The following is a 72,089-nucleotide window of genomic DNA, read 5'->3' as shown; positions in this document are numbered from 1 at the left end:
TTATCGATCCACCATGCTGAATATCGTACGAAGCCTCGTTTGGTCGTTGGCAAATGTCGGTGGCCCCACCCATGGGGAGGAGCTTTTGCCTATAAAACTGGACATGCACTCATAGCCAGGTAAAATGATAACATTTGCATTTGCAATAACTGCCGTACCGACTGTGACCAATCAAAATACGGACGGAACAAACTGCCTGTAAACGAATCATCCGCAGTACCAATGGCACCAGGAGAGAGAAACTGCCTAGCACCGCTCGCCGTGGCCACGACTATTCTCTACTTGCTCGTACGCCCATCGAGCGCTAGTTCCCCAGAATGCCGTTGGCCTGATAGAAGCGAGTTTATTGACAATGAAATACTCAAAGTCTTTGATAACCTGCAGCCAAAGGAACAGCATCAGGATTATTGTCTTTTTGAAATTCCCGATAGTGGCTTTATCCACAACAGGTCTCGGGGGGAAGCGGCAGCCATAGTATTCGCAGTCTACAATGAAACCCTGAGCTTTTATAAGAAGAAGGTTCCTAGGAAGCTGCTGAAGCTTCTGCTACGGAGACTAAAGCAGCTGGGTCGGTGTGTTACAGGCACTGCGCAATATAAGGCTGTTACAGACGCCATTTGTAAGGAATACAGAGAACTAAGGCAGAAAGCCCGGGAGTGGGGTAACACTACGTGTGCCCGGAGTATCTTTTGGGCTTTGGGGAATAAATTACAGCAGGCCGTTCAGCTCTCTTCTCTTATGAGGAAAATGTATCTCATGAGTAAAACCTCTTAGCGTTCCTATGTCTATTAATTAATAAATAAATGAAATGAAACTCTCACTGTTCATCAGCTGCATTTATTGATTTCACAGTTATTGTTAGGGAGGCACCAAATCCAGGATTCAGTTTGGGGTTCGGCCAAGATTCGGCCTTTTTTAGCAGGATTTGGATTCGGGCGAAACAAATACGAATCCGTAAATCATGTGACTTTTCATATTGGGATTCCGTTGGGTATTCGGCGCATCCCTAGTTATTGTACACTGGTTACAAGTATTTAAAGGCTCTGTTGGTTGAAGTTGAACCAATGAAGTTGCTTTGTCCATTCTGTCAGCCCAAAGAACATATCAGGGATCTCCCTCTTCTCTCTAAGAGTCACGCTGTGAATTCAGCTGCTTCTTTCTCTATTTATATATATCAGGGAACAATAGGCATTCCTCAGGAGCCTATCAGATTTGAGTGAATGGGTGGGAAGGAAATGCTTAGCCAATGGGAAGTGACTCGGTGAGCATGCCCAATTCAGTTTCCCTCAGACCTTTGTAGGAGTAACATCTCTTTCAGAGAGAGAGTGTGGGTGTTAGAGTGCCGCGTGTGACAGCGACTGCCCTTTGTTCAGAGTAACTGTGATTGGACAGAGCACATTTCTAATTACAAACCTAGTTTTTGGGGCTGTAACTCCTTTTAGAATGAGTTTATACAGAACAGTCATAACAATCGCCGCTGCTCACACACCAGTTTCTCTCTGGTTATTCCGCCAGTTGGAATGACAGTAACTCTGGGCACAAATACTTCTCTGTACGATACAAACAGTGCTTACACTTTTCCCCTTGTGCTTCTGTGTAAGAGTTAAACTGTGTGTTTAGGCAGAAATGCTCAGTTGTTACACGTATGGATCTGAACGCAGGGTTATTGCTCGCTGGTTGCACCTACATGCTTATAGGCACGATACGGGTTTTTTTGCACTAAAAAAACTGGAATTTGAATTATGTTTCTAAAACTCAAATGTCTGGTATTTATTAAGTGTGAAAAACCTGAAAACACGAAAGTAAAAATTCTCCATCTGAAAGCTTGTGAGTTTCTGTAGAAGTCAATGGGAGGCGTTTGTATGGGAAGGCAAAGGGGAATACGGCTGAGAGATTTGTATGAGGAAGGGAATGTGTCAGAGTTATGGGGACGGGCTGAACAGTGTGTGGCGTCTGTGCCTTATTCAGCATAAATAGCCCAGAACTAGGGGCAGCGGCAGCCGGCACAGCACCGCGGGAGCAGCGACTATTAAATGAGCAATTGCCAAACTTTTATACTCCCCCCTATACCTCAATATTAGACGATGTTCACATTCAGACAATACTCTGACTTTATTATTTTAAATGTTTAGTTTATAATCTTCAGACCATCTCAGCTTTGGATCAGGGCGGCCAACACTCTCTCTGCTTCTCTCTCAGAGTCAAACTGTAAATGCAACTGCTTTGCCTTCTGTTTATATATATCAGGGTACAAAAGGCATTCCTTGGGAGCCCGATATATGGGAAATCACAAAAGAAGAAGAAACCACAAATAAAAATGTAAGAAAGAAAAAAAATAAAATAGAGAACAAGAGAAAAAAGGAAATAATAATACAATAAACAAGGAGAGAAAAGGGGATCATAGCGCAGTAACAACCTGGGCTTCATTTAATCAGTATAAAAATACAAAGTGCTATAGTGCATTTAATACAAAGTGCCGTAGTGCATTTAATACAAAGTGCCGTTAGTGCATTTAATACAAAGTGCCGTAGTGCATTTAATACAAAGTGCCGTTAGTGTATTTAATACAAAGTGCCGTTAGTGCATTTAATACAAAGTGCTGTAGTGCATTTAATACAAAGTGCCATTAGTGCATTTAATACAAAGTGCTGTAGTGCATTTAATACAAAGTGCCGTTAGTGCACTTAATACAAAGTGCTGTAGTGCATTTAATACAAAGTGCCATTAGTGCATTTAATACAAAGTGCTATAGTGCATTTAATACAAAGTGCTGTAGTGCATTTAATACATAGTGCTAAAGTGCATTTAATACAAAGTGCCGTAGTGCAAGAATAAATAAATAATACAATAAACAAGGAGAGAAAAGGGGATTATAGCGCAGTAACAACCTGGGCTTAATGTTATCAGTATAAAAATAGAAAGTGCTATAGTGCATTTAATACAAAGTGCCGTAGTGCATTTAATACAAAGTGCCGTAGTGCATTTAATACAAAGTGCCATAGTGCATTTAATACAAAGTGCCGTAGTGTATTTAATACAAAGTGCTATTGTGCATTTAATACAAAGTGCTATTGTGCATTTAATACAAAGTGCCGTTAGTGCGTTTAATACAAAGTGCCGCAGTGCGTTTAATACATAGTGCTATAGTGCATTTAATACAAAGTGCCGTAGTGCATTTAATACAAAGTGCCGTAGTGCATTTATTACAAAGTGCCGTAGTGCATTTAATACAAAGTGCCGTAGTGCATTTAATACAAAGTGCCGTAGTGCATTTAATACAAAGTTCCGTAGTGCATTTAATACAAATTGCCGTAGTGCGTTTAATACAAAGTGCCGCTAGTGCATTTAATACAAAGTGCCGTAGTGCATTTAATACAAAGTGCCGTAGTGTATTTAATACAAAGTGCTATTGTGCATTTAATACAAAGTGCTATTGTGCATTTAATACAAAGTGCCGTAGTGCATTTAATACAAAGTGCCGTAGTGCGTTTAATACAAAGTGCCGTAGTGCGTTTAATACAAAGTGCCGTAGTGCGTTTAATACAAAGTGCCGTAGTGCATTTAATACAAAGTGCCGTAGTGCATTTAATACAAAGTGCCGTAGTGCATTTAATACAAAGTGCCGTAGTGCATTTAATACAAAGTGCCGTAGTGCATTTAATACAAAGTGCCGTAGTGCATTTAACACAAAGTGCCATTAGTGCATTTAATACAAAGTGCCGTTAGTGCATTTAATACAAAGTGCTATTGTGCATTTAATACAAAGTGCCGTTAGTGCGTTTAATACAAAGTGCCGTAGTGCGTTTCATACAAAGTGCTGTAGTGCGTTTATCACAAAGTGCCGTAGTGCATTTAATACAAAGTGCCGTAGTGCATTTAATACAAAGTGCCGTAGTGCATTTAACACAAAGTGCCATTAGTGCATTTAATACAAAGTGCCGTTAGTGCATTTAATACAAAGTGCTATTGTGCATTTAATACAAAGTGCCGTTAGTGCGTTTAATACAAAGTGCCGTAGTGCGTTTCATACAAAGTGCTGTAGTGCGTTTATCACAAAGTGCCGTAGTGCATTTAATACAAAGTGCCGTAGTGTATTTAATACAAAGTGCCGTTAGTGCATTTAATACAAAGTGCTATTGTGCATTTAATACAAAGTGCCGTAGTGCGTTTAATACAAAGTGCTGTAGTGCGTTTTTCACAAAGTGCTGTAGTGCATTTAGCACAAAGTGCTGTAGTGCGTTTAACACAAAGAGCTGTAGTGCATTTAATACAAAGTGCAGTTGAACAGAAATGTGTCTCATTCAGTAGAACCGGTTTCCCTTCAGTGAATCTGCAGATGGAATGACAGTCATTGTGGGAACAAACCCTTCTGTGTATGGGACGGGCGGCACTCAGGCTCCGCTTTTTGCTCCTGTTTTCATTATGGGTTTCAGTGTATGCTTATTGCTTATCTGTTACAGTGTGCAGTGATACACGGCCGGGCAAAGCGCAGTTTCTATACCTGTAACTACTATTGTACACTCCCCCCCAATCTAATCCAATATTCAGATAGAATAACATATAATACGTGATTACATGATCATAATCTCTATCTTGGTCAGGTTGTTTGACATGCGTTGATATTAAAGTTCTCAGATCTGATTTTTTTCCACGATTGGATTTGTGGGCATTGTAAAGAAATGCAGCGTGTCCGAGCTCCGGTATAAAGGCGCAATACATGTAACAAAAATGATCTTTCCTACGATGGTTCGTACCCTCCGCTGACGTTCAGGGCTGAATGGTCAGATATGGGGGTAGGAACAATAGGGATTCTACCTCTACCTGACGGTTCAGCCCTAAACGCAGATTTTGCTCGTTCGCCTTCAATGGCACCCAATCAAAATCTTTTATCCCGTCCGATCAACAAGACGACCAATATCTGATGCTTTTGCGATAACGGTCGTCTCATCGATCCACCATACCGAATATCGTACAAAGCCTCATTTGGTCGTTGGCAAAAGTCGGTGGCCCCGCCCATGGGGTGGAGCTTTTGCCTATAAAACTGGACATGCACTGATAGCCAATTAAAATTATAACTTTTGCATTTGCAATAACTGCCGTACCGACTGTGACCAATCAAAATACAGACGGAACAAACTGCCTGTAAACGAATCATCCGCGGTACCAATGGCACCAGGAGAGATAAACTGCCTAGCGCCGCTCGCCGTGGCCACGACTATTCTCTACTTGCTCGTACAGCCATCGAGCGCTACTTCCCCAGAATGCCGTTGGCCTGACAGAAGCGAGTTTATTGACAATGAAATACTCAAAGCCTTTGATAACCTGCAGCCAAAGGAACAGCATCAGGATGATTGTCTTTTTGAAATTCCCGATAGTGGCTTTATCCACAACAGGTCTCGGGGGGAAGCGGCAGCCATAGTATTCACAGTCTACAAAGAAACCCTGAGCTTTTATAAGAAGAAGGGGCCTAGGAAGCTGCTGAAGCTTCTGCTACGGAGACTAAAGCAGCTGGGTCGGTGGGTTACAGGCACTGCGCAATATACGGCTGTTACAGACGCCATTTGTAAGGAATACAGAGAACTAAGGCAGAAAGCCCGGGAGTGGGGTAACACTACGTGTGCCCGGAGTATCTTTTGGGCTTTGGGGAATAAATTACAGCAGGCCGTTCAGCTCTCTTCTCTTATGAGAAAAATGTCTCATGAGTAAAACCTCTTAGCGTTCCTATGTCTATTAATTAATAAATAAACCAAATGAAACTCTCACTGTTCATCAGCTGCATTTATTGATTTCACAGTTATTGTTAGGGAGGCACCAAATCCAGGATTCAGTTTGGGGTTCGGCCAAGATTCGGCCTTTTTTAGCAGGATTTGGATTCAGGCGAAACAAATACGAATCCGTAAATCATGTGACTTTTCATATTGGGATTCGGTTGGGTATTCGGCCCTAGTTATTGTACACTGGTTACAAGTATTTAAAGGCTCTGTTGGTTGAAGTTGAACCAATGAAGTTGCTTTGTCCATTCTGTCAGCCCAAAGAACATATCAGGGATCTCCCTCTTCTCTCTAAGAGTCACGCTGTGAATTCAGCTGCTTCTTACTCTATTTATATATATCAGGGAACAATAGGCATTCCTCAGGAGCCTATCAGATTTGAGTGAATGGGTGGGAGGGAAATGCTTAGCCAATGGGAAGTGACTCGGTGAGCATGCCCAATTCAGTTTCCCTCAGACCTTTGTAGGAGTAACATCTCTTTCAGAGAGAGAGTGTGGGTGTTAGAATGCCGCGTGTGACAGCGACTGCCCTTTGTTCAGAGTAACTGTGATTGGACAGAGCACATTTCTAATTACAAACCTAGTTTTTGGGGCTGTAACTCCTTTTAGAATGAGTTTATACAGAACAGTCATAACAATCGCCGCTGCTCACACACCGGTTTCTCTCTGGTTATTCCGCCAGTTGGAATGACAGTAACTCTGGGCACAAATACTTCTCTGTACGATACAAACAGCGCTTACACTTTTCCCCTTGTGCTTCTGTGTAAGAGTTAAACTGTGTGTTTAGGCAGAAATGCTCAGTTGTTACACGTATGGATCTGAACGCACGGTTATTGCTCGCTGGTTGCACCTACATGCTTATAGGCACGATACGGGTTTTTTTGCACTAAAAAAACTGGAATTTGAATTATGTTTCTAAAACTCAAATGTCTGGTATTTATTAAGTGTGAAAAACCTGAAAACACGAAAGTAAAAATTCTCCATCTGAAAGCTTGTGAGTTTCTGTAGAAGTCAATGGGAGGCGTTTGTATGGGAAGGCAAAGGGGAATACGGCTGAGAGATTTGTATGAGGAAGGGAATGTGTCAGAGTTATGGGGACGGGCTGAACAGTGTGTGGCGTCTGTGCCTTGTTCAGCATAAATAGCCCAGAACTAGGGGCAGCGGCAGCCGGCACAGCACCGCGGGAGCAGCGACTATTAAATGAGCAATTGGCAAACTTTTATACACCCCCCTATACCTCAATATTACACGATGTTCACATTCAGATTATAGTCTGACTTTATTATTTTAAATGTTTAGTTTATAATCTTCAGACCATCTCAGCTTTGGATCAGGGCGGCCAACACTCTCTCTGCTTCTCTCTCAGAGTCAAACTGTAAATGCAACTGCTTTGCCTTCTGTTTATATATATCAGGGTACAAAAGGCATTCCTTGGGAGCCCGATATATGGGAAATCACAAAAGAAGAAGAAACCACAAATAAAAAAGTAAGAAAGAAAAGAAAAAAAAAATAAAATAGAGAACAAGAGAAAAAAGGAAATAATAATACAATAAACAAGGAGAGAAAAGGGGATCATAGCGCAGTAACAACCTGGGCTTCATTTAATCAGTATAAAAATACAAAGTGCCGTAGTGCATTTAATACAAAGTGCCGTAGTGCATTTAATACAAAGTGCCATAGTGCATTTAATACAAAGTGCCATAGTGCATTTAATACAAAGTGCTGTAGTGCATTTAATACAAAGTGCTGTAGTGCATTTAATACAAAGTGCCGTAGTGCATTTAATACAAAGTGCCGTAGTGCATTTAATACAAAGTGCCATAGTGCATTTAATACAAAGTGCCGTAGTGCATTTAATACAAAGTGCCATAGTGCATTTAATACAAAGTGCCATAGTGCATTTAATACAAAGTGCCATAGTGCATTTAATACAAAGTGCCATAGTGCATTTAATACAAAGTGCCATAGTGCATTTAATACAAAGTGCCGTAGTGCATTTAATACAAAGTGCCATAGTGCATTTAATACAAAGTGCCGTAGTGCATTTAATACAAAGTGCCGTAGTGCATTTAATACAAAGTGCCGTAGTGCATTTAATACAAAGTGCATTTAGTGCGTTTTATACAAAGTGCAACAGACATCGCTTACACTTTTCCTCTTGTGGCTTTACATGCCGGAAGGCACACTTGTTGTTGTTGGTGACATCTGATAAGAGTTTCAGGTTCTCCCTCCTTCTCCATGTATTTCAATGAGACAGGCGCCCCCTGTGGCTGCAAAGTGCAGTTGAACAGAAATGTGTCTCATTCAGTAGAACCGGTTTCCCTTCAGTGAATCTGCAGATGGAATGACAGTCATTGTGGGAACAAACCCTTCTGTGTATGGGACGGGCGGCACTCAGGCTCTGCCTTTTACTCCTGTTTTCATTATGGGTTTCAGTGTATGCTTATTGCTTATCTGTTACAGTGTGCAGTGATACACGGCCGGGCAAAGCGCAGTTTCTATACCTGTAACTACTATTGTACACTCCCCCCCAATCTAATCCAATATTCAGATAGAATAACATATAATACGTGATTACATGATCATAATCTCTATCTTGGTCAGGTTGTTTGACATGCGTTGTTTTTAAAGTGCTCAGATCTGATTTTTTTCACAATTGGATTTGTGGGCATTGAAAAGAAATGCAGCGTGTCCGAGCTCCGGTATAAAGGCGCCATACACGTAACAATTATGATCTTTCCTGAGATCTTTCCTACGATGGTTCGTACCCTCCGCTGACGTTCAGGGCTGAATGGTCAGATATGGGGGTAGGAACAATAGGGATTCTACCTCTACCTGACGGTTCAGCCCTAAACGCAGATTTTGCTTGTTCGCCTTCAATGGAACCCAATCAAAATCCTTTGTCCCGTCCGATCAACAAGATGACCAATATTTTCGATAACGGTCGTCTCATCGATCCACTGTACCGAATATCGTACGAAGCCTCGTTTGGTCGTTGGCAAAAGTCGGTGGCCCCACCCATGAGGTGGAGCTTTTGCCTATAAAACTGGACATGCACTCATAGCCAGGTAAAATAATAATATTTGCATTTGCAATAACTGCCGTACTGACTGTGACCAATCAAAATACAGACGGAACAAACTGCCTGTAAACGAATCATCCGCGGTACCAATGGCACCAGGAGAGATAAACTGCCTAGCGCTGCTCGCCATGGCCACGACTATTCTCTACTTGCTCGTACGGCCATCGAGCGCTAGTTCCCCAGAATGCCGTTGGCCTGATAGAAGCGAGTTTATTGACAATGAAATACTCAAAGCCTTTGATAACCTGCAGCCAAAGGAACAGCATCAGGATTATTGTCTTTTTGAAATTCCCGATAGTGACTTTATCCACAACAGGTCTCGGGGGGAAGCGGCAGCCATAGTATTCACAGTCTACAATGAAACCCTGAGCTTTTATAAGAAGAAGGTTCCTAGGAAGCTGCTGAAGCTTCTGCTACGGAGACTAAAGCAGCTGGGTCGGTGTGTTACAGGCACTGCGCAATATAAGGCTGTTACAGACGCCATTTGTAAGGAATACAGAGAACTAAGGCAGAAAGCCCGGGAGTGGGGTAACACTACGTGTGCCCGGAGTATCTTTTGGGCTTTGGGGAATAAATTACAGCAGGCCGTTCAGCTCTCTTCTCTTATGACAAAAATGTATCTGATGAGTAAAACCTCTTAGCGTTCCTATGTCTATTAATTAATAAATAAATCAAATGAAACTCTCACTGTTCATCAGCTGCATTTATTGATTTCACAGTTATTGTTAGGGAGGCACCAAATCCAGGATTCAGTTTGGGGTTCGGCCAAGATGCGGCCTTTTTTAGCAGGATTTGGATTCAGGCGAAACAAATACGAATCCGTATTATCATGTGACTTTTCAGATTGGGATTCGGTTGGGTATTCGGCGCATCCCTAGTTATTGTACACTGGTTACAAGTATTAAAAGGCTCTGTTGGTTGAAGTTGAACCAATGAAGTTGCTTTGTCCATTCTGTCAGCCCAAAGAACATATCAGGGATCTCCCTCTTCTCTCTAAGAGTCACGCTGTGAATTCAGCTGCTTCTTACTCAATTTATATATATCAGGGAACAATAGGCATTCCTCAGGAGCCTATCAGATTTGAGTGAATGGGTGGGAAGGAAATGCTTAGCCAATGGGAAGTGACTCGGTGAGCATGCCCAATTCAGTTTCCCTCAGAACTTTGTAGGGGTAACATCTCTTTCAGAGAGAGAGTGTGGGTGTTAGAGTGCTGCGTGTGACAGCGACTGCCCTTCGTTCAGAGTGACTGTGATTGGACAGAGCACATTTCTGATTACAAACCTAGTTTTTGGGGCTGTAACTCCTTTTAGAATGAGTTTATACAGAACAGTCATAACAATCGCCGCTGCTCACACACCAGTTTCTCTCTGGTTATTCCGCCAGTTGGAATGACAGTAACTCTGGGCACAAATACTTCTCTGTACGATACAAACAGCGCTTACACTTTTCCCCTTGTGCTTCTGTGTAAGAGTTAAACTGTGTGTTTAGGCAGAAATGCTCAGTTGTTACACGTATGGATCTGAACGCACGGTTATTGCTCGCTGGTTGCACCTACATGCTTATAGGCACGATACGGGTTTTTTGCACTAAAAAAACTGGAATTTGAATTATGTTTCTAAAACTCAAATGTCTGGTATTTATTAAGTGTGAAAAACCTGAAAACACGAATGGAAAAATTCACCATCTGAAAGCTTGTGAGTTTCTGTAGAAGTCAATGGGAGGCGTTTGTATGGGAAGGCAAAGGGGGATACGGCTGAGAGATTTGTATGAGGAAGGGAATGTGTCAGAGTTATGGGGACGGGCTGAACAGTGTGTGGCGTCTGTGCCTTGTTCAGCATAAATAGCCCAGAACTAGGGGCAGCGGCAGCCGGCACAGCACCGCGGGAGCAGCGACTATTAAATGAGCAATTGCCAAACTTTTTATACCCCCCCCCCCCAAACCACAAGTTTAGATGAAGCGGAAGTTCACATTCAGACAATATGTGCGGAAAAAAACTCCATAAATCATCTTTATTATTTTCAATGTTTAGTTCTGAAGCTACAGACCATATAAGCTTTGGATCAGGGCGGCCAACACTCTGCTCTCTCTGCTTTTATTCGGCAGCCTCTGGGAAATCCCTTCAGAGAGAGACAAAAACAGAAAGCTTTGGCACACAAATTAGAATCTGACTAAACCAGTTTCTCAGTAATAGTTGCTGTACAAGGGGCCTCCTCTGCTTGTTTCACTGAACCCACTTTAGTTTCTCAGCGCTAAAACGTTGCCTCGTGGATGCGCTTCCCGGAGATGGTACAAACTAAACAAAAATGCCCAAAATGAAAGAATAAACAATGAAGTACTAAATCCAGTGCAGGTTTCTAAGGGAGCTCCTGTATTGCTTGCCAACTTGCAGCCATAGTGGGTACAGCGCTAATGGAGATGTGACGGTTAGTGATGAGCGAATCGGTTCCATTTTGCTTTGCCGAACAATTTGCGAAACTTTGCAAAAATGAGTGAAATAGCGAAAAAGCTGAGTTAGTTTATGGCGTCTCTTGGAAGTAACAGAGAGAATTAATAATGGTTTGCTCATATCTTATCAACATGTAAAAAACCATTTTGTTAATGAAACCTCCTGAGTGATGTATTGGGCTGCTTCTATAGTGAATAAAGGAAGGACAACAACACTGTGATTCTTGGGTTACTGCCTGGCGCCTCACTAGCTTCCTAGTGGATCCATGCGCTGAAGCCTTTTCATTTGGCCAAACTGTATCACTTCCAAATCAAACTGTAAATGCAACTGCTTTGCTTTCTATGTATATATGTATATATGTATGTATGTATGTATGTATGTATGTATGTATGTATAACTTTATTTATAAAGCGCCACAAGGGTACGCAGCGCTGTACAGTCTTACAATATACAGGTATGGGATCCCTTATCTGGAAACCCATTATCCAGAAAGCTCCGAATAACGGAAAGCTCATCTCCCATAGACTCCATTTTAATCTAAAATTTCAGAATTTTAAAACTTTTTCCTTTTTCTCTGTAGTAATAAAACAGTACCTTGTAATTGATCCCAACTAAGATATAATTACCCCTTATTAGGGCAGAACAGCCCTATTGGGTTTATTTAATGGTTAAATGATTCCCTTTTCTCTGTAATAATAAAACAGTACCTGTACTTGATCCCAACTAAGATATAATTACCCCTTATTGGGGGCAGAACAGCCCTATTGGGTTTATTTCATGGTTAAATGATTCCCTTTTCTCTGTAATAATAAAACAGTACCTGTACTTGATCCCAACTAAGATATAATTACCCCTTATTGGGGGCAGAACAGCCCTATTGGGTTTATTTCATGGTTAAATGATTCCCTTTTCTCTGTAATAATAAAACAGTACCTGTACTTGATCCCAACTAAGATATAATTACCCCTTATTGGGGCAGAACAGCCCTATTGGGTTTATTTCATGGTTAAATGATTCCCTTTTCTCTGTAATAATAAAACAGTACCTGTACTTGATCCCAACTAAGATATAATTACCCCTTATTGGGGGCAGAACAGCCCTATTGGGTTTATTTAATGGTTAAATGATTCCCTTTTCTCTGTAATAATAAAACAGTACCTTGTAATTGATCTCAACTAAGATATAAATAAGCCTTACTGGATGCAAAACAATCCTATTGGGTTTAATTAATGTTTTATTGATTTTTTAGTAGACTTAAGGTATGGAGATCCAAATTACAGAAAGACCCCTTATCCGGAATACCCTTGGTCCCAAGCATTCTGGATAATGGATCCTATACCTGTACACAATTACACACAGGGAGGACAATTGTTATAATAAATACAATAAATAAATATAAATACATAGGGAGTAAGTGCCATGTGGTATGAGACACAGTAGGAAGGGGGTCCCTGCCCCGTAGAGCTTACAATCTAAGTGATATATATATCAGGGTACAAAAGGCATTCCTTGGGAGCCCAATATATGGGAAATCACAAAAAAAAAAGAAACCACAAATGAAAAAGAAAGAAAGAAAAGAAAAAAAATAAGAGAACAAGAGAAAAAAGTAAAAAAACAGAAAAAATAAATAAATAATACAATAAACAAAAAGAGAAAAGGGATTATAGCGCAGTAACAACCTGGGCTTCATTTTATCAGTATAAAAATACAAAGTGCCGTAGTGCATTTAATACAAAGTGCCGTAGTGTATTTAATACAAAGTGCCGTAGTGCATTTAATACAAAGTGCCGTAGTGCATTTAATACAAAGTGCCGTTAGTGCATTTAATACAAAGTGCCGTAGTGCATTTAATACAAAGTGCCGTAGTGCATTTAATACAAAGTGCCGTTAGTGCATTTAATACAAAGTGCCGTAGTGCATTTAATACAAAGTGCCGTTAGTGCATTTAATACAAAGTGCCGTAGTGCATTTAATACAAAGTGCCGTAGTGCATTTAATACAAAGTGCCGTAGTGCGTTTAATACAAAGTGCCGTAGTGCATTTAATACAAAGTGCCGTAGTGCCTTTAACACAAAGTGCCGTAGTGCATTTAATACAAAGTGCCGTAGTGCATTTAATACAAAGTGCCGTAGTGCATTTAATACAAAGTGCCGTAGTGCATTTAATACAAAGTGCCGTAGTGCGTTTAATACAAAGTGCCGTAGTGCATTTAATACAAAGTGCCGTAGTGCATTTAATACAAAGTGCCGTAGTGCATTTAATACAAAGTGCCGTAGTGCGTTTAATACAAAGTGGTGTATTGCGTTTAACACAAAGTGCCGTAGTGCATTTAATACAAAGTGCCGTAGTGCATTTAATACAAAGTGCCGTAGTGCATTTAATACAAAGTGCCGTAGTGCGTTTAATACAAAGTGGTGTATTGCGTTTAACACAAAGTGCCGTAGTGCATTTAATACAAAGTGCCGTAGTGCATTTAATACAAAGTGCCGTAGTGCGTTTAATACAAAGTGGTGTATTGCGTTTAACACAAAGTGCCGTAGTGCATTTAATACAAAGTGCAGTAGTGCATTTAATACAAAGTGCCGTAGTGCATTTAATACAAAGTGCCGTAGTGCATTTAATACAAAGTGCAGTAGTGCATTTAATACAAAGTGCCGTAGTGCATTTAACACAAAGTGCCGTAGTGCATTTAATGCAAAGTGCCGTAGTGCATTTAATACAAAGTGCCGTAGTGCATTTAATACAAAGTGCCGTAGTGCATTTAATACAAAGTGCCGTTAGTGCGTTTAATACAAAATGCCATAGTGCGTTTAATACAAAATGCCATAGTGTGTTTAACACAAAGTGCAGTTGAACAGAAATGTGTCTCATTCAGTAGAACCGGTTTCCCTTCAGTGAATCTGCAGATGGAATGACAGTCATTGTGGGAACAAACCCTTCTGTGTATGGGACGGGCGGCACTCAGGCTCTGCCTTTTACTCCTGTTTTCATTATGGGTTTCAGTGTATGCTTATTGCTTATCTGTTACAGTGTGCAGTGATACACGGCCGGGCAAAGCGCAGTTTCTATACCTGTAACTACTATTGTACACTCCCCCCCCAATCTAATCCAATATTCAGATAGAATAACATATAATATGTGATCACATGATCATAATCTCTATCTTGGTCAGGTTTTTCAGACATGCCTTTTTTTTAAAGTACTCAGATCTGATTTGAAAAGAAATGCAGCGTGTCCGAGCTCCATTATAAAGGCGCCATACACGTAACAATTACGGTCTTTCCTGCGATCCTTCGAACCCTCCGCTGATGTTCAGGGCTAAATGGTCGGATATAGGGGTAGGAACAATAGGGATTCTACCTCTACCTGACGGTTCAGCCCTAAACGCAGATTTTGCTCGTTCGCCTTCAATGGAACCCAATCAAAATCCTTTGTCCCGTCTGATCAACAAGACAACCAATATCCGATGCTTTTGCGATAACGGTTGTCTCATCGATCCACCATACCGAATATCGTACAAAGCCTCGTTTGGTCGTTGGCAAAAGTCGGTGGCCCCGCCCATGGGGTGGAGCTTTTGCCTATAAAACTGGACATGCACTCATAGCCAATTAAAATTATAACTTTTGCATTTGCAATAACTGCCGTACCGACTGTGACCAATCAAAATACAGACGGAACAAACTGCCTGTAAACGAATCATCCGCGGTACCAATGGCACCAGGAGAGATAAACTGCCTAGCGCCGCTTGCTGTGGCAACGACTATTCTGTACTTGCTCGTACGGCCATCGAGCGCTAGTTCCCCAGAATGCCGTTGGCCTGACAGAAGCGAGTTTATTGACAATGAAATACTCAAAGTCTTTGATAACCTGCAGCCAAAGGAACAGCATCAGGATGATTGTCTTTTTGAAATTCCCGATAGTGGCTTTATCCACAACAGGTCTCGGGGGGAAGCGGCAGCCATTGTATTCGCAGTCTACAATGAAACCCTGAGCTTTTATAAGAAGAAGGGGCCTAGGAAGCTGCTGAAGCTTCTGCTACGGAGACTAAAGCAGCTGGGTCGGTGTGTTACAGGCACTGCGCAATATACGGCTGTTACAGACGCCATTTGTAAGGAATACAGAGAACTAAGGCAGAAAGCCCGGGAGTGGGGTAACACTACGTGTGCCCGGAGTATCTTTTGGGCTTTGGGGAATAAATTACAGCAGGCCGTTCAGCTCTCTTCTCTTATGAGAAAAATGTATCTGATGAGTAAAACCTCTTAGCGTTCCTATGTCTATTAATTAATAAATAAATCAAATGAAACTCTCACTGTTCATCAGCTGCATTTATTGATTTCACAGTTATTGTTAGGGAGGCACCAAATCCAGGATTCAGTTTGGGGTTCGGCCAAGATTCGGCCTTTTTTAGCAGGATTAGGATTCGGGCGAAACAAATACGAATCCGTAAATCATGTGACTTTTCATATTGGGATTCGGTTGGGTATTCGGCGCATCCCTAGTTATTGTACACTGGTTACAAGTATTTAAAGGCTCTGTTGGTTGAAGTTGAACCAATGAAGTTGCTTTGTCCATTCTGTCAGCCCAAAGAACATATCAGGGATCTCCCTCTTCTCTCTAAGAGTCACGCTGTGAATTCAGCTGCTTCTTACTCTATTTATATATATCAGGGAACAATAGGCATTCCTCAGGAGCCTATCAGATTTGAGTGAATGGGTGGGAAGGAAATGCTTAGCCAATGGGAAGTGACTCGGTGAGCATGCCCAATTCAGTTTCCCTCAGAACTTTGTAGGGGTAACATTTCTTTCAGAGAGAGAGTGTGGGTGTTAGAGTGCCGCGTGTGACAGCGACTGCCCTTTGTTCAGAGTGACTGTGATTGGACAGAGCACATTTCTGATTACAAACCTAGTTTTTGGGGCTGTAACTCCTTTTAGAATGAGTTTATACAGAACAGTCATAACAATCGCCGCTGCTCACACACCAGTTCCTCTCTGGTTATTCCGCCAGTTGGAATGACAGTAACTCTGGGCACAAATACTTTTCCCCTTGTGCTTCTGTGTAAGAGTTAAACTGTGTGTTTAGGCAGAAATGCTCAGTTGTTACACGTATGGATCTGAACGCACGGTTATTGCTCGCTGGTTGCACCTACATGCTTATAGGCACGATACGGGTTTTTTTGCACTAAAAAAACTGGAATTTGAATTATGTTTCTAAAACTCAAATGTCTTGTATTTATTAAGTGTGAAAAACCTCAAAACACGAATGTAAAAATTCTCCATCTGAAAGCTTGTGAGTTTCTGTAGAAGTCAATGGGAGGCGTTTGTATGGGAAGGCAAAGGGGAATACGGCTGAGAGATTTGTATGAGGAAGGGAATGTGTCAGAGTTATGGGGACGGGCTGAACAGTGTGTGGCGTCTGTGCCTTGTTCAGCATAAATAGCCCAGAACTAGGGGCAGCGGCAGCCGGCACAGCACCGCGGGAGCAGCGACTATTAAATGAGCAATTGCCAAACTTTTTATACCCCCCCCCCAAACCACAAGTTTAGATGAAGCGGAAGTTCACATTCAGACAATATGTGCGGAAAAAAACTCCATAAATCATCTTTATTATTTTCAATGTTTAGTTCTGAAGCTACAGACCATATAAGCTTTGGATCAGGGCGGCCAACACTCTGCTCTCTCTGCTTTTATTCGGCAGCCTCTGGGAAATCCCTTCAGAGAGAGACAAAAACAGAAAGCTTTGGCACACAAATTAGAATCTGACTAAACCAGTTTCTCAGTAATAGTTGCTGTACAAGGGGCCTCCTCTGCTTGTTTCACTGAACCCACTTTAGTTTCTCAGCGCTAAAACGTTGCCTCGTGGATGCGCTTCCCGGAGATGGTACAAACTAAACAAAAATGCCCAAAATGAAAGAATAAACAATGAAGTACTAAATCCAGTGCAGGTTTCTAAGGGAGCTCCTGTATTGCTTGCCAACTTGCAGCCATAGTGGGTACAGCGCTAATGGAGATGTGACGGTTAGTGATGAGCGAATCGGTCCCATTTTGCTTTGCCGAACAATTTGCGAAACTTTGCGAAAATGAGTGAAATAGCAAAAAAGCTGAGTTAGTTTATGGCGTCTCTTGGAAGTAACAGAGAGAATTAATAATGGTTTGCTCATATCTTATCAACATGTAAAAAACCATTTCGTTAATGAAACCTCCTGAGTGATGTATTGGGCTGCTTCTATAGTGAATAAAGGAAGGACAACAACACTGTGATTCTTGGGTTACTGCCTGGCGCCTCACTAGCTTCCTAGTGGATCCATGCGCTGAAGCCTTTTCATTTGGCCAAACTGTATCACTTCCAAATCAAACTGTAAATGCAACTGCTTTGCTTTCTATGTATATATGTATGTATGTATGTATGTATGTATGTATATATGTATGTATGTATGTATGTATATATGTATGTATGTATGTATAACTTTATTTATAAAGCGCCACAAGGGTACGCAGCGCTGTACAGTCTTACAATATACAGGTATGGGATCCCGTATCTGGAAACCCATTATCCAGAAAGCTCCAAATTACGGAAAGCTCATCTCCCCTAGACTCCATTTTAATCTAAAATTTCAGAATTTTAAAACTTTTTCCTTTTTCTCTGTAGTAATAAAACAGTACCTTGTAATTGATCCCAACTAAGATATAATTACCCCTTATTAGGGGCAGAACAGCCCTATTGGGTTTATTTCATGGTTAAATGATTCCCTTTTCTCTGTAATAATAAAACAGTACCTGTACTTGATCCCAACTAAGATATAATTACCCCTTATTGGGGGCAGAACAGCCCTATTGGGTTTATTTAATGGTTAAATGATTCCCTTTTCTCTGTAATAATAAAACAGTACCTGTACTTGATCCCAACTAAGATATAATTACCCCTTATTGGGGCAGAACAGCCCTATTGGGTTTATTTCATGGTTAAATGATTCCCTTTTCTCTGTAATAATAAAACAGTACCTGTACTTGATCCCAACTAAGATATAATTACCCCTTATTGGGGCAGAACAGCCCTATTGGGTTTATTTCATGGTTAAATGATTCCCTTTTCTCTGTAATAATAAAACAGTACCTGTACTTGATCCCAACTAAGATATAATTACCCCTTATTGGGGGCAGAACAGCCCTATTGGGTTTATTTAATGGTTAAATGATTCCCTTTTCTCTGTAATAATAAAACAGTACCTGTACTTGATCCCAACTAAGATATAATTACCCCTTATTGGATGCAAAACAATCCTATTGGGTTTAATTAATGTTTTATTGATTTTTTAGTAGACTTAAGGTATGGAGATCCAAATTACAGAAAGACCCCTTATCCGGAATACCCTTGGTCCCAAGCATTCTGGATAATGGATCCTATACCTGTACACAATTACACACAGGGAGGACAAGTGTTATAATAAATACAATAAATAAATATAAATACACAGGGAGGAAGTGCCATGTGGTATGAGACACAGTAGGAAGGGGGTCCCTGCCCCGTAGAGCTTACAATCTAAGTGATATATATATCAGGGCACAAAAGGCATTCCTTGGGAGCCCGATATATGGGAAATCACAAAAAAAAGAAACCACAAATAAAAAAGAAAGAAAGAAAAGAAAAAAAATAAGAGAACAAGAGAAAAAAGTAAAAAAAAAACAGAAAAAATAAATAAATAATACAATAAACAAGGAGAGAAATGGGGATTATAGCGCAGTTTTTTTTTGCATTTAATACAAAGTGCTATAGTGCATTTAATACAAAGTCCCGTAGTGCGTTTAACACAAAGTGCCGTCGTGCGTTTAACACAAAGTGCCGTAGTGTGTTTAATACAAAGTGCCTTAGTGCGTTTAATACAAAGTGCCGTAGTGCGTTTAACACAAAGTGCCGTAGTGCGTTTAACACAAAGTGCCGTAGTGCGTTTAACACAAAGTGCCGTAGTGCGTTTAACACAAAGTGCCTTGTTATCAACAAAAAACCCCAGATCCTTCTCCATTAAGGAAACCCCCAACACACTCCCATTCAGTAGATAGTTTGCGTTTATATTATTTCTACCAAAGTGCATAACTTTGCACTTATCAACATTGAACCTCATTTCCCAGTTTGCTGCCCAGTTATCTAATTTTGTCAAATTGCTCTGCAAAGCGGCAGCATCCTGCATGGAACTTATAGTTTTGCACAATTTAGTGTCATCAGCAAAAATAGAAACAATACTGTCTATGCCCCCCTCCAGGTCATTAATAAACAAGTTAAACAGCAAAGGCCCAAGGACTGACCCCTGCGGTACCCACTAACCACACTGGTCCAATTAGAAAATGTTCCATTTCCCCCCACTCTTTGTACTCTATCCTTCAGCCAGTTCTCTATCCAATTACAGATATTATGTTCTAGGCCAATATTCCTTAATTTGATCATTAACCTTCTGTGCGGTACTGTATCAAACGCTTTAGCAAAGTCCAAGTAGATGACATCAACTGCCATTCCAGCATCAAGGTTCCCACTCACCTCCTCATAAAAGGCGACTAAATTAGTCTGGCAAGATCTGTTACGCATAAAACCATGCTGGCACAAACTAATAGTATTGTGAACTGCAATGTAATCAAGTACCCTATCCCTTATTACCCCTTCCAAAATTTTTCCTACTACTGATGTCAGACTAACAGGCCTATAGTTTTCAGGCTGAGAACGGGATCCCTTTTTAAATAACGGCACCACATTAGCAATCCGCCAGTCTCTCGGCACCATGCCAAACCTCAATGAATCCTGAAAAATTAAGTGAAGAGGTTTGGCAATCACAGCGCTCAGCTCATTTAACCTTTTTAGTGCCATAGGACGTAGATTCTACGTCCTAGGTACCAAGGGACCAAAGTGCCATAGAACGTAGAATCTACGTCCTACAGCACTAACGGGTTTACAAGCGCTGCGCTCGCTTTTAAAGCAGCGCAGCGCTGGTAAAGCCTGCACAACCCCCTAGGCAACGAGCACAAGAGGTCATACTTACCGATCCGGGTCCCCCAGCGCCGCCGATCCGGGTCCTCAGCCAATGACAGCAGTGGACACGCATTGATGACGTGTCCACTGCTGTCCCTTTAATTGTCGCCGCCCCCGCCGTCGCCTCTTCACTCTGCTGCCACGTGAGACTGCTGGAGCCCCCCTGCTGCCTTCCTGCTGCCTTCCTGCCAGATTGGTCGCCCTGATCGCCTGCCTGCATTGTGTAAGCTGAACTACAACTCTCTAACCACTGTTTATTTTGCTTATTTCTATCTCAACTGTCTAAAATTTTTTTTTTTTTTTTTTTCTATTTCTTCTTCTATCTTTGTCATTATTACACTTTTGTACACATACACACTTATTTACAACTTTCCCAAGCACACACAGACACTTACACACACACTTACACTTACACTTTTTTTTTTTTTTTTTTTTTCTTTCTTTCTTTTCTTTTCTTTCTTTCTTTGCTTTCTCTGGCAGTCTTTTTTTTTTACTAAAACTTTATTTCTGATCTTGCTCTATAATTATCTGATTTATTTGGTTGCATTTTAGTGTTTTTTTTTGCATTTTCATAATTGATTTCTGTTTTTGAATTATTCTATTGCACTATAACTTTTGTATTGCTATTGGGTGCTGAATTTGCAGTGACGTTGGTGGATCCAGGGCTCTGACCACCGATTTCATTGCAATAATTGTTCTTTCTGTTGGTTTGAGCGGTTTTTATTTGAATTTACTGATTTTATGGTGTTTTATCTTTGCATTGTTCTTTATTGTGTATTTAGTGCCCTAAAAAGGTTGCTTTTGCAGTGACATTGGTGGATCCAGGGCTCTGATCACCGATTTCATTGCAATTATTGTTCTTTGATTGCTTTTAGTGGTTTTATTCCATTTTAACTTCATTTGATTTCAGTTGTTCTAGAAAGGTCCAGAGGTGCTAAGATTGTTCTGGTAGTTTCTATTCCCAAGGGTTAGGCTGATGCCACACATGGCGTAGGGCTGATTTTTTCAGCAAGTGGAAAAAACGCTTGCCGAAAATTCAGCCCTACGCCTGCTACTTGTGCCTGCACCCGAATCAATGGAATACGCTCGGGTGCAGGCACATGTAGCCGATATACGCATGAAAACGCGAGACTTTGCATTCTCACGCGTTTTCATGCGTATATCGGCTACATGTGCCTGCACCCGAGCGTATTCCATTCATTCGGGTGCAGGCAAAAAAAAAAGGGGTGCATAGAGTGCAGCCCCAATATTATGCATTTTCAGGTTTGGCGGCCATGTACTTATGTGCATATGGGGTATCGTTTTATTCAGGGGAACTTGCAGATTTATGGTTAGTAAGTTTTTGGTAGTTGCCATGGAGATTTTGGGGAGAAATCTAGGTTTGTATCTGGTTTTTCCTTGATTTCTGACCAAAGCGTGACTTCTGCAAGGGACTGCGGCCACAATTTTCCATGTAGAAAGAGAAGAGTGGTGTCTCTGAATAGCTGAAGGTGTGCACTTTTTGGAAATATATAGTTTGCGGGGGTTATTTCACAGGTATGGGGGTGTTTAGACTAAATAACTGCAGGTAGAGCAAAGCCCCCCGTTATGCATTGCCCCTGTTAGGGGGCATTTGGTGGCCACGTCTTTATGTGCACCCATACATATGGGGTATCGTTTTATTCAGGGGAACTTGCAAATTGAGGTTTAGTAAGTTTTTGGTAGTTGCCATGGAGATTTTGGGGAGAAATCTAGGTTTTTTATCTGGTTTTTCCTTGATTTCTGACCAAAATCTAGGTTTGTATCTGGTTTTTCCTTGATTTCTGACCAAAGCGCTGACTTCTGCAAGGGACTGCGGCCACAATTTTCCATGTAGAAAGAGAAGAGTGGTGTCTCTGAATAGCTGAAGGTGTGCACTTTTCGTAAATATATAGATTGTGGGGGTTATTTCACAGGTAGGGGGGGTTAACACTGAAAAACTGCAGGTAGTGCACATAGAGCGCAGCCCCCAAAATTTCAACTGAAATTGCCCTTATGCATTGCCCCTGTTTTGGGGCATTTGGTGGCCACGTCTTTATGTGCACCCATACATATGGGGTATCGTTTTATTCAGGGGAACTTGCAAATTGAGGTTTAGTAAGTTTTTGGTAGTTGCCATGGAGATTTTGGGGAGAAATCTAGGTTTTTTTATCTGGTTTTTCCTTGATTTCTGACCAAAATCTAGGTTTGTATCTGGTTTTTCCTTGATTTCTGACCAAAGCGCTGACTTCTGCAAGGGACTGCGGCCACAATTTTCCATGTAGAAAGAGAAGAGTGGTGTCTCTGAATAGCTGAAGGTGTGCACTTTTTGGAAATATATAGTTTGCGGGGGTTATTTCACAGGTATGGGGGTGTTTAGACTAAATAACTGCAGGTAGAGCAAAGCCCCCCGTTATGCATTGCCCCTGTTAGGGGGCATTTGGTGGCCACGTCTTTATGTGCACCCATACATATGGGGTATCGTTTTATTCAGGGGAACTTGCAAATTGAGGTTTAGTAAGTTTTTGGTAGTTGCCATGGAGATTTTGGGGAGAAATCTAGGTTTTTTTATCTGGTTTTTCCTTGATTTCTGACCAAAATCTAGGTTTGTATCTGGTTTTTCCTTGATTTCTGACCAAAGCGCTGACTTCTGCAAGGGACTGCGGCCACAATTTTCCATGTAGAAAGAGAAGAGTGGTGTCTCTGAATAGCTGAAGGTGTGCACTTTTCGTAAATATATAGATTGTGGGGGTTATTTCACAGGTAGGGGGGGTTAACACTGAAAAACTGCAGGTAGTGCACATAGAGCGCAACCCCCAAAATTTCAACTGAAATTGCCCTTATGCATTGCCCCTGTTTTGGGGCATTTGGTGGCCACGTCTTTATGTGCACCCATACATATGGGGTATCGTTTTATTCAGGGGAACTTGCAGATTAATGGTTAGTAAGTTTTTGGTAGTTGCCATGGAGATTTTGGGGAGAAATCTAGGTTTGTATCTGGTTTTTCCTTGATTTCTGACCAAAGCGCTGACTTCTGCAAGGGACTGTGGCCACAATTTTCCATGTAGAAAGAGAAGAGTGGTGTCTCTGAATAGCTGAAGGTGTGCACTTTTTGGAAATATATAGTTTGTGGGGGTTATTTCACAGGTATGGGGGTGTTTAGACTAAATAACTGCAGGTAGAGCACAGCCCCCCCTTATGCATTGCCCCTGTTTGGGGGCATTTGGTGGACACGTCTTTATGTGCACCCATACATATGGGGTATCGTTTTATTCAGGGGAACTTGCAGATTGATGTTTAGTAAGTTTTTGGTAGTTGCCATGGAGATTTTGGGGAGAAATCTAGGTTTGTATCTGGTTTTTCCTTGATTTCTGAACGATGCGCTTACTTCTGCAAGGGACTGCGGCCACAATTTTCCATGTAGAAAGAGGAGAGTGGTGTCTCTGAATAGCTGAAGGTGTGCACTTTTCAGAAATATATAGTTTGTGGGGGTTATTTTACAGGTAGGGGGGGTTAACACTGAAAAACTGCAGGAAGTGCACATAGAGCACAGCCCCCAAAATTTCAACTGAAATTGCCCTTATGCATTGCCCCTGTTTTGGGGCATTTGGTGGCCACGTCTTTATGTGTACCCATACATATGGGGTATCGTTTTATTCAGGGGAACTTGCAGATTGATGTTTAGTAAGTTTTTGGTAGTTGCCATGGAGATTTTGGGGAGAAATCTAGGTTTGTATCTGGTTTTTCCTTGATTTCTGACCAATGCGCTGACTTCTGCAAGGGACTGTGGCCACAATTTTCCATGTAGAAAGAGAAGAGTGGTGTCTCTGAATAGCTGAAGGTGTGCACTTTTTGGAAATATATAGTTTGCGGGGGTTATTTTACAGGTAGGGGGGGTTAACACTGAAAAACTGCAGGAAGTGCACATAGAGCGCAGCCCCCAAAATTTCAACTGAAATTGCCCTTATGCATTGCCCCTGTTTTGGGGCATTTGGTGGCCACGTCTTTATGTGTACCCATACATATGGGGTATCGTTTTATTCAGGGGAACTTGCAGATTGATGTTTAGTAAGTTTTGGTAGTTGCCATGGAGATTTTGGGGAGAAATCTAGGTTTGTGTCTGTTTTTTCCTTGATTTCTGACCAATGCGCTGACTTCTGCAAGGGACTGCGGCCACAATTTTCCATGTAGAAAGAGGAGAGTGGTGTCTCTGAATAGCTGAAGGTTTGCACTTTTCAGAAATATATAGTTTGTGGGGGTTATTTTACAGGTAGGGGGGGTTAACACTGAAAAACTGCAGGAAGTGCACATAGAGCGCAGCCCCCAAAATTTCAACTGAAATTGCCCTTATGCATTGCCCCTGTTTTGGGGCATTTGGTGGCCACGTCTTTATGTGTACCCATACATATGGGGTATCGTTTTATTCAGGGGAACTTGCAGATTGATGTTTAGTAAGTTTTTGGTAGTTGCCATGGAGATTTTGGGGAGAAATCTAGGTTTGTATCTGGTTTTTCCTTGATTTCTGACCAATGCGCTGACTTCTGCAAGGGACTGCGGCCACAATTTTCCATGTAGAAAGAGGAGAGTGGTGTCTCTGAATAGCTGAAGGTGTACACTTTTCAGAAATATATAGTTTGTGGGGGTTATTTTACAGGTAGGGGGGGTTAACACTGAAAAACTGCAGGAAGTGCACATAGAGCGCAGCCCCCAAAATATCAACTGAAATTGCCCTTATGCATTGCCCCTGTTTTGGGGCATTTGGTGGCCACGTCTTTATGTGCACCCATACATATGGGGTATTGTTTTATTCAGGGGAACTTGCAGATTGATGTTTAGTAAGTTTTTGGTAGTTGCCATGGAGATTTTGGGGAGAAATCTAGGTTTTTTATCAGTTTTTTCCTCGATTTCTGACCAAAGCGCTGACTTCTGCAAGGGACTGCGGCCACAATTTTCTATGTAGAAAGAGAAGAGTGGTGTCTCTGAATAGCTGAAGGTGTGCACTTTTTAGAAATATATAGTTTGTGGGGGTTATTTCACAAGTAGGGGGGGTTAACACTGAAAAACTGCAGGTAGTGCACATAGAGCACAGCACCCACATTTTTAGCTGTAATTGCCCTTGTGCATTGCCCCTGCTTTGGAGTGTTTGGTGCCCATGTCTTTATGTGCACCCATACATATGGGGCATCATTTTATTCAGTAGAAATTTGTCTTTCAAATTTGCCTTTGTTAGAAAATTTTTATGAGATTTTTTTTTGTCAAATCCACATTTGATCATGCGTCCAAGTTTACGTTTTAGAAAAAAAAAAAAATGTCAAAAAAACTTCCAAATTTCACAATGCACTGACAAAAGGTATTTGGCTTTTTAGTGAAAACTACATTGCACCTAGAAACCTGAAGGTCTGTAGTTTCTAAAGATACCAAACATGAGGGGATATTTTAGATTTACATATAAGTTATGCTGCATCAACTGTTACAAGCGCTTTTCTGCTTTGTTCTGGTGTGATATTGTACTAAGTATTGCTTTAGTTTGGGGGTTACTTCTGGACAGGAACTGTGGGGTACCACCACATATTTGGTATCGTTGGACTTGGGAGTATCAGGGCTTTTACAAACAACAAAAAAAAGTTTGTAAAATTAACTTTTCTATGGAAAAAAAACTCAAAATATACAGAAATTTTTCATAATTTTATTTTTTTTTTTACATAATTCACCCAAAATACACATCATATCTCCAGAAAAGTTATAAAATTTGGTATGTATGTCGAAGCCCAATTAGTGACGAAAAAAACGATATATAATTTCCCTAGTTTCATGGAGGTTTTCCTACCAAAAAACATTGTTAAAGTGAATGAGTACAAAATGCTTAAAAAACGTCTGGCACTGGGGGGAACCGAAATGACGAATTCGGCTGGCACTTAAAGGGTTAATACCCTGGGATGAATCCCATCCAGCCCTGGACCTTTGTTTACCTTTACATGTTCAAGTCTCTTTTGAATTCCCTCCCGAGTGACCCATGCGCCAGTAGCTAAATTACTAGAACTGGGCATATTACAAGGGAAGCCTTCATTATCTGGCTCCTCAGATGTATAGACAGATGAAAAATAAGAGTTCAAAATTTCAGCTTTTCCCCCGTTCTCATCAACCAACGTACCCCCCCGTGATAATAAAGTTCCCACCCCTTCTTGCTTCATTTTTTTACTATTCACATAATTAAAAAATAATTTAGGATTCTTTTTACTCCTAGCTGCAATATCCCTTTCCATCTCTATTTTAGCTTGCCTGATAGCTTTTTTGCTGCTTTATTTGCTTCCTTGTACCTGATGAAAGTCCCTGCTGTCCCAGCTAACTTGAATGCCCTAAAAGCACGTTTTTTCTTACCAACCTCGACACTAACTCTTTTATTCAGCCATAAAGGTTTTGCTTTGCGATGCCTCTCCTTGCTTACAAGGGGGATATACTGTTGTGTATACCTGCAAAGCAATGTTTTAAAGATGTTCCATTTTCCTTCTGTGTCTAACCCCATGAAAAGCCTTTCCCAGTTGACACATTGCAGAGATGCCCTTATACTGGCAAAGTCTGCACGTCTAAAATTGAGCGTTTTAGTTACTCCCTTTGATACATGAAACCAGTACATACAGAAAAAAAGAGAGAATAACAAATTTAAACCCACCTCATGGGCCTCTGTTTATGGGCCGACTTACTTTCGTGTTCCCCTCGGACAGACACTGGGCATTGCTGGCATTGCTGGGGCGGCAGGCGTTTGGGCACAGAGAGCTAAGCTGAGGCAGAAAGCAGGGCCAGCCGCCATGTATGTACAGTATGTATGTATAACTTTATTTATAAAGTGCCACAAGGGTACGCAGCGCTGTACAATCTTACAGAATACACAAAAACACACAGGGAGGGCAAGTGTTATAATAAATACAATAAATAAGTATAAATACACAGGGAGTAAGTGCCATGTGGTATGAGACACAGTAGGATGGAGTTCCCTGCCCCGTAGAGCTTACAGTCTAACAGTGAGCCTTTTCCTCTTTCAGATCATCATGTTATCTTTTTTTCTGTTGATAAGGTCCCATTTTCACAAAAAAAACCTTTTGCATGCCGATACAAAGAGGAATATGGCTGAAGGGTATGTACGAGGCAGAAGCAAATGCCTTGGCTTTGGGACACAGGCTGATACGGGTGTGACGTCTCTGCATAGTTGAGTAGAAAGGCAACTGACTGGCCTGTGGGTGTGGCGACTGCTTTATTAGCACAGTGGTGAAGCTTTTGCCTTTGCCCATGAGGACCGGGGTTCAAGACTTGTCCTGGAGTGATGAGCGAACCTGTCGCGTTTCGCCATAAAATTCGTGAAACGGCAATAAAATTCGCAAAATGCTTTTTTTACGCGACCAATTTGATGCGCGGCAAAAAAAAATTCCATTTGACTCATTTGCTTGCGGCAAATTTTTACAGAAGTTTCGCAAAACAATTCGCCAATGGCGGAATGCGGAAATTGGCTGCGAATGCCTGGTTAAAAAATTAGCTCATCACTACTGTCCCGTACAAATCCCTTGCGACTAGATAAGGTCCCATTTCCACGAAAAAAACCTCTTGCCGATACAAAGAGGAATATGGCTGAAGGGTATGTACGAGGCAGAAGCAAATGCCTTGGCTTTGGGACACAGGCTGACACGGGTGTTACGTCTCTGCATAATTGAGCAGAAAGACAACTGAATGGGTTGAGTGTGCTGCAAGCGCTTCATTAGCGCAGCGGCGAGACTTTTGCCTTTCCCCATGAGGACCGGGGTTCAATACCTGCCCTGTACAAATCCCTTGTTACCAGGTTGATAAGGTCCCATTTCCACTACCTCAGCTCACAAGCAAAAATAAGCCTTACTAACCATGGAGCTGAAAGTACCTGTGAGCAGTGCGTCTTCTCTCTGCCTGGATATCACCCCCGGGCACAATGAGTCAGTCACCCATAATCCTCCCTGTTGTGCTACTGCTGCTGCCTGTGTTGGTTCTGTGTTCTCCAGAATGCCCATGGCTTGACAATAAGGGAGAGTTTCAGGTTCAAAAAATACTAACTGTCCTTGATCATATGGAGCCCACGGAAGAGATTCCGGATGATTGCTTTCTACCCCTGCCTCCTATTGACTTTACCCACAACATGTCTCTGGGAGCTGCGGCCGCCATAGTGGATAAAGTCGCCAGGGAAACTATCAGATTGTACAGTAAAAAGTGTCACCAACTGGGACACACACAGAAGGATTGTTCTGAGCTGCTTCACCTTCTGCATCAGCTAAGCCAATGGGTGGCTCCGTGCCTGACAGACAAAGGGAAATATAAGGAGGTCACAGAGCAAGTAACTAAACAATTCAGACAGATGGCACGAAATCCGGGTAACGCTGCCTGTGCCCGGCATAACATTTGGGCGGCTACCACTCATTATTACCAGCAAGTTGCTCGTCTCACTTCCCTGATGATCAAACAGCGTCTCATGAACTGAATCTGCACCTCCAATCTTGTTGGCTATTGCACAAGGGAAAAGAAAAACATCACCATAATTCCTGGGCAAGAGCGCTGGCTTGCTTGTCCCTCCATGTGCCGGTTGGATGGCAAACACCCTGGCAAGTCTCTCCTGTGCTTCTTTAAATGCTTGCGCCCTGCGTTGCTGCCAGCCTTCTTGCATTGGATCCTAATTTCCATAGCCAAGCTGGGTCTGTTCTGCTGATGGTGGCGAACCAAACTCAGTCACCCATACTCCACCCCATCGTGTTGCTGCTGCTGCCTGGGCCCATCACTGCCTCTCTACAAAGGGCAAAATCTGCCCAGAAGGGAGACTTTCTGCTCAACCAAATGTTGACTACCTTTCATCATCTGGAACCCAAGAAAGCGCTCCTATGCTTCCTCCCACTGACACTTCCTGCAACATATAACAGATGGAAGCTGTACCCATGGCGGCAAAAACAGTCTTCGGGAGACTGCCAGACTGTCACCTGTGTGTAGAAGTAGAAAGTGACAACTTGTGCCCAAGTTTTTCCTTTTCTTATTTGTATTCAATAAAAATGGTTGTAAAAGATGCTTTTATTGTCTCTCCTGTTACATAGTTACATAGTTACATAGGGTTGAAAAAAGACCAGTGTCCATCAAGTTCAACCCAAGTTCAGCCACTTTCTATCTCTTACCAAAAATTCATAAAAATAATACCAAACCCCCGGGACGACCCATAGTATCAGGGAACGGGAACCTAACAGAAAATGCAAGCAAATTCATTGACCTCACTTTACGAAAATATGTTTTGTCCCTGCCATCATATGTCAGAGACACAACTGAAGTATTAGCTAAGTTGGAAGGGATCCATGTAACCAAAGACACATGGCTGGTGACGTTAGATGTAGAGGCACTGTACACCTCCATCAAGCATAAAGATGCTATGGAGGCGGTACAGTACTTCCTGCAAACAGATCATCTAATGGATCAAGATTTCTCATACTTTCTATTAAAACTATTGAGCTTTGTTTTACATCACAATTTTTTTGTGTTCAATAATACTTATTACTTACAAGTACAAGGGACGGCGATGGGAACTGCATGTGCTCCCACCTATGCCAATATTTTTCTTGGCAAATGGGAACAGGATCATGTCTTTTGTGACGACTTAAGTCTATATGCGAACTACAATTCCTCTGTGGATTCGCTATATTGACGATATCCTGTTCTTATGGGAAGGCCCCACAAATTTATTAGATGACTTTTGCGACATTCTGAATAATAACAAACTTAATATCAAATTAACTAAAACTATGTCACAGCAATCAGTACCATTTTTAGATCTCATTGTATCTATAGACAATTTAATATCATTACGGATCTTTACCGTAAAGAAACAGCTACTAATACTATCTTACAATTCAACAGTTTTCATCAAAATACAGTTTAAACAATCAGTACCTACAGGGGAATTTCTAAGGATAAGACGGAATTGTACGACCTTTGACCAATTTAAGGTCCAAGCCAAGCAACTTCAGGAAAGACTCAAAGCAAGAGGCTATCCAAATAGAACCTTAAAACAGGCATACCATAGGGCCTCTAAAACCAATCGGGAACATCTATTGAGGACAAATCCTAGAGGACCTACGAAAGATCAACAACTCAGGTTTATTACCACCTTTGGCCCTCATTCCTCAGAGATTCAGAAAATTATACATAAATTTTGGCCTATAGTCCGCCAGGACCCAGATTTACACCATACTTTACCAGAAAAAGTGTCTTTTTGCTATAAACGATGCCGTAATTTACAGATCATCTAACCAAGAGTCATTTTGTCACCAAAAAAAGACAACAGATAGCAAAGGGAACTTATAAATGTGGTAACTGTGTGTCATGCAGCTTAGTAAAAAATCAAAAAAATTTCAGAGATCGTTTTGGCAATATATATTACGTGAATGATTACATAAATTGTAAAACTACAAATGTAATATATTGTTTGGAATGCCCTTGTAATAAAAAATACATCGGGATGACTACCCAGCCTTTGAACAAACGGATACAGAAACATATTAGCACTATCAACAATGCGGAACAAGATCAGAAAAATAACAAAATTCTAAGTACAGTTGCGAATCACTTTTTAAAATATCACAACTGTTGCTCGAGACATTTGAAATTTTGGGCAATTGAACATGTATTGTTGGGAATTAGAGGAGGGAATATTGTGGAACATCTGCTTAGGAGAGAAAGTAGGTGGATATTCCTCCTCAATTCCCTCTCTCCAACCGGTATAAATGAAAATATTGATTTCTGCACTTTTTTACGGCAATAATACACATTAGGCACTTCACCGGTTACTATAGGTTTGGTAACTTGGATCATTGATTCACTCATTCACAAGAATGTCCACTTTTTCGCCCTCACTCACTTTTTGCTTTTCACTGTATTTTTTCATTAGATTCTGATACAACTTTTTTCACTCTCAATACACTTAGTAGTATTCACTACTGCATAACTCCCCCTTTTTTTAGGAGTCTCATTCACTTATCTCACAGACATCACATCATTTACTCCTTCTACAATTCTCCCTTTTCAAGAGAATACTTACCACTTTTTATTTATTATTATTATTATTTTTATATTGTATTTGCCTTACACTCATTCTCACATTGAGAATTAGTGTATATCACTTTGACACCTCACGGTTTTTCACCTTATTGGTCATTAATATATGCACGACGATTTATATATATTTCCTCTATACCGCACAATAAATATTCTGATCCAGATTGGCTTATGTGGTAAGAATTCCCAAGATGCTTCCATTTCTGGTTTTTTGTCCTAACCCTGCCGTATGGGACGGCATAAGGAGAGAACTTTTCTTGATTGGCTAGTTAGGGTTTAAAAAGAACCCATCAGAGAAAGGAGCAAGATTTGCCTTGATAAAGCTCTTAAGCGAAACGCGCGTCGGCGTTTATACCCTATACCTATGATCCTAGTGCCGAGGTAACAAATATTGAGTAGTAGGCACAAGGATCTTACTGACCTTAATAGTGGGGACGGTTCTTTGTATTCTTTGTGTGATGTGATACGGGACTGATTGGGTATCTTTCTGCTAACAATTCCTGTGCCGAGGTAAACTGTTTAAGTAGTAGGCACAGGAATACTATTTCCTTAACTAACAATACAGATTAGCTGTTCGTGTCTGTGTTAATGTAGAACACAGTGTTAGTTGCTTTAATGCGATCCTGATGTCGAGGTACGAATATTGAGGTGCAGGCACGGAAGCGCCAATTAAGGGTGTATTAGATAATGGCTGGGAGCTGCCTGAGCTCCGGGTGATTTCGGACGGATCGGGACTGTCTGAGCTCCGTGTTATTTTTAACGGCTGGGAGCTGCCGGAGCTCCACGTATTTTTGAACGGCTGGGAGCTGTCTGAGCTCCGTGTAATTTTAAACGGCTAGGAGCTGCCTGAGCTCCGGGTGATTTCGGACAGTTGGGGCTGTCTGAGCTCTGTGTAAACCTGAACGATTGGGAGCTGCCTGAGCTCCGTGCAGCTTTGAACGGCTGGGAGCTACCAGAGCTCCGCGCTATTTGGAAGGGCTGGGAGCTGTCCGAGCTCCGTGTGAGCCCGTAGCCTAAGCACCGGTAGTACTGTACTCAAATATTCACCCCCTGTACGACCAGGGCAGTGGGGGAAGCCGAACAGCGATAAATATACCATACGCAAGTTTTAAAGTAACGGTAGTCAAATAATGAAAAGTGACAGTTTTGGGTGTTGATCGCGTGGCCGGCGTCTTGCGGGCTTGACGAAGTGTTTCATAGTGGGCTTAGCCCGTTTAGTTGCTGAATGATTGCCGAACATCTAGATCGCCAAATTGCCCTCCTTGACATCAAGACGATACTTTCAAGGGGATAACTGGGGCTGCGAATTCGAAGTACCGTACTGCTCTTTTGTTCCTGTATGATCAAGTCAGGGTAATGAGCAAGGCAGAGTTTGATGTAATCTGCCACTTAGTGGGATCTGCCAAACTCTGGGTACTATGAGGGTTTGATGTTAGTACACTTTACAATACCAGCGTGCCCCATGAATAGTGGTGAATAGGTGGCACTAACGGCTTATCAGCAACTTACCTTATGTGGAACAAGTATTGCCCAACGGCTTTATATTATCTTGCAGTGTAATAGGTATAAGTATCTGGAAACAGGTCATGTCGCCATAGTTAGAATCTTACGTAAACTATTCGCGTTCAGCTACTACTTATGGTGGAGTCCGAGTAGCTCGATCTCTAGTATATTTACCACTTACCTGATATGGTGAATTAATGGTGGCATTCTGGCCACTATTTAAGGTGAAGTCAGGACTCCTTTGATTTCCAGTGCACTTGATACTTACCTGATATATTGAACTAAAGCAATGTCACTAATATGACACATCCTACAAACTTATTGGTGTGTGGGGATAATATGTCACACTATCAGTTATAGTATGCTGTGATCAAGATACATACTTACACACAACCTGGACAACAATAATTGGTGAGCATTTAATCTCACACAAACTGTGGTATTATTTTTTATTACATACAAAAACTGAAATACAAGAAGCACAATAATAAAAATTTGGGAAATAGATTAGGATACTTACTTCTGTCAAGTTAATCTGAGTGGTACGAACCCGATACATTTGTTGCAACAAAGTACAAGTCCCCTCCATTTAATCAGGGAATTGATGTTTTGTAACACACTTGCTACTTACCTGTTAGACTTAATCAAAATAGCAACAAACCCTGAAATAGCTCAAAAGAGAGATCTTGACCTACAGATCGGTCAGTGCGACCTTTTCTTAGGTATAGGGTATTGATTTTAAATCTCCTTCTTGTCTTCCCTTATTTTAAACCTTTTACTCGGAATATAATAAAGATTTGTTTTTATGGTTACTTATAGGTGTGCCAGGTTAAATGTGTTCTTTTTTCTTTTCTTCGCTCTCATCAAGTTCAACCCATCCAAGTAAACCCAGCAGACCTAACCCACACCTACCAATCTATACACTCACATACATACACTATATATACAACCACTAGTACTAACTGTAGATATTAGTATCACAATAGCCTTGGATATTCTGATTGATCAAGAACTCATCCAGGCCCCTCTTATAGGCATTAACAGAATCTGCCATTACCCAATCACTAGGAAGGGCATTCCCCAACCCCCTCACTGCCCTCACCGTGAAAAACCACCTACGCTGCTTCAAATGGAAGCTCCGTTCCTCTAATCTAAAGGGGTGACCTCTGGTGCGCTGATTGTTTTTATGGGAAAAAAGAACATCCCCCAACTGCCTATAATCCCCTCTAATGTACTTGTACAGAGTAATCATGTCCCCCCGCAAGCGCCTCTTTTCCAGAGAAAACAACCCCAACCCTGACAGTCTCACCTCATAGTTTAACCCTTCCATCCCCTTTACCAGTTTAGTTGCACGTCTCTGCACTCTCTCCAGCTCATTAATATCCTTCTTAAGGACTGGAGCCCAAAACTGCACTGCATACTCAAGGTGAGGCCTTACCAGGGACCTATAAAGGGGCAAAATTATGTTTCATCCCTTGAGTCAATGCCCTTTTTTATACAAGACAGCACTTTATTTGCTTTAGTAGCCACAGAATGACACTGCCTGGAATTGGACAACTTGTTATCTACAAAACCCCTAGATCCTTCTCCATTAAGGATCCCCCCAACACACTACCATTCAGTAGATAGTTTGCGTTTATATTATTTCTACCAAAGTGCATAACTTTGCACTTATCAACATTGAACCTCATTTCCCAGTTTGCTGCCCAGTTATCTAATTTTGTCAAATCGCTCTGCAAAGCGGCACATCCTGCATGGAACTTATAGTTTTGCACAATTTTGTGTCATCAGCAAAAATAGAAACAGTACTGTCTATGCCCTCCTCCAGGTCATTAATAAACAAGTTAAAAAGCAAAGGACCAAGGACTGACCCCTGCGGTACTCCACTAACCACACTGGCCCAATTAGAAAATGTTCCATTTCCCCCACTCTGTGTAATCTATCCTTCAGCCAGTTCTCTATCCAATTACAAATATTATGTTCTAGGCCAATATTCCTTAATTTGATCATTAACCTTCTGTGAGGTACTGTATCAAACGCTTTAGCAAAGTCCAAGTAGATGACATCAACTGCCATTCCAGCATCGAGGTTCCTGCTCACCTCCTCATAAAAGGCAACTAAATTAGTCTGGCAAGATCTGTTACGCATAAAACCATGCTGGCACAAACTAATAGTATTGTGAACTGCAATGTAATCAACTATCCTATCCCTTATTACCCCTTCCAGAAGCTTTCCTACTACTGATGTCAGACTAACAGGCCTATAGTTTTCAGGCTGAGAACGGGATCCCTTTTTAAATAACGGCACCACATTAGCAATCCGCCAATCTCTCGGCACCATGCCAAACCTCAACGAATCCTGAAAAATTAAGTGAAGAGGTTTGGCAATCACAGCGCTCAGCTCATTTAATACCCTGGGATGAATCCCATCCGGCCCTGGACCTTTGTTTACCTTTACATGTTCAAGTCTCTTTTGAATTTCCTCCCGAGTGACCCATGCGCCAGTAGCTAAATTACTAGAACTGGGCATATTACAAGGGAAGCCTTCATTATCTGGCTCCTCAGATGTATAGACAGATGAAAAATAAGAGTTCAAAATTTCAGCTTTTTCCCCGTTCTCATCAACCAACGTACCCCCCCGTGATAATAAAGTTCCCACCCCTTCTTGCTTCATTTTTTTACTATTCACATAATTAAAAAATAATTTTGGATTCTTTTTACTCCTAGCTGCAATATCCCTTTCCATCTCTATTTTAGCTTGCCTGATAGCTTTTTTGCTGCTTTATTTGCTTCCTTGTACCTGATGAAAGCCCCCGCTGCCCCAGCTAACTTGAATGCCCTAAAAGCACGTTTTTTCTTACCAACCTCGACACTAACTCTTTTATTCAGCCATAAAGGTTTTGCTTTGCGATGCCTCTCCTTGCTTACTAGGGGGATATACTGCTGTGTATACCTGCAAAGCAATGTTTTAAAGATGTTCCATTTTCCTTCTGTGTCTAACCCCATGAAAAGCCTTTCCCAGTTGACACATTGCAGAGATGCCCTTATACTGGCAAAGTCTGCACGTCTAAAATTGAGCGTTTTAGTTACTCTCTTTGATACATGAAACCAGTACATACAGAAAAAAAGAGAGAATAACAAATTTAAACCCACCTCATGGGCCTCTGTTTATGGGCCGACTTACTTTCGTGTTCCCCTCGGACAGACACTGGGCATTGCTGGCATTGCTGGGGCGGCAGGCGTTTGGGCACAGAGAGCTAAGCTGAGGCAGAAAGCAGGGCCAGCCGCCATGTATGTATGTATGTATGTATGTATGTATAACTTTATTTATAAAGTGCCACAAGGGTACGCAGTGCTGTACAATCTTACAGAATACACAAAAACACACAGGGAGGGCAAGTGTTATAATAAATACAATAAATAAGTATAAATACACAGGGAGTAAGTGCCATGTGGTATGAGACACAGTAGGATGGAGTTCCCTGCCCCGTAGAGCTTACAGTCTAACAGTGAGCCTTTTCCTCTCTCAGATCATCATGTTATCTTTTTTTCTGTTGATAAGGTCCCATTTTCACAAAAAAAACCTTTTGCATGCCGATACAAAGAGGAATATGGCTGAAGGGTATGTACGAGGCAGAAGCAAATGCCTTGGCTTTGGGACACAGGCTGACACGGGTGTGACGTCTCTGCATAGTTGAGTAGAAAGACAACTGAATGGGTTGAGTGTGCTGCAAGCGCTTCATTAGCGCAGTGGTGAGACTTTTGCCTTTCCCCATGAGGACCGGGGTTCAATACCTGCCCTGTACAAATCCCTTGCAACCAGGTTGATAAGGTCCCATTTCCACTACCTCAGCTCACAAGCAAAAATAAGCCTTACTAACCATGGAGCTGAAAGTACCTGTGAGCAGTGTGTCTTCTCTCTGCCTGGATATCACCCCCGGGCACAATGAGTCAGTCACCCATAATCCTCCCTGTTGTGCTACTGCTGCTGCCTGTGTTGGTTCTGTGTTCTCCAGAATGCCCATGGCTTGACAATAAGGGAGAGTTTCAGGTTCAAAAAATACTAACTGTCCTTGATCATATGGAGCCCACGGAAGAGATTCCGAATGATTGCTTTCTACCCCTGCCTCCTATTGACTTTACCCACAACATGTCTCTGGGAGCTGCGGCCGCCATAGTGGATAAAGTTTCCAGGGAAACTATCAGATTGTACAGTAAAAAGTGTCACCAACTGGGACACACACAGAAGGATTGTTCCGAGCTGCTTCACCTTCTGCATCAGCTAAGCCAATGGGTGGCTCCGTGCTTGACAGACACAGGGGAATATAAGGAGGTCACAGAGCAAGTAACTAAACAATTCAGACAGACGGCACAAAATCCGGGTAACACTGCCTGTGCCCGGCATAACATTTGGGCGGCTACCACTCATTATTACCAGCAAGTTGCTCGTCTCACATCCCTGATGATCAAACAGCGTCTCATGAACTGAATCTGCGCCTCCAATCTTGTTGGCTATTGCACAAGTGAAAAGAAAAACGTCACCATAATTCCCGGGCAAGAGCGCTGGCTTGCTTGTCCCTCCATGTGCCGGTTGGATGGCGAGCACCCTGGCAAGTCTCTCCTGTGCATCTTTTAATGCTTGCGCCCTGCGTTGCTGCCAGCCTTCTTGCATTGGATCCTAATTTCCATAGCCAAGCTGGGTCTGTTCTGCTGATGGTGGGGAGCCAAACTCAGTCACCCATACTCCACCCCATCGTGTTGCTGCTGCTGCCTGGGCCCATCACCGCCTCTCTACAAAGGGCAAAATCTGCCCAGAAGGGAGACTTTCTGCTCAACCAAATGTTGACTACCTTTCATCATCTGGAACCCAAGAAAGCGCTCCTATGCTTCCTCCCACTGACACTTCCTGCAACATATAACAGATGGAAGCTGTACCCATGGCGGCAAAAACAGTCTTCGGGAGACTGCCAGACTGTCACCTGTGTGTAGAAGTAGAAAGTGACAACTTGTGCCCAAGTTTTTCCTTTTCTTATTTGTATTCAATAAAGATGGTTGTAAAAGATGCTTTTATTGTCTCTCCTGTTACATAGTTACATAGTTACATAGGGTTGAAAAAAGACCAGTGTCCATCAAGTTCAACCCATCCAAGTAAACCCAGCACACCTAACCCACACCTACCAATCTATACACTCACATACATAAACTATATATACAACCACTAGTACTAACTGTAGATATTAGTATCACAATAGCCTTGGATATTCTGATTGTTCAAGAGCCCATCCAGGCCCCTCTTAAAGGCATTAACAGAGTCTGCCATTACCCCATCTCTAGGAAGGGCATTCCCCAACCCCCTCACTGCCCTCACCGTGAGGAACCCCCTACGCTGCTTCAAATGGAAGCTCCTTTCCTCTAATGTAAAGGGGGGGCCTCTGGTGCGTTGATTGTTTTTATGGGAAAAAAGAACATCCCCCAACTGCCTATAATCCCCTCTAATGTACTTGTACAGAGTAATCATGTCCCCTCGCAAGCGCCTCTTTTCCAGAGAAAACAACCCCAACCTCGACAGTCTCACCTCATAGTTTAAAGCAGTGCTGTCCAACTGGCGGCCCGCGGGCCGCATGCGGCCTGCAACCCCCCCTCTGTGTGGCCCCCCACCTGTCTGGCTGCTTTGATGGCTTACCCTTGTATAAGCTTTAAATGGTATCAGTACTGAGATTAACTGCCCCCCCTGCATGGTTCTCACCTCAGATTCAGGCTGTAATCCCCCTGTATTGTTTAAATATGTAATCCCCTGTACTGTTCACACCTTTTAATCTCTGCATTGTTTACCCCTCTGCAGTGTTCACACCTCAGGCTCAGGCTGTAATCACCCATATTGTTCAACTGTTCACACCTCAGGCCTGTGTGTAGGCAGCATAGGGTAGGCAGAGTATGGCACATAGGCAGCATGGGGCAGGGAGGGTATGGCACAAACAGGCAGCATAGGACAGGGAGGGTATTGAACACACAGGCAGGGTAGGGCAGAGTATGGCACACACAGGCAGCATATGGCAGACACAGGCATCATGGGGCAGTCAGAGTATGGCACACACAGGGAGCGTAGGGCAGGCAGAGTGCCACCCTATGCTGCCTGTGGGAGGGGAACCTGGCAGGGGTTTGTTCTGGGAGTTTGTTAGCAGTTGGAAATAGCCAGTAAATGCTCCCTAAGGTGTGTAATTATGTACTGATAAAATTGGTGTGGTTTGAAGTGGGTGTGGTTTAAAAGGGGGAGTGGCTTCCATTAGCGGCCCTCCACCATGTATGCGCGAGAAATTCCGGCCCTCAGCACCGCAGAAGTTGGACAGCGCTGGTTTAAAGGAACAGTAACACCAAAAAATGAAAGTGTATAAAAGTAACTAAAATATAATGTGCTGCTGCCCTGCGCTGGTAAAAGTTGTGTGTTTACTTCAGAAAGTCTACTATAATTTATATAAATAAGCTGCTATGTAGCCATGGAGGCAGCCATTCAAAGGAGAAAAGGCACAGGCACATAGCAGATAACAGATAAAACACTATTGTATTCTACAGAATTATGGGCCGACTTACTTTCGTGTTCCCCTCGGACAGACACTGGGCATTGCTGGCATTGCTGGGGCGGCAGGCGTTTGGGCACAGAGAGCTAAGCTGAGGCAGAAAGCAGGGCCAGCCGCCATGTATGTATGTATGTATGTATGTATAACTTTATTTATAAAGCGCCACAAGGGTACGCAGCGCTGTACAATCTTACAGAATACACAAAAACACACAGGGAGGGCAAGTGTTATAATAAATACAATAAATAAGTATAAATACACAGGGAGTAAGTGCCATGTGGTATGAGACACAGTAGGATGGAGTTCCCTGCCCCGTAGAGCTTACAGTCTAACAGTGAGCCTTTTCCTCTCTCAGATCATCATCTTATCTTTTTTTCTGTTGATAAGGTCCCATTTTCACAAGAAAAACCCTTTTGCATGCCGATACAAAGAGGAATATGGCTGAAGGGTATGTACGAGGCAGAAGCAAATGCCTTGGCTTTGGGACACAGGCTGATACGGGTGTGACGTCTCTGCATAGTTGAGTAGAAAGACAACTGACTGGCCTGTGGGTGTGGCGACTGCTTTATTAGCACAGTGGTGAAGCTTTTGCCTTTGCCCATGAGGACCGGGGTTCAAGACTTGTCCTGGAGTGATGAGCGAACCTGTCGCGTTTCACCATAAAATTCGTGAAACGGCAATAAAATTCGCAAAATGCTTTTTTTACGCGACCAATTTGATGCGCGGCAAAAAAAAATTCCATTTGACTCATTTGCTTGCGGCAAATTTTTACAGAAGTTTCGCAAAACAATTCGCCAATGGCGGAATGTGGAAATTGGCTGCGAATGCCTGGTTAAAAAATTAGCTCATCACTACTGTCCCGTACAAATCCCTTGCGACTAGATAAGGTCCCATTTCCACGAAAAAAACTTCTTTCATGCCGATACAAAGAGGAATATGGCTGAAGGATATGTACGAGGCAGAAGCAAATGCCTTGGCTTTGGGACACAGGCTGACACGGGTTTGACGTCTCTGCATAGTTGAGTAGAAAGACAACTGAATGGGTTGAGTGTGCTGCAAGCGCTTCATTAGCGCAGCGGTGAGACTTTTGCCTTTCCCCATGAGGACCGGGGTTCAATACCTGCCCTGTACAAATCCCTTATTACCAGGTTGATAAGGTCCCATTTCCACTACCTCAGCTCACAAGCAAAAATAAGCCTTACTAACCATGGAGCTGAAAGTACCTGTGAGCAGTGTGTCTTCTCTCTGCCTGGATATCACCCCCGGGCACAATGAGTCAGTCACCCATAATCCTCCCTGTTGTGCTACTGCTGCTGCCTGTGTTGGTTCTGTGTTCTCCAGAATGCCCATGGCTTGACAATAAGGGAGAGTTTCAGGTTCAAAAAATACTAACTGTCCTTGATCATATGGAGCCCACGGAAGAGATTCCGGATGATTGCTTTCTACCCCTGCCTCCTATTGACTTTACCCACAACATGTCTCTGGGGGCTGCGGCCGCCATAGTGGATAAAGTTGCCAGGGAAACTATCAGATTGTACAGTAAAAAGTGTCACCAACTGGGACACACACAGAAGGATTGTTCTGAGCTGCTTCACCTTCTGCATCAGCTAAGCCAATGGGTGGCTCCGTGCCTGACAGACACAGGGGAATATAAGGAGGTCACAGAGCAAGTAACTAAACAATTCAGACAGATGGCACGAAATCCGGGTAACGCTGCCTGTGCCCGGCATAACATTTGGGCGGCTACCACTCATTATTACCAGCAAGTTGCTCGTCTCACATCCCTGATGGTCAAACAGCATCTCATGAACTGAATCTGCGCCTCCAATCTTGTTGGCTATTGCACAAGGGAAAAGAAAAACGTCACCATAATTCCCGGGCAAGAGCGCTGGCTTGCTTGTGCCGGTTGGATGGCGAGCACCCTGGCAAGTCTCTCCTGTGCATCTTTTAATGCTTGCGCCCTGCGTTGCTGCCAGCCTTCTCGCTTTTGATCCTAATTTCCATAGCCAAGCTGGGTCTGTTCTGCTGATGGTGGGGAGCCAAACTCAGTCACCCATACTCCACCCCATCGTGTTGCTGCTGCTTCCTGGGCCCATCACCGCCTCTCCACAAAGCTCAAAATCTGCCCAGAAGGGAGACTTTCTGCTCAACCAAATGTTGACTACCTTTCATCATCTGGAACCCAAGAAAGCGCTCCTATGCTTCCTCCCACTGACACTTCCTGCAACATATCACAGATGGAAGCTGTACCCATGGCGGCAAAAAGAGTCTTTGGGAGACCATCGGCTTCTGCGCAGAAAACTGCCAGACACACGGACAGCCACAGGAGCTGTGTGATCTTCTAGGGGCTCAGCAGACCTATCCTCTACTGTTGGTGTGAACCGTCACCTGTGTGTAGAAGTAGAAAGTGACAACTTGTGCCCATGTTTTTCTTTTTCTTTTTTGTATTCAATAAAGATGGTTGTAAAAGATGCTTTTATTGTCTCTCCTGTCCTTTGTCTTTGATACATGAAACCAGTACGTACAGAAAAAAAAGAGAGAATAACAATTTAAACTCACCTTATGGGCCTCTGTTTATGGGCTGACTTACTTTTGCGTTCCCCTCGGACAGACACTGGGCATTGCTGGCATTGCTGGGGCGGCAGGCGTTTGGGCACAGAGAGCTAAGCTCAGGCAGAAAGCAAGTGATGGCTGAAGGATATGTACGAGGCAGAAGCAAATGCCTTGGCTTTGGGACACAGGCTAACACGGGTGTGACGTCTCTGCATACTTGAGCAGAAAGGCAACTGATTGGCCTGAGGGTGCGGCAACCGCTTCATTAGCAGAGCAGTGAAATTTTTGCCTTTCCCCATGAGGACCGGGGTTCAGGACCTGCCCCGTACAAATCCCTTGCGACCAGATTGATAAGGTCCCATTTCCACTAAAAAAACCCTTTTGCATGCCGATACAAAGAGGAATATGGCTGAAGGATATGTACGAGACAGAAGCGAATGCCTTGGCTTTGGGACACAGGCTGACACGGGTGTGACGTCTCTGCATAATTGAGCAGAAAGACAACTGACTGGCCTGAGGGAGCAGCAACTGCTTGTTAGCACAGCGGTGAAACTTTTGCCTTTCCCCATGAGGACCAGGGTTCAATACCTGCCCCGTACAAATCCCTTGCGACCAGATTGATAAGGTCTCGTTTCTACTACCTCAGCTCACGTAAAAAAATAAGCCTTACTAACCATGGAGCTGAAAGTACCTGTGAGCAGCGCGTCTTCTCTCTGCCTGGATATCACCCCCGGGCACAATGAGCCAAACTCCGTCACCCAAACTCCTCCCTGTTGTGCTACCATCTCGCGGCAGTTCCCCAGAATGCCCATGGCTTGACAATAAGGGAGAGTTTCTGGTTCATAAAATCCTAACTGTCCTTGATTGTATGGAGCCAACGGAAGAGATTCCGGATGATTGCTTTCTAACCCTGCCTCCTATTGACTTTACCCACAACATGTCTCTGGGAGCTGCAGCCGCCATAGTGGATAAAGTTGCCAGGAAAACTATCAGATTGTACAGCAAAAAGTGTCACCAACTGGGACACACACAGAAGGATTGTTCCGAGCTGCTTCATCTTCTGCATCAGCTAAGACAATGGGTGGCTCCGTGCCTGACAGACACAGAGGAATATAAGGAGGTCACGGAACCAATACTTGAACAACTCAGACAACAAAGACAGACGGCACCAAATCCGGGTAACACTGCCTGTGCCCGGCATAGCATTTGGGCGGCTACCACTCATTATTACCGGCAAGTTGCCCGTCTCACATCCCTGATGGTCAAACAGCATCTCATGAACTGAATCTGCGCCTCCAATCTTGTTGGCTATTGCACAAGTGAAAAGAAAAAACATCTTTTTGCCAGTGTGTGAAATTTTATAAGTTTAAAGTTTTTGTTAATGTTCAATAATAATAATAATAATAATAATTTTCTTTTTTTATTAAATAAAAGCACTATGTACAGTAGTTTTTTGCTGATGGGAAACCAAAATGCAAAGGAAAAGCATCACCATTTATTTACAATTGACAATAAAGAAGTGAAGGCATTTCCAGACTATACAGATAGCTAAGAAATCTGCTCCGAAAGAAGGGTAATGTTGCCTGTGTTCGCTACTTCGCTAGCAGTATCAGTTGAAGTTTAGATGACGGGGAACATAAATCATCTTTATTAGTTTCAAAGTTTAGTTCTGAAGCTACAGACCATATAAGCTTTGGATCAGGGCGGCCAACACTCTGCTCTCTCTGCTTTTATTCGGCAGCCTCTGGGAAATCCCCTCAGAGAGAGACAAAAATAAAAAAATAGAAAGCTTTGGCACACAAATTAGAGATTTGTATGAGGAAGGGAATGTGTCAGAGTTATGGGGACAGGCTGAACAGTGTGTGGCGTCTGTGCCTTGTTCAGCATAAATAGCCCAGAACTAGGGGCAGCGGCAGCCGGCACAGCACCGCGGGAGCAGTTTTGCTTTTCCCCATGATAATAAATTGTCACATCTCAGTCTTGTTTCATTTATTTAAAATCATGCGTTGATCACTCAAAGACAGAAACCAAGAAGTGACAACCGGAATGAGCAATGGCCAAACTATTTATACCGCCCCCCCGCAAACCACAAGTTTAGATGAAGCGGAAGTTCACATTCAGACAATATGTGAGGAAAAAAATATAAATCATCTTTATTATTTTCAATGTTTAGTTCTGAAGCTACAGACCATATAAGCTTTGGATCAGGGCGGCCAACACTCTGCTCTCTCTGCTTTTATTCGGCAGCCTCTGGGAAATCCGCTAAGAGAGAGACAAAAATAAAAAAACAGAAAGCTTTGGCACACAAATTAGAATCTGACTAAACCAGTTTCTCAGTAATAGTTGCTGTACAAGGGGCCTCCTCTGCTTGTTTCACTGAACCCACTTTAGTTTCTCAGCGCTAAAACGTTTCCTCGTGAATGCGCTTCCCGGAGATGGTACAAACTAAACAAAAATGCCCAAAATGAAAGAATAAACAATGAAGTACTAAATCCAGTGCAGGTTTCTAAGGGAGCTCCTGTATTGCTTGCCAACTTGCAGCCATAGTGGGTACAGCGCTAATGGAGATGTGACGGTTAGTGATGAGCGAATCGGTCTCATTTCGCTTTGCCGAAAAATTTGCGAAACTTTGAATAAATGAGTGAAACAGCGAAAAAGCTGAGTTAGTTTAGGGGGCCCCTTGGGGGTAACAGAGAGGATTAACAACGGGTTGCTCATCTCTTATCAACATGTAAAAAAATATTTTGTGAATGAAACCTCCTGAGTGATGGGCTGCTTCAGTAGTGAATAAAGGAAGGACAACAACGGGATTCTTGGGTTACTGCCTGGCGCCTCAACCCAAAGGCGCCTCACTAACTCCCTGATTGATCCATGTGCCGAAGCCTTTTCATTTGGCCAAACTGTATCAATTCCAAATCCTTTTTAAAGGGCTTCCCCAAAGCTTGTAATAGCCAAGCTCCTGTCTGTTCTACAGATCCTGCCGAAGCCTCCTACTGCCTGTACCCGTCTGCCTTGCAAACATAGAGTAAAACCAATGCAGATCTAATATCACTCAGTTCCACTCACTGAACCCAGTGCCAGTTTGTGAGCTGCCGCTTGTTACAGGGTTGAATGCTGATTTCTAGAGGGGTAAAGCACTGAGAGAAAAGCCTGTGCTATGGGGAGAGGGGCTGCGCCCTTACGGCTCCAGTCTGTACCAAAGGCATGGGAGGCGTTTGTATGGGAAGGCAAAGGGGAATACGGCTGAGAGATTTGTATGAGGAAGGGAATGTGTCAGCACCGCGGGAGCAGCGACTATTAAATGAGCAATTGCCAAACTTTTATACACCCCCCTATACCTCAATATTACACGATGTTCACATTCAGACAATACTCTGACTTTATTATTTTAAATGTTTAGTTTATAATCTTCAGACCATCTCAGCTTTGGATCAGGGCGGCCAACACTCTCTCTGCTTCTCTCTCAGAGTCAAACTGTAAATGCAACTGCTTTGCCTTCTGTTTATATATATCAGGGTACAAAAGGCATTCCTTGGGAGCCCGATATATGGGAAATCACAAAAAAGAAGAAACCACAAATAAAAATGTAAGAAAGAAAAGAAAAAATAAAATAAAATAGAGAACAAGAGAAAAAAGGAAATAATACAATAAACAAGGAGAGGAAAGGGGATCATAGCGCAGTAACAACCAGGGCTTCATTTAATCAGTATAAAAATACAAAGTGCCGTAGTGCATTTAATACAAAGTGCCGTAGTGTATTTAATACAAAGTGCCGTAGTGTATTTAATACAAAGTGCCGTAGTGCATTTAACACAAAGTGCCGTAGTGCGTTTAACACAAAGTGCCGTAATGCATTTAACAAAAAGTGCCGTAGTGCATTTAATACAAAGTGCCTTTGTGCGTTTAATACAAAGTGCCTTTGTGCGTTTAATACAAAGTGCCTTTGTGCGTTTAATACAAAGTGCCTTTGTGCGTTTAATACAAAGTGCCTTTGTGCGTTTAATACAAAGTGCCGTAGTGCGTTTAATACAAAGTGCCGTAGTGCATTTAACACAAAGTGCCGTAGTGCATTTAACACAAAGTGCCGTAGTGCGTTTAACACAAAGTGCCGTAGTGCGTTTAACACAAAGTGCCGTAGTGCGTTTAACACAAAGTGCCGTAGTGCGTTTAACACAAAGTGCCGTAGTGCGTTTAACACAAAGTGCCGTAGTGCGTTTAACACAAAGTGCCGTAGTGCATTTAACACAAAGTGCCGTAGTGCATTTAATACAAAGTGCCTTTGTGCGTTTAATACAAAGTGCCTTTGTGCGTTTAATACAAAGTGCCTTTGTGCATTTAATACAAAGTGCCTTTGTGCATTTAATACAAAGTGCCGTAGTGCATTTAATACAAAGTGCCGTAGTGCATTTAATACAAAGTGCCGTAGTGCATTTAATACAAAGTGCCGTAGTGCATTTAATACAAAGTGCCGTAGTGCATTTAATACAAAGTGCTATAGTGCATTTAATACAAAGTGCCATTAGTGCATTTAATACAAAGTGCTATAGTGCATTTAATACAAAGTGCTATAGTGCATTTAATACAAAGTGCCATTAGTGCATTTAATACAAAGTGCCGTAGTGCATTTAATACAAAGTGCCGTAGTGCATTTAATACAAAGTGCCGTAGTGCATTTAATACAAAGTGCCGTAGTGCATTTAATACAAAGTGCCGTAGTGCATTTAATACAAAGTGCCGTAGTGCATTTAATACAAAGTGCCGTAGTGCATTTAATACAAAGTGCCGTAGTGCATTTAATACAAAGTGCCATTAGTGCATTTAATACAAAGTGCCGTAGTGCATTTAATACAAAGTGCTATAGTGCATTTAATACAAAGTGCCATTAGTGCATTTAATACAAAGTGCCATTAGTGCATTTAATACAAAGTGCCATTAGTGCATTTAATACAAAGTGTATTTAGTGCTCCCTTTGTGCAATACAGTGTTTGCTCCCCGTGCCGCGCCGGATACATGTAAGTACCTGAAGGCACGGTTGTTGCTCACTGGGAGCGTAGGAGTCGCCTGCTCTGTCAGTCTGAAGAACATATCAGGGATCTTCCCTCTCAGAGTCAAACTGTAAATGCAACTGCTTTTATTCTGTTTATATATATCAGGGGACAATAGACACACTTGAGAAGATTTGAGTAAAAAGGTGGGAGGGAAATGCTTAGCCAATGGAAAGAAACTTGGGGAGCATGCTCAATTCAGTTTCCCTCAGACCTTTGGAGTGGCAACATCTCTTCCTGAGAGTGAGTGTTAGAGTGCCGTGTGTTACAATTTGCCCTTTATTCCGAGTGACAGTGACTGGGGCAGAGCACAGTATTACAGCCCAGTCATTACAAACCTCTTCCCCCCATTCCCCCTTACAGGGCTGAATACTGATCCCAGTGGTTGTTTCTGCCCCTCACACAGCGCAGATGTAACAACTTGTACAATGAGTTTACCCGGAACAGTCATAACAATCGCCGCTGCTCACACACCAGTTTCTCTCTGGTTATTCCGCCAGTTGGAATGACAGTAACTCTGGGCACAAATACGTCTCTGTACGATACAAACAACGCTTACACTTTTCCTTTTGTGGCTTTACATGCCTGAAGGCACACTTGTTGTTGTTGGTGACATCTGTAAAGAGTTTCAGATTCTCCCTCCTTCATGTATTTCAGTGAGACAGGCGCCCCCTGTGGCTGCAAAGTGCAGTTGAACAGAAATGTGTCTCATTCAGTAGAACCGGTTTCCCTTCAGTGAATCTGCAGATGGAATGACAGTCATTGTGGGAACAAACCCTTCTGTGTATGGGACGGGCGGCACTCAGGCTCTGCCTTTTGCTCCTGTTTTCATTATGGGTTTCAGTGTATGCTTATTGCTTATCTGTTACAGTGTGCAGTGATACACGGCCGGGCAAAGCGCAGTTTCTATACCTGTAACTACTATTGTACACTCCCCCCCAATCTAATCCAATATTCAGATAGAATAACATATAATATGTGATCACATGATCATAATCTCTATCTTGGTCAGGTTGTTTGACATGTGTTGTTTTTAAAGTACTCAGATCTGATTTTTTTCACAATTGGATTTGTGGGCAGTGAAAAGAAATGCAGCGTGTCCGAGCTCCGATATAAAGGCGCCATACACGTAACAATAACGATCTTTCCTACGATGGTTCGTACCCTCCGCTGACGTTCAGGGCTGAATGGTCGGATATGGGGGTAGGAACAATAGGGATTCTACCTCTACCTGACGGTTCAGCCCTAAACGCAGATTTTGCTTGTTCGCCTTCAATGGCACCCAATCAAAATCCTTTGTCCCGTCCGATCAACAAGACAACCAATATCTGATGCTTTTGTGATAACGGTCGTCTCATCGATCCACCATACCGAATATCGTACGAAGCCTCGTTTGGTCGTTGGCAAAAGTCTGTGGCCCCGCCCATGGGGTGGAGCTTTTGCCTATAAAACTGGACATGCGCTCATAGCCAGGTAAAATTATAACATTTGCATTTGCAATAACTGCCGTACCGACTGTGACCAATCAAAATACAGACGGAACCAACTGCCTGTAAACAAATTATTCACGGCACCAATGGCACCAGGAGAGATAAACTGCCTAGCGCCGCTCGCCGTGGCCACGACTATTCTCTACTTGCTCGTACGGCCATCGAGCGCTAGTTCCCCAGAATGCCGTTGGCCTGATAAAAGAGGAGAGTTTATTGACAATGAAATACTCAAAGTCTTTGATAACCTGCAGCCAAAGGAACAGCATCAGGATGATTGTCTTTTTGAAATTCCCGATAGTGACTTTATCCACAACAGGTCTCGGGGGGAAGCGGCAGCCATAGTATTCGCAGTCTATAAAGAAACCCTGAGCTTTTATAAGAAGAAGGTTCCTAGGAAGCTGCTGAAGCTTCTGCTACGGAGAAGCCGTAGTGCATTTAATACAAAGTGCCGTAGTGCATTTAATACAAAGTGCCGTAGTGCATTTAATACAAAGTGCCATAGTGCATTTAATACAAAGTGCCGTAGTGCATTTAATACAAAGTGCCGTAGTGCATTTAATACAAAGTGCCGTAGTGCGTTTAATACAAAGTGCCGTAGTGCGTTTAATACAAAGTGCCGTAGTGCGTTTATCACAAAGTGCTGTAGTGCATTTAACACAAAGTGCAGTTGAACAGAAATGTGTCTCATTCAGTAGAACCGGTTTCCCTTCAGTGAATCTGCAGATGGAATGACAGTCATTGTGGGAACAAACCCTTCTGTGTATGGGACGGGCGGCACTCAGGCTCTGCCTTTTACTCCTGTTTTCATTATGGGTTTCAGTGTATGCTTATTGCTTATCTGTTACAGTGTGCAGTGATACACGGCCGGGCAAAGCGCAGTTTCTATACCTGTAACTACTATTGTACACTCCCCCCCAATCTAATCCAATATTCAGATAGAATAACATATAATACGTGATCACATGATCATAATCTCTATCTTGGTCAGGTTGTTTGACATTCGTTGATATTAAAGTACTCAGATCTGATTTTTTTCCACGATTGGATTTGTGGGCATTGTAAAGAAATGCAGCGTGTCCGAGCTCCGGTATAAAGGCGCCATACACATAACAATAACGATCTTTCCTACGATGGTTCGTACCCTCCGCTGACGTTCAGGGCTGAATGGTCGGATTTGGGGGTAGGAACAATAGGGATTCTACCTCTACCTGACGGTTCAGCCCTAAACGCAGATTTTGCTCGTTCGCCTTCAATGGCACCCAATCAAAATCCTTTGTCCCGTCCGATCAACAAGACGACCAATATCTGATGCTTTTGAGATAACGGTTGTCTCATCGATCCACCATACCGAATATCGTACAAAGCCTCATTTGGTCGTTGGCAAAAGTCGGTGGCCCCGCCCATGGGGTGGAGCTTTTGCCTATAAAACTGGACATGCACTCATAGCCAATTAAAATTATAACTTTTGCATTTGCAATAACTGCCGTACCGACTGTGACCAATCAAAATACAGACGGAACAAACTGCCTGTAAACGAATCATCCGCGGTACCAATGGCACCAGGAGAGATAAACTGCCTAGCGCCGCTCGCCGTGGCCACGACCATTCTCTACTTGCTCGTACGGCCATCGAGCGCTAGTTCCCCAGAATGCCGTTGGCCTGACAGAAGCGAGTTTATTGACAATGAAATACTCAAAGCCTTTGATAACCTGCAGCCAAAGGAACAGCATCAGGATGATTGTCTTTTTGAAATTCCCGATAGTGGCTTTATCCACAACAGGTCTCGGGGGGAAGCGGCAGCCATAGTATTCACAGTGTACAATGAAACCCTGAGCTTTTATAAGAAGAAGGGGCCTAGGAAGCTGCTGAAGCTTCTGCTACGGAGACTAAAGCAGCTGGGTCGGTGTGTTACAGGCACTGCGCAATATAAGGCTGTTACAGACGCCATTTGTAAGGAATACAGAGAACTAAGGCAGAAAGCCCGGGAGTGGGGTAACACTACGTGTGCCCGGAGTATCTTTTGGGCTTTGGGGAATAAATTACAGCAGGCCGTTCAGCTCTCTTCTCTTATGAGGAAAATGTATCTCATGAGTAAAACCTCTTAGCGTTCCTATGTCTATTAATTAATAAATAAACCAAATGAAACTCTCACTGTTCATCAGCTGCATTTATTGATTTCACAGTTATTGTTAGGGAGGCACCAAATCCAGGATTCAGTTTGGGGTTCGGCCAAGATTCAGCCTTTTTTAGCAGGATTAGGATTCGGGCGAAACAAATACGAATCCGTAAATCATGTGACTTTTCAGATTGGGATTCGGTTGGGTATTCGGCGCATCCCTAGTTATTGTACACTGGTTACAAGTATTTAAAGGCTCTGTTGGTTGAAGTTGAACCAATGAAGTTGCTTTGTCCATTCTGTCAGCCCAAAGAACATATCAGGGATCTCCCTCTTCTCTCTAAGAGTCACGCTGTGAATTCAGCTGCTTCTTACTCTATTTATATATATCAGGGAACAATAGGCATTCCTCAGGAGCCTATCAGATTTGAGTGAATGGGTGGGAAGGAAATGCTTAGCCAATGGGAAGTGACTCGGTGAGCATGCCCAATTCAGTTTCCCTCAGAACTTTGTAGGGGTAACATCTCTTTCAGAGAGAGAGTGTGGGTGTTAGAGTGCCGCGTGTGACAGCGACTGCCCTTCGTTCAGAGTGACGGTGATTGGACAGAGCACATTTCTGACTGCCCAGTCATTACAAACCTAGTTTTTGGGGCTGTAACTCCTTTTAGAATGAGTTTATACAGAACAGTCATAACAATCGCCGCTGCTCACACACCAGTTTCTCTCTGGTTATTCCGCCAGTTGGAATGACAGTAACTCTGGGCACAAATACTTCTCTGTACGATACAAACAGCGCTTACACTTTTCCCCTTGTGCTTCTGTGTAAGAGTTAAACTGTGTGTTTAGGCAGAAATGCTCAGTTGTTACACGTATGGATCTGAACGCACGGTTATTGCTCGCTGGTTGCACCTACATGCTTATAGGCACGATACAGGTTTTTTTGCACTAAAAAAAATGGAATTTGAATTATGTTTCTAAAACTCAAGTGTCTGGTATTTATTAAGTGTGAAAAATCTGAAAACATGAATGTAAAAATTCTCCATCTGAAAGCTTGTGAGTTTCTGTAGAAGTCAATGGGAGGCGTTTGTATGGGAAGGCAAAGGGGAATACGGCTGAGAGATTTGTATGAGGAAGGGAATGTGTCAGAGTTATGGGGACGGGCTGAACAGTGTGTGGCGTCTGTGCCTTGTTCAGCATAAATAGCCCAGAACTAGGGGCAGCGGCAGCCGGCACAGCACCGCGGGAGCAGCGACTATTAAATGAGCAATTGCCAAACTTTTATTCACCCCCCTATACCTCAATATTACACGATGTTCACATTCAGATTATAGTCTGACTTTATTATTTTAAATGTTTAGTTTATAATCTTCAGACCATCTCAGCTTTGGATCAGGGCGGCCAACACTCTCTCTGCTTCTCTCTCAGAGTCAAACTGTAAATGCAACTGCTTTGCCTTCTGTTTATATATATCAGGGTACAAAAGGCATTCCTTGGGAGCCCGATATATGGGAAATCACAAAAGAAGAAGAAACCACAAATAAAAAAGTAAGAAAGAAAAGAAAAAAAAAAATAAAATAGAGAACAAGAGAAAAAAGGAAATAATAATACAATAAACAAGGAGAGGAAAGGGGATCATAGCGCAGTAACAACCAGGGCTTCGTTTAATCAGTATAAAAATACAAAGTGCTGTAGTGCGTTTAACACAAAGTGCCATAGTGCATTTAAGACAAAGTGCCGTTAGTCCATTTAATACAAAGTTCTATAGTGCATTTAATACAAAGTGTCGTTAGTGTATTTAATACAAAGTGCCGTTAGTGCATTTAATACAAAGTGCTATAGTGCATTTAATACAACGTGTCGTTAGTGCATTTAATACAAAGTGCTATAGTGTATTTAATACAAAGTGCCGTAGTGCATTTAATACAACGTGCCGTTAGTGCATTTAATACAAAGTGCCGTTAGTGCATTTAATACAACGTGTCGTTAGTGCATTTAATACAAAGTTCTATAGTGTATTTAATACAAAGTGCCGTTAGTGCATTTAATACAAAGTGCTATAGTGCATTTAATACAACGTGTCGTTATTGCATTTAATACAACGTGTCGTTATTGCATTTAATACAACGTGTCGTTATTGCATTTAATACAACGTGTCGTTAGTGCATTTAATACAAAGTTCTATAGTGTATTTAATACAAAGTGCCGTTAGTGCATTTAATACAAAGTGCTATAGTGCATTTAATACAACGTGTCGTTATTGCATTTAATACAACGTGTCGTTAGTGTATTTAATACAAAGTGCCGTAGTGCGTTTAATACAAAGTGCCGTAGTGCATTTAATACAAAGTGCCGTAGTGGATTTAATACAAAGTGCTTTAGTGCATTTAATAGAAAGTGATGTAGTGCGTTTAATACAAAGTGCCATAATGCATTTAATACAAAGTGCCGTAGTGCATTTAATACAAAGTGCCATAGTGCATTTAATACAAAGTGCCATAGTGCGTTTAATACAAAGTGCCGTAGTGCATTTAATACAAAGTGCCTTAGTGCATTTAATACAAAGTGCCTTAGTGCATTTAATACAAAGTGCCATAGTGCATTTAATACAAAGTGCCGTAGTGCATTTAATACAAAGTGCCTTAGTGCATTTAATACAAAGTGCCTTAGTGCATTTAATACAAAGTGCCATAGTGCGTTTAATACAAAGTGCCGTAGTGCGTTTAATACAAAGTGCCGTAGTGCGTTTATCACAAAGTGCCGTAGTGCGTTTAACAGAAAAGAGCTGTAGTGCATTTAATACAAAGTGCAGTTGAACAGAAATGTGTCTCATTCAGTAGAACCGGTTTCCCTTCAGTGAATCTGCACATGGAATGACAGTCATTGTGGGAACAAACCCTTCTGTGTATGGGACGGGCGGCACTCAGGCTCTGCCTTTTACTCCTGTTTTCATTATGGGTTTCAGTGTATGCTTATTGCTTATCTGTTACAGTGTGCAGTGATACACGGCCGGGCAAAGCGCAGTTTCTATACCTGTAACTACTATTGTACACTCCCCCCCAATCTAATCCAATATTCAGATAGAATAACATATAATATGTGATTACATGATCATAATCTCTATCTTGGTCAGGTTTTTCAGACATGCCTTGTTTTTAAAGTACTCAGATCTAATTTGAAAAGAAATGCAGCGTGTCCGAGCTCCGGTATAAAGGCGCCATACACGTAACAATTACGGTCTTTCCTGCGATCGTTCGTACCCTCCGCTGATGTTCAGGGCTGAATGGTTGGATATGGGGGTAGGAACAATAGGGATTCTACCTCTACCTGACGTTTCAGCCCTAAACGCAGATTTTGCTCGGGTGCCTTCAACGGAACCCAATCAAAATCCTTTGTCCCGTCTGATCAACAAGACAACCAATATCCGATGCTTTTGCGATAACGGTTGTCTCATCGATCCACCATACCGAATATCGTACAAAGCCTCATTTGGTCGTTGGCAAAAGTCGGTGGCCCCGCCCATGGGGTGGAGCTTTTGCCTATAAAACTGGACATGCACTCATAGCCAATTAAAATCATAACTTTTGCATTTGCAATAACTGCCGTACCGACTGTGACCAATCAAAATACAGACGGAACAAACTGCCTGTAAACGAATCATCCGCGGTACCAATGGCACCAGGAGAGATAAACTGCCTAGCGCCGCTCGCCGTGGCAACGACTATTCTCTACTTGCTCGTACGGCCATTGAGCGCTACTTCCCCAGAATGCCGTTGGCCTGACAGAAGCGAGTTTATTGACAATGAAATACTCAAAGCCTTTGATAACCTGCAGCCAAAGGAACAGCATCAGGATGATTGTCTTTTTGAAATTCCTGATAGTGACTTTATCCACAACAGGTCTCGGGGGGAAGCGGCAGCCATAGTATTCGCAGTCTACAATGAAACCCTGAGCTTTTATAAGAAGAAGGGGCCTAGGAAGCTGCTGAAGCTTCTGCTACGGAGACTAAAGCAGCTGGGTCGGTGTGTTACAGGCACTGCGCAATATACGGCTGTTACAGACGCCATTTGTAAGGAATACAGAGAACTAAGGCAGAAAGCCCGGGAGTGGGGTAACACTACGTGTGCCCGGAGTATCTTTTGGGCTTTGGGGAATAAATTACAGCAGGCCGTTCAGCTCTCTTCTCTTATGAGAAAAATGTATCTGATGAGTAAAACCTCTTAGCGTTCCTATGTCTATTAATTAATAAATAAATCAAATGAAACTCTCACTGTTCATCAGCTGCATTTATTGATTTCACAGTTATTGTTAGGGAGGCACCAAATCCAGGATTCAGTTTGGGGTTCGGCCAAGATTCGGCCTTTTTTAGCAGGATTCGGATTGGGGCGAAACAAATACGAATCCGTAAATCATGTGACTTTTCAGATTGGGATTCGGTTGGGTATTCGGCGCGTCCCTAGTTATTGTACACTGGTTACAAGTATTTAAAGGCTCTGTTGGTTGAAGTTGAACCAATGAAGTTGCTTTGTCCATTCTGTCAGCCCAAAGAACATATCAGGGATCTCCCTCTTCTCTCTAAGAGTCACGCTGTGAATTCAGCTGCTTCTTACTCTATTTATATATATATCAGGGAACAATAGGCATTCCTCAGGAGCCTATCAGATTTGAGTGAATGGGTGGGAAGGAAATGCTTAGCCAATGGGAAGTGACTCGGTGAGCATGCCCAATTCAGTTTCCCTCAGAACTTTGTAGGGGTAACATTTCTTTCAGAGAGAGAGTGTGGGTGTTAGAGTGCCGCGTGTGACAGCGACTGCCCTTTGTTCAGAGTAACTGTGATTGGACAGAGCACATTTCTGATTACAAACCTAGTTTTTGGGGCTGTAACTCCTTTTAGAATGAGTTTATACAGAACAGTCATAACAATCGCCGCTGCTCACACACCAGTTCCTCTCTGGTTATTCCGCCAGTTGGAATGACAGTAACTCTGGGCACAAATACTTCTCTGTACGATACAAACAGCGCTTACACTTTTCCCCTTGTGCTTCTGTGTAAGAGTTAAACTGTGTGTTTAGGCAGAAATGCTCAGTTGTTACACGTATGGATCTGAACGCACGGTTATTGCTCGCTGGTTGCACCTACATGCTTATAGGCACGATACAGGTTTTTTTGCACTAAAAAAACTGGAATTTGAATTATGTTTCTAAAACTCAAATGTCTGGTATTTATTAAGTGTGAAAAACCTGAAAACACGAATGGAAAAATTCACCATCTGAAAGCCTGTGAGTTTCTGTAGAAGTCAATGGGAGGCGTTTGTATGGGAAGGCAAAGGGGAATACGGCTGAGAGATTTGTATGAGGAAGGGAATGTGTCAGAGTTATGGGGACGGGCTGAACAGTGTGTGGCGTCTGTGCCTTGTTCAGCATAAATAGCCCAGAACTAGGGGCAGCGGCAGCCGGCACAGCACCGCGGGAGCAGCGACTATTAAATGAGCAATTGCCAAACTTTTTATACCCCCCCCCCAAACCACAAGTTTAGATGAAGCGGAAGTTCACATTCAGACAATATGTGCGGAAAAAAACTCCATAAATCATCTTTATTATTTTCAATGTTTAGTTCTGAAGCTACAGACCATATAAGCTTTGGATCAGGGCGGCCAACACTCTGCTCTCTCTGCTTTTATTCGGCAGCCTCTGGGAAATCCCTTCAGAGAGAGACAAAAACAGAAAGCTTTGGCACACAAATTAGAATCTGACTAAACCAGTTTCTCAGTAATAGTTGCTGTACAAGGGGCCTCCTCTGCTTGTTTCACTGAACCCACTTTAGTTTCTCAGCGCTAAAACGTTGCCTCGTGGATGCGCTTCCCGGAGATGGTACAAACTAAACAAAAATGCCCAAAATGAAAGAATAAACAATGAAGTACTAAATCCAGTGCAGGTTTCTAAGGGAGCTCCTGTATTGCTTGCCAACTTGCAGCCATAGTGGGTACAGCGCTAATGGAGATGTGACGGTTAGTGATGAGCGAATCGGTTCCATTTTGCTTTGCCGAACAATTTGCGAAACTTTGCAAAAATGAGTGAAATAGCGAAAAAGCTGAGTTAGTTTATGGCGTCTCTTGGAAGTAACAGAGAGAATTAATAATGGTTTGCTCATATCTTATCAACATGTAAAAAACCATTTCGTTAATAAAACCTCCTGAGTGATGTATTGGGCTGCTTCTATAGTGAATAAAGGAAGGACAACAACACTGTGATTCTTGGGTTACTGCCTGGCGCCTCACTAGCTTCCTAGTGGATCCATGCGCTGAAGCCTTTTCATTTGGCCAAACTGTATCACTTCCAAATCAAACTGTAAATGCAACTGCTTTGCTTTCTATGTATATATGTATGTATGTATGTATGTATGTATATATGTATGTATGTATGTATGTATGTATGTATGTATGTATGTATGTATATATGTATGTATATATGTATGTATGTATGTATGTATGTATATATGTATGTATGTATGTATGTATGTATGTATGTATATATGTATATGTATGTATGTATGTATGTATGTATGTATATATGTATATATGTATGTATGTATGTATGTATGTATGTATGTATATATGTATGTATGTATGTATGTATGTATGTATGTATGTATGTATATATGTATGTATGTATGTATGTATGTATGTATAACTTTATTTATAAAGCGCCACAAGGGTACGCAGCGCTGTACAGTCTTACAATATACAGGTATGGGATCCCTTATCTGGAAACCCATTATCCAGAAAGCTCCGAATTACGGAAAGCTCATCTCCCATAGACTCCATTTTAATCTAAAATTTCAGAATTTTAAAACTTTTTCCTTTTTTTCTGTAGTAATAAAACAGTACCTTGTAATTGATCCCAACTAAGATATAAATAAGCCTTACTGGATGCAAAACAATACTATTGGGTTTAATTAATGTTTTATTGATTTTTTAGTAGACTTAAGGTATGGAGATCCAAATTACAGAAAGACCCCTTATCCGGAATACCCTTGGTCCCAAGCATTCTGGATAATGGATCCTATACCTGTACATAATTACACACAGGGAGGACAAGTGTTATGATAAATACAATAAATAAATATAAATACATAGGGAGGAAGTGCCATGTGGTATGAGACACAGTAGGAAGGAGGTCCCTGCCCCATAGAGCTTACAATCTAAGTGATATATATATCAGGGCACAAAAGGCATTCCTTGGGAGCCCAATATATGTGAAATCAAAAAAAAAAAATAATCCACAAATGAAAAAGAAAGAAAGAAAAGAAAAAAAATAAGAGAACAAGAGAAAAAAGTAAAAAAACTGAAAAAATAAATAAATAATACAATAAACAAAAAGAGAAAAGGGGATTATAGCGCAGTAACAACCTGGGCTTCATTTAATTAGTTTAAAAAAACAAAGTGCCGTAGTGTATTTAATACAAAGTGCCGTAGTGTATTTAATACAAAGTGCCGTAGTGCATTTAATACAAAGTGCCGTAGTGCATTTAATACAAAGTGCCGTAGTGCATTTAATACAAAGTGCCATTAGTGCATTTAATACAAAGTGCCGTAGTGCATTTAATACAAAGTGCCGTAGTGCATTTAATACAAAGTGCCGTAGTGCATTTAATACAAAGTGCCATTAGTGCATTTAATACAAAGTGCTATAGTGCGTTTAATACAAAGTGCCAGAGTGCGTTTAATACAAAGTGCCATAGTGCATTTAATACAAAGTGCCATTAGTGCATTTAATACAAAGTGCTATAGTGCGTTTAATACAAAGTGCCAGAGTGCGTTTAATACAAAGTGCCAGAGTGCATTTAATACAAAGTGCCGTAGTGCATTTAATACAAAGTGCCGTAGTGCATTTAATACAAAGTGCCATTAGTGCATTTAATACAAAGTGCTATAGTGCGTTTAATACAAAGTGCCAGAGTGCGTTTAATACAAAGTGCCAGAGTGCATTTAATACAAAGTGCCGTAGTGTATTTAATACAAAGTGCCGTAGTGCATTTAATACAAAGTGCCGTAGTGCATTTAATACAAAGTGCCGTAGTGCATTTAATACAAAGTGCCGTAGTGCATTTAATACAAAGTGCCGTAGTGCATTTAATACAAAGTGCCGTAGTGCATTTAATACAAAGTGCCGTAGTGCATTTAATACAAAGTGCCATAGTGCTCTCTGTGCAATACAGGGTTAGGCATTTGCCCCAACACTTTCAGATAACAGCCAATAAACAAGTACTACACCTGCCCTATAAAACCATGTTAAAAACATGTTGCACTAAATAAAAGCAATAACAAGGTGCTTTCCCATGGCGCGGCGCTCCTCTCCTGCTCCGACTCACAGCAAACATTGAATCTTTTTGCCATATAGAAAACCACAACTTGTTGAACAATAGGCTTTTTTTTTAGAAGATTTTATTAAATTGGTGGGAGGGAAATGCTTAGCCAATGGGAAGTAACTTGGGGAGCATGCTCAATTCAGTTTCCCTCAGACCTTTGGAGTGGCAACATCTCTTCCTGAGAGAGAGTGTGGGTGTTAGAGTGCCGTGTGTGACAATTTGCCCTTTATTCCGAGTGACAGTGACTGGGGCTGAGCACATTATTACAGCCCAGTCATTAGAAACCTATTCCCCCCATTCAGCGCAGATGTAACAACTTGTGCAATGAGTTTACCCAGAACAGTCATAACAATGGCCGCTGCTCACACACCAGTTTCTCTCTGGTTATTCCGCCAGTTGGAATGACAGTAACTCTGGGCACAAATACTTCTCTGTACGATAAAAAACAACGCTTACACTTTTCCTTTCGTGGCTTTACATGCCAGAAGGCACACTTGTTGTTGTTGGTGACATCTGTAAAGAGTTTCAGATTCTCCCTCCTCCATGTATTTCAGTGAGACAGGCGCCCCCTGTGGCTGCAAAGTGCAGTTGAACAGAAATGTGTCTCATTCAGTAGAACCGGTTTCCCTTCAGTGAATCTGCAGATGGAATGACAGTCATTGTGGGAACAAACCCTTCTGTGTATGGGACGGGCGGCACTCAGGCTCTGCCTTTTACTCCTGTTTTCATTATGGGTTTCAGTGTATGCTTATTGCTTATCTGTTACAGTGTGCAGTGATACACGGCCGGGCAAAGCGCAGTTTCTATACCTGTAACTACTATTGCACACTCCCCCCCAATCTAATCCAATATTCAGATAGAATAACATATAATACGTGATCACATGATCATAATCTCTATCTTGGTCAGGTTGTTTGACAGGCGTTGTTTTTAAAGTACTCAGATCTGATTTTTTTCACAATTGGATTTGTGGACATTGAAAAGAAATGCAGCGTGTCCGAGCTCCGGTATAAAGGCGCCATACACGTAACAATTACGATCTTTCCCACGATCTTTACTACGATCGTTCGTACCCTCCGCTGATGTTCAGGGCTGAATGGTCGGATATGGGGGTAGGAACAATAGGGATTCTACCTCTACCTGACGGTTCAGCCCTAAACGAAGATTTTGCTTGTTCGCCTTCAATGGAACCAAATCAAAATCCTTTGTCCCGTCCGATCAACAAGATGACCAATATTTTCGATAACGGTCGTCTCATCGATCCACCATACCGAATATCGTACGAAGCCTCGTTTGGTCATTGGCAAAAGTCGGTGGCCCCACCCATGGGGCGGAGCTTTTGCCTATAAAACTGGACATGCACTCATAGCCAGGCAAAATAATAATATTTGCATTTGCAATAACTGCCGTACCGACTGTGACCAATCAAAATACAGACGGAACAAACTGCCTGTAAACGAATCATCCGCGGTACCAATGGCACCAGGAGAGATGAACTGCCTAGCGCTGCTCGCTATGGCCACGACTATTCTCTACTTGCTCGTACAGCCATCGAGCGCTAGTTCCCCAGAATGCCGTTGGCCTGATAGAAGCGAGTTTATTGACAATGAAATACTCAAGTTAGAGTGCCGTGTGTGACAGCGACTGCCCTTTGTTCAGAGTAACTGTGATTGGACAGAGCACATTTCTGATTACAAACCTAGTTTTTGGGCTGTAACTCCTTTTAGAATGAGTTTATACAGAACAGTCATAACAATCGCCGCTGCTCACACACCAGTTTCTCTCTGGTTATTCCGCCAGTTGGAATGACAGTAACTCTGGGCACAAATACTTCTCTGTACGATACAAACAGCGCTTACACTTTTCCCCTTGTGCTTCTGTGTAAGAGTTAAACTGTGTGTTTAGGCAGAAATGCTCAGTTGTTACACGTATTGATCTGAACGCACGGTTATTGCTCGCTGGTTGCACCTACATGCTTATAGGCACGATACAGGTTTTTTTGCACTAAAAAAACTGGAATTTGAATTATGTTTCTAAAACTCAAATGTCTGGTATTTATTAAGTGTGAAAAACCTGAAAACACGAAAGTAAAAATTCACCATCTGAAAGCTTGTGAGTTTCTGTAGAAGTCAATGGGAGGCGTTTGTATGGGAAGGCAAAGGGGAATACGGCTGAGAGATTTGTATGAGGAAGGGAATGTGTCAGAGTTATGGGGACGGGCTGAACAGTGTGTGGCGTCTGTGCCTTGTTCAGCATAAATAGCCCAGAACTAGGGGCAGCGGCAGCCGGCACAGCACCGCGGGAGCAGCGACTATTAAATGAGCAATTGCCAAACTTTTATACACCCCCCTATACCTCAATATTAGACGATGTTCACATTCAGATTATAGTCTGACTTTATTATTTTAAATGTTTAGTTTATAATCTTCAGACCATCTCAGCTTTGGATCAGGGCGGCCAACACTCTCTCTGCTTCTCTCTCAGAGTCAAACTGTAAATGCAACTGCTTTGCCTTCTGTTTATATATATCAGGGTACAAAAGGCATTCCTTGGGAGCCCGATATATGGGAAATCACAAAAGAAGAAGAAACCACAAATAAAAAAGTAAGAATGAAAAGAAAAAAAAAATAAAATAGAGAACAAGAGAAAAAAGGAAATAATACAATAAACAAGGAGAGAAAAGGGGATCATAGCGCAGTAACAACCTGGGCTTCATTTAATCAGTATAAAAATACAAAGTGCCGTAGTGCGTTTAATACAAAGTGCCGTAGTGCATTTAATACAAAGTGCCATAGTGCGTTTAATACAAAGTGCCGTAGTGCATTTAATACAAAGTGCCGTAGTGCATTTAATACAAAGTGCATTTAGTGCGTTTAATACAAAGTGCCATTAGTGCATTTAATACAAAGTGCCATTAGTGCATTTAATACAAAGTGCATTTAGTGCTCCCTTTGTGCAATACAGTGTTTGCTTCCCGTGCCGCGCCGGATACATGGAAGTACCTGAAGGCACGGTTGTTGCTCACTGGGAGCGTAGGATTGAGTCGCCTGCTCTGTCAGTCTGAAGAACATATCAGGGATCTTCCCTCTCAGAGTCAAACTGTAAATGCAACTGCTTTTATTCTGTTTATATATATCAGGGGACAATAGACACACTTGAGAAGATTTGAGTAGAAAGGTGGGAGGGAAATGCTTAGTCAATGGAAAGAAACTTGGGGAGCATGCTCAATTCAGTTTCCCTCAGACCTTTGGAGTGGCAACATCTCTTCCTGAGAGTGAGTGTTAGAGTGCCGTGTGTTACAATTTGCCCTTTATTCCGAGTGACAGTGACTGGGGCAGAGCACAGTATTACAGCCCAGTCATTACAAACCTCTTCCCCCCATTCCCCCTTACATGGCTGAATACTGATCCCAGTGGTTGTTGTTGCTGCCCCTCACACAGCGCAGATGTACTTGTACAATGAGTTTACCCGGAACAGTCATAACAATCGCCGCTGCTCACACACCAGTTTCTCTCTGGTTATTCCGCCAGTTGGAATGACAGTAACTCTGGGCACAAATACTTCTCTGTACGATACAAACAGCGCTTACACTTTTCCTTTTGTGGCTTTACATGCCTGAAGGCACACTTGTTGTTGTTGGTGACATCTGTAAAGAGTTTCAGATTCTCCCTCCTCCATGTATTTCAGTGAGACAGGCGCCCCCTGTGGCTGCAAAGTGCAGTTGAACAGAAATGTGTCTCATTCAGTAGAACCGGTTTCCCATCAGTGAATCTGCAGATGGAATGACAGTCATTGTGGGAACAAACCCTTCTGTGTATGGGACGGGCGGCACTCAGGCTCTGCCTTTTACTCCTGTTTTCATTATGGGTTTCAGTGTATGCTTATTGCTTATCTGTTACAGTGTGCAGTGATACACGGCCGGGCAAAGCGCAGTTTCTATACCTGTAACTACTATTGCACACTCCCCCCCAATCTAATCCAATATTCAGATAGAATAACATATAATACGTGATTACATGATCATAATCTCTATCTTGGTCAGGTTGTCTGACAGGCGTTGTTTTTAAAGTTCTCAGATCTGATTTTTTTCCGCGATTGGATTTGGGGACATTGAAAAGAAATGCAGCGTGTCCGAGCTCCGTTATAAAGGCGCCATACACGTAACAATTACGGTCTTTCCTGCGATCATTCGTACCCTCCGCTGACGTTCAGGGCTGAATGGTTGGATATGGGGGTAGGAACAATAGGGATTCTACCTCTACCTGACGGTTCAGCCCTAAACGCAGATTTTGCTTGGGTGCCTTCAACGGAACCCAATCAAAATCCTTTGTCCCGTCTGATCAACAAGACAACCAATATCCGATGCTTTTGCGATAATGGTTGTCTCATCGATCCACCATACCGAATATCGTACAAAGCCTCGTTTGGTCGTTGGCAAATGTCGGTGGCCCCACCCATGGGGTGGAGCTTTTGCCTATAAAACTGGACATGCACTCATAGCCAGGTAAAATTATAACTTTTGCATTTGCAATAACTGCCGTACCGACTGTGACCAATCAAAATACAGACGGAACAAACTGCCTGTAAACGAATCATCCGCGGTACCAATGGCACCAGGAGAGATGAACTGCCTAGCGCCGCTCGCCATGGTCACGACTATTCTCTACTTGCTCGTACAGCCATCGAGCGCTAGTTCCCCAGAATGCCGTTGGCCTGATAAAAAAGGAGAGTTTATTGACAATGAAATACTCAAAGTCTTTGATAACCTGCAGCCAAAGGAACAGCATCAGGATGATTGTCTTTTTGAAATTCCCGATAGTGACTTTATCCACAACAGGTCTCGGGGGGAAGCGGCAGCCATAGTATTCGCAGTCTACAATGAAACCCTGAGCTTTTATAAGAAGAAGGGGCCTAGGAAGCTGCTGAAGCTTCTGCTACGGAGACTAAAGCAGCTGGGTCGGTGTGTTACAGGCACTGCGCAATATAAGGCTGTTACAGACGCCATTTGTAAGGAATACAGAGAACTAAGGCAGAAAGCCCGGGAGTGGGGTAACACTACGTGTGCCCGGAGTATCTTTTGGGCTTTGGGGAATAAATTACAGCAGGCCGTTCAGCTCTCTTCTCTTATGAGGAAAATGTATCTCATGAGTAAAACCTCTTAGCGTTCCTATGTCTATTAATTAATAAATAAATCAAATGAAACTCTCACTGTTCATCAGCTGGATTTATTGATTTCACAGTTATTGTTAGGGAGGCACCAAATCCAGGATTCAGTTTGGGGTTCGGCCAAGATTCGGCCTTTTTTAGCAGGATTTGGATTCGGGCGAAACAAATACGAATCCGTATTATCATGTGACTTTTCAGATTGGGATTCGGTTGGGTATTCGGCGCATCCCTAGTTATTGTACACTGGTTACAAGTATTTAAAGGCTCTGTTGGTTGAAGTTGAACCAATGAAGTTGCTTTGTCCATTCTGTCAGCCCAAAGAACATATCAGGGATCTCCCTCTTCTCTCTAAGAGTCACGCTGTGAATTCAGCTGCTTCTTACTCTATTTATATATATCAGGGAACAATAGGCATTCCTCAGGAGCCTATCAGATTTGAGTGAATGGGTGGGAGGGAAATGCTTAGCCAATGGGAAGTGACTCGGTGAGCATGCTCAATTCAGTTTCCCTCAGACCTTTGTAGGAGTAACATCTCTTTCAGAGAGAGAGTGTGGGTGTTAGAGTGCCGCGTGTGACAGCGACTGCCCTTTGTTCAGAGTGACTGTGATTGGACAGAGCACATTTCTAATTACAAACCTAGTTTTTGGGGCTGTAACTCCTTTTAGAATGAGTTTATCCGGAACAGTCATAACAATCGCCGCTGCTCACACACCAGTTTCTCTCTGGTTATTCCGCCAGTTGGAATGACAGTAACTCTGGGCACAAATACTTCTCTGTACGATACAAACAGCGCTTACACTTTTCCCCTTGTGCTTCTGTGTAAGAGTTAAACTGTGTGTTTAGGCAGAAATGCTCAGTTGTTACACGTAGGGATCTGAACGCACGGTTATTGCTCGCTGGTGGCACCTACATGCTTATAGGCACCATACAGGTTTTTTTGTACTAAAAAAACTGGAATTTGAATTATGTTTCTAAAACTCAAATGTCTGGTATTTATTAAGTGTGAAAAACCTGAAAACACGAAAGTAAAAATTCACCATCTGAAAGCTTGTGAGTTTCTGTAGAAGTCAATGGGAGGCGTTTGTATGGGAAGGCAAAGGGGAATACGGCTGAGAGATTTGTATGAGGAAGGGAATGTGTCAGAGTTATGGGGACGGGCTGAACAGTGTGTGGCGTCTGTGCCTTGTTCAGCATAAATAGCCCAGAACTAGGGGCAGCGGCAGCCGGCACAGCACCGCGGGAGCAGCGACTATTAAATGAGCAATTGCCAAACTTTTATACACCCCCCTATACCTCAATATTAGACGATGTTCACATTCAGACAATACTCTGACTTTATTATATTAAATGTTTAGTTTATAATCTTCAGACCATCTCAGCTTTGGATCAGGGCGGCCAACACTCTCTCTGCTTCTCTCTCAGAGTCAAACTGTAAATGCAACTGCTTTGCCTTCTGTTTATATATATCAGGGTACAAAAGGCATTCCTTGGGAGCCCGATATATGGGAAATCACAAAAGAAGAAGAAACCACAAATAAAAATGTAAGAAAGAAAAAAAATAAAATAGAGAACAAGAGAAAAAAGGAAATAATAATACAATAAACAAGGAGAGGAAAGGGGATCATAGCGCAGTAACAACCTGGGTTCATTTAATCAGTATAAAAATACAAAGTGCTATAGTGCATTTAATACAAAGTGCCGTAGTGCATTTAATACAAAGTGCCGTAGTGCATTTAATACAAAGTGCCGTAGTGCATTTAATACAAAGTGCCGTAGTGCATTTAATACAAAGTGCCGTAGTGCATTTAATACAAAGTGCTATTGTGCATTTAATACAAAGTGCCGTAGTGCATTTAATACAAAGTGCCGTAGTGCATTTAATACAAAGTGCCGTAGTGCATTTAATACAAAGTGCCGTAGTGCATTTAATACAAAGTGCCGTAGTGCATTTAATACAAAGTGCTGTTAGTGCATCTAATACAAAGTGCTATTTTGCATTTAATACAAAGTGCCGTTAGTGCGTTTAATACAAAGTGCCGTAGTGCATTTAATACAAAGTGCCGTAGTGCGTTTAATACAAGGTGCTGTAGTACGTTTAATACAAAGTGCCGTTAGTGCATTTAATACAAAGTGCTATTGTGCATTTAATACAAAGTGCCGTTAGTGCGTTTAATACAAAGTGCCGTAGTGCGTTTCATACAAAGAGCTGTAGTGCGTTTATCACAAAGTGCCGTAGTGCATTTAATACAAAGTGCCGTAGTGTATTTAATACAAAGTGCCGTTAGTGCATTTAATACAAAGTGCAATTGTGCATTTAATACAAAGTGCCGTAGTGCGTTTAATACAAAGTGCCGTAGTGCGTTTAATACAAAGTGCCGTTAGTGCATTTAATACAAAGTGCTATTGTGCATTTAATACAAAGTGCCGTTAGTGCGTTTAATACAAAGTGCCGTAGTGCGTTTCATACAAAGTGCCGTAGTGTATTTAATACAAAGTGCTATTGTGCATTTAATACAAAGTGCTATTGTGCATTTAATACAAAGTGCCGTAGTGCATTTAATACAAAGTGCCGTAGTGCGTTTAATACAAAGTGCCGTAGTGGCATTTAATACAAAGTGCCGTAGTGCATTTAATACAAAGTGCCGTAGTGCATTAATACAAAGTGCTATTGTGCATTTAATACAAAGTGCCGTAGTGCATTTAATACAAAGTGCCGTAGTGCATTTAATACAAAGTGCCGTAGTGCATTTAATACAAAGTGCCGTAGTGCATTTAATACAAAGTGCCGTAGTGCATTTAATACAAAGTGCTGTTAGTGCATCTAATACAAAGTGCTATTGTGCATTTAATACAAAGTGCCGTTAGTGCGTTTAATACAAAGTGCCGTAGTGCATTTAATACAAAGTGCCGTAGTGCGTTTAATACAAGGTGCTGTAGTACGTTTAATACAAAGTGCCGTTAGTGCATTTAATACAAAGTGCTATTGTGCATTTAATACAAAGTGCCGTTAGTGCGTTTAATACAAAGTGCCGTAGTGCGTTTCATACAAAGTGCTGTAGTGCGTTTATCACAAAGTGCCGTAGTGCATTTAATACAAAGTGCCGTAGTGTATTTAATACAAAGTGCCGTTAGTGCATTTAATACAAAGTGCTGTTGTGCATTTAATACAAAGTGCCGTTAGTGCGTTTAATACAAAGTGCCGTAGTGCGTTTCATACAAAGTGCCGTAGTGCATTTAATACAAAGTGCCGTAGTGCATTTAATACAAAGTGCCGTAGTGCATTTAATACAAAGTGCCGTAGTGCATTTAATACAAAGTGCCGTAGTGCATTTAATACAAAGTGCCGTAGTGCATTTAATACAAAGTGCTATTGTGCATTTAATACAAAGTGCCGTAGTGCATTTAATACAAAGTGCCGTAGTGCATTTAATACAAAGTGCCGTAGTGCATTTAATACAAAGTGCCGTAGTGCATTTAATACAAAGTGCCGTAGTGCATTTAATACAAAGTGCTGTTAGTGCATCTAATACAAAGTGCTATTTTGCATTTAATACAAAGTGCCGTTAGTGCGTTTAATACAAAGTGCCGTAGTGCATTTAATACAAAGTGCCGTAGTGCGTTTAATACAAGGTGCTGTAGTACGTTTAATACAAAGTGCCGTTAGTGCATTTAATACAAAGTGCTATTGTGCATTTAATACAAAGTGCCGTTAGTGCGTTTAATACAAAGTGCCGTAGTGCGTTTCATACAAAGTGCTGTAGTGCGTTTATCACAAAGTGCCGTAGTGCATTTAATACAAAGTGCCGTAGTGTATTTAATACAAAGTGCCGTTAGTGCATTTAATACAAAGTGCTATTGTGCATTTAATACAAAGTGCCGTAGTGCGTTTAATACAAAGTGCTGTAGTGCGTTTTTCACAAAGTGCTGTAGTGCATTTAGCACAAAGTGCTGTAGTGCGTTTAACACAAAGAGCTGTAGTGCATTTAATACAAAGTGCAGTTGAACAGAAATGTGTCTCATTCAGTAGAACCGGTTTCCCTTCAGTGAATCTGCAGATGGAATGACAGTCATTGTGGGAACAAACCCTTCTGTGTATGGGACGGGCGGCACTCAGGCTCCGCTTTTTGCTCCTGTTTTCATTATGGGTTTCAGTGTATGCTTATTGCTTATCTGTTACAGTGTGCAGTGATACACGGCCGGGCAAAGCGCAGTTTCTATACCTGTAACTACTATTGTACACTCCCCCCCAATCTAATCCAATATTCAGATAGAATAACATATAATACGTGATTACATGATCATAATCTCTATCTTGGTCAGGTTGTTTGACATGCGTTGATATTAAAGTTCTCAGATCTGATTTTTTTCCACGATTGGATTTGTGGGCATTGTAAAGAAATGCAGCGTGTCCGAGCTCCGGTATAAAGGCGCAATACATGTAACAAAAATGATCTTTCCTACGATGGTTCGTACCCTCCGCTGATGTTCAGGGCTGAATGGTCAGATATGGGGGTAGGAACAATAGGGATTCTACCTCTACCTGACGGTTCAGCCCTAAACGCAGATTTTGCTCGTTCGCCTTCAATGGCACCCAATCAAAATCTTTTATCCCGTCCGATCAACAAGACGACCAATATCTGATGCTTTTGCGATAACGGTTGTCTCATCGATCCACCATACCGAATATCGTACAAAGCCTCGTTTGGTCGTTGGCAAAAGTCGGTGGCCCCGCCCATGGGGTGGAGCTTTTGCCTATAAAACTGGACATGCACTGATAGCCAATTAAAATTATAACTTTTGCATTTGCAATAACTGCCGTACCGACTGTGACCAATCAAAATACAGACGGAACAAACTGCCTGTAAACGAATCATCCGCGGTACCAATGGCACCAGGAGAGATAAACTGCCTAGCGCCGCTCGCCGTGGCCACGACTATTCTCTACTTGCTCGTACAGCCATCGAGCGCTAGTTCCCCAGAATGCCGTTGGCCTGACAGAAGCGAGTTTATTGACAATGAAATACTCAAAGCCTTTGATAACCTGCAGCCAAAGGAACAGCATCAGGATGATTGTCTTTTTGAAATTCCCGATAGTGACTTTATCCACAACAGGTCTCGGGGGGAAGCGGCAGCCATAGTATTCGCAGTCTACAATGAAACCCTGAGCTTTTATAAGAAGAAGGGGCCTAGGAAGCTGCTGAAGCTTCTGCTACGGAGACTAAAGCAGCTGGGTCGGTGTGTTACAGGCACTGCGCAATATAAGGCTGTTACAGACGCCATTTGTAAGGAATACAGAGAACTAAGGCAGAAAGCCCGGGAGTGGGGTAACACTACGTGTGCCCGGAGTATCTTTTGGGCTTTGGGGAATAAATTACAGCAGGCCGTTCAGCTCTCTTCTCTTATGACAAAAATGTATCTCATGAGTAAAACCTCTTAGCGTTCCTATGTCTATTAATTAATAAATAAACCAAATGAAACTCTCACTGTTCATCAGCTGCATTTATTGATTTCACAGTTATTGTTAGGGAGGCACCAAATCCAGGATTCAGTTTGGGGTTCGGCCAAGATTCGGCCTTTTTTTGCAGGATTTGGATTCGGCGAAACAAATACGAATCCGTAAATCATGTGACTTTTCATATTGGGATTCGGTTGGGTATTCGGCCCTAGTTATTGTACACTGGTTACAAGTATTTAAAGGCTCTGTTGGTTGAAGTTGAACCAATGAAGTTGCTTTGTCCATTCTGTCAGCCCAAAGAACATATCAGGGATCTCCCTCTTCTCTCTAAGAGTCACGCTGTGAATTCAGCTGCTTCTTACTCTATTTATATATATCAGGGAACAATAGGCATTCCTCAGGAGCCTATCAGATTTGAGTGAATGGGTGGGAAGGAAATGCTTAGCCAATGGGAAGTGACTCGGTGAGCATGCCCAATTCAGTTTCCCTCAGAACTTTGTAGGGGTAACATCTCTTTCAGAGAGAGAGTGTGGGTGTTAGAGTGCCGCGTGTGACAGCGACTGCCCTTTGTTCAGAGTAACTGTGATTGGACAGAGCACATTTCTGATTACAAACCTAGTTTTTGGGGCTGTAACTCCTTTTAGAATGAGTTTATACAGAACAGTCATAACAATCGCCGCTGCTCACACACCAGTTTCTCTCTGGTTATTCAGCCAGTTGGAATGACAGTAACTCTGGGCACAAATACTTCTCTGTACGATACAAACAGCGCTTACACTTTTCCCCTTGTGCTTCTGTGTAAGAGTTAAACTGTGTGTTTAGGCAGAAATGCTCAGTTGTTACACGTAGGGATCTGAACGCACGGTTATTGCTCGCTGGTTGCACCTACATGCTTATAGGCACGATACGGGTTTTTTTGCACTAAAAAACTGGAATTTGAATTATGTTTCTAAAACTCAAATGTCTGGTATTTATTAAGTGTGAAAAACCTGAAAACACGAATGTAAAAATTCTCCATCTGAAAGCTTGTGAGTTTCTGTAGAAGTCAATGGGAGGCGTTTGTATGGGAAGGCAAAGGGGAATACGGCTGAGAGATTTGTATGAGGAAGGGAATGTGTCAGAGTTATGGGGACGGGCTGAACAGTGTGTGGCGTCTGTGCCTTGTTCAGCATAAATAGCCCAGAACTAGGGGCAGCGGCAGCCGGCACAGCACCGCGGGAGCAGCGACTATTAAATGAGCAATTGCCAAACTTTTTATACCCCCCCCCCAAACCACAAGTTTAGATGAAGCGGAAGTTCACATTCAGACAATATGTGCGGAAAAAAACTCCATAAATCATCTTTATTATTTTCAATGTTTAGTTCTGAAGCTACAGACCATATAAGCTTTGGATCAGGGCGGCCAACACTCTGCTCTCTCTGCTTTTATTCGGCAGCCTCTGGGAAATCCCTTCAGAGAGAGACAAAAACAGAAAGCTTTGGCACACAAATTAGAATCTGACTAAACCAGTTTCTCAGTAATAGTTGCTGTACAAGGGGCCTCCTCTGCTTGTTTCACTGAACCCACTTTAGTTTCTCAGCGCTAAAACGTTGCCTCGTGGATGCGCTTCCCGGAGATGGTACAAACTAAACAAAAATGCCCAAAATGAAAGAATAAACAATGAAGTACTAAATCCAGTGCAGGTTTCTAAGGGAGCTCCTGTATTGCTTGCCAACTTGCAGCCATAGTGGGTACAGCGCTAATGGAGATGTGACGGTTAGTGATGAGCGAATCCGTTCCATTTTGCTTTGCCGAACAATTTGCGAAACTTTGCGAAAATGAGTGAAATAGCAAAAAAGCTGAGTTAGTTTATGGCGTCTCTTGGAAGTAACAGAGAGAATTAATAATGGTTTGCTCATATCTTATCAACATGTAAAAAACCATTTTGTTTATAAAACCTCCTGAGTGATGTATTGGGCTGCTTCTATAGTGAATAAAGGAAGGACAACAACACTGTGATTCTTGGGTTACTGCCTGGCGCCTCACTAGCTTCCTAGTGGATCCATGCGCTGAAGCCTTTTCATTTGGCCAAACTGTATCACTTCCAAATCAAACTGTAAATGCAACTGCTTTGCTTTCTATGTATATATGTATGTATGTATGTATGTATGTATGTATGTATGTATGTATATATGTATGTATGTATGTATGTATATATGTATGTATGTATGTATGTATGTATGTATGTATGTATGTATGTATAACTTTATTTATAAAGCACCACAAGGGTACGCAGCGCTGTACAGTCTTACAATATACAGGTATGGGATCCCGTATCTGGAAACCCATTATCCAGAAAGCTCCAAATTACGGAAAGCTCATCTCCCCTAGACTCCATTTTAATCTAAAATTTCAGAATTTTAAAACTTTTT

General features: G+C 42.2%; 6 protein-coding genes across 6 annotated transcripts; all 6 read left to right on the top strand.

The window, feature by feature from the left end:
* Positions 1-222: 222 nt before the first annotated feature.
* Positions 223-774, top strand: LOC116409514. Its single transcript, XM_031898174.1, has one exon. It carries the CDS (start codon positions 223-225, stop codon positions 772-774), a length of 552 nt encoding a protein of 183 aa, XP_031754034.1.
* Positions 775-36,804: 36,030 nt separating this feature from the next.
* On the top strand, positions 36,805-37,973 carry LOC116409513. Its single transcript, XM_031898173.1, has one exon. The coding sequence runs from the start codon at positions 36,860-36,862 to the stop codon at positions 37,400-37,402; it is 543 nt and encodes a 180-aa protein (XP_031754033.1). The 5' UTR covers positions 36,805-36,859; the 3' UTR covers positions 37,403-37,973.
* A 2,773-nt stretch (positions 37,974-40,746) lies between these two features.
* LOC116409512 lies at positions 40,747-41,302 on the top strand. Its single transcript, XM_031898172.1, has one exon. The coding sequence runs from the start codon at positions 40,760-40,762 to the stop codon at positions 41,300-41,302; it is 543 nt and encodes a 180-aa protein (XP_031754032.1). The 5' UTR covers positions 40,747-40,759.
* Positions 41,303-42,780: 1,478 nt separating this feature from the next.
* LOC116409511 lies at positions 42,781-43,326 on the top strand. Its single transcript, XM_031898171.1, has one exon. The coding sequence runs from the start codon at positions 42,781-42,783 to the stop codon at positions 43,324-43,326; it is 546 nt and encodes a 181-aa protein (XP_031754031.1).
* Positions 43,327-63,585: 20,259 nt separating this feature from the next.
* Positions 63,586-64,264, top strand: LOC116409510. The gene has a single exon (XM_031898170.1). It carries the CDS (start codon positions 63,664-63,666, stop codon positions 64,216-64,218), a length of 555 nt encoding a protein of 184 aa, XP_031754030.1. The 5' UTR covers positions 63,586-63,663; the 3' UTR covers positions 64,219-64,264.
* A 4,843-nt stretch (positions 64,265-69,107) lies between these two features.
* Positions 69,108-69,659, top strand: LOC116409509. Its single transcript, XM_031898169.1, has one exon. It carries the CDS (start codon positions 69,108-69,110, stop codon positions 69,657-69,659), a length of 552 nt encoding a protein of 183 aa, XP_031754029.1.
* Positions 69,660-72,089: the final 2,430 nt, after the last annotated feature.

This window comes from Xenopus tropicalis, chromosome 3 (assembly GCF_000004195.4).
Source record: "Xenopus tropicalis strain Nigerian chromosome 3, UCB_Xtro_10.0, whole genome shotgun sequence".
NCBI classification, from domain to species: Eukaryota; Metazoa; Chordata; class Amphibia; order Anura; family Pipidae; genus Xenopus; species Xenopus tropicalis.
This window is presented reverse-complemented; position numbering and strand designations above follow the sequence as displayed.

Bases quoted from the DNA above. Each gene is read 5' to 3' on its own strand.
- LOC116409514 (XM_031898174.1), top strand. From the start codon at position 223: ATGGCACCAGGAGAGAGAAACTGCCTAGCACCGCTCGCCGTGGCCACG.
- LOC116409513 (XM_031898173.1), top strand. From the start codon at position 36,860: ATGAGTCAGTCACCCATAATCCTCCCTGTTGTGCTACTGCTGCTGCCT.
- LOC116409512 (XM_031898172.1), top strand. From the start codon at position 40,760: ATGAGTCAGTCACCCATAATCCTCCCTGTTGTGCTACTGCTGCTGCCT.
- LOC116409511 (XM_031898171.1), top strand. From the start codon at position 42,781: ATGAGCCAAACTCCGTCACCCAAACTCCTCCCTGTTGTGCTACCATCT.
- LOC116409510 (XM_031898170.1), top strand. From the start codon at position 63,664: ATGGCACCAGGAGAGATGAACTGCCTAGCGCCGCTCGCCATGGTCACG.
- LOC116409509 (XM_031898169.1), top strand. From the start codon at position 69,108: ATGGCACCAGGAGAGATAAACTGCCTAGCGCCGCTCGCCGTGGCCACG.